We start from the raw sequence: 72,089 nt of genomic DNA on the forward strand, positions 1-72,089 counted from the left end.
ATCCTTGCTTTCGGCAATTTGGCCCCTGAAGTTTTTTTTACGTATAACCCGACGTCTGCTTTCCAGGGTGAACTACAGGACATGTTGGAGAAAGCATTCCAGGAGGGAGTGATAACCAAGGAACTGAGAACAAATTTAACACCGTTGTATCCAAAACTGGCGTGCATTTACTTCATCCCGAAAGTCCACAAAAATATGTCTGCACCACCAGGACGCCCGATCGTATCAGGGAATGGGAGCCTATGTGAGGTAATTGGTAAATACCTGGATTTCTATTTGAAGCCCCTGGTGTACAATTTACCCTCATATATTAGGGATACGGGAGATGTCCATAGTAAAATTGATGGTATACCAATGGAGCAGGATATGTGGTTGGTATCATTCGATGTTGAATCGTTGTATACTGCCATAGAGCATCATCATGGTATTGCGGCAGTTGAATCTTTTTTACTGGCCACAGACATTGATAAAGGTTTGATTTGTTTCCTTCTTGATTTGCTCAAGTTCATTTTGGAGCATAATTATTTTATTTTTAAGGAAACAATATACACTCACCGGCCACTTTATTAGGTACACCATGCTAGTAACGGGTTGGACCCCCTTTTGCCTTCAGAACTGCCTCAATTCTTCGTGGCATAGATTCAACAAGGTGCTGGAAGCATTCCTCAGAGATTTTGGTCCATATTGACATGATGGCATCACACAGTTGCCGCAGATTTGTCAGCTGCACATCCCAAAGATGCTCCATACAAGGCAGGATGGATCCATGCTTTCATGTTGTTTACGCCAAATTCTGACCCTACCATCCGAATGTCGCAGCAGAAATCGAGACTCATCAGACCAAGCAACGTTTTTCCAATCTTCTACTGTCCAATTTCGATGAGCTTGTACAAATTGTAGCCTCAGTTTCCTGTTCTTAGCTGAAAGGAGTGGTACCCGGTGTGGTCTTCTGCTGCTGTAGCCCATCTGCCTCAAAGTTCGACGCACTGTGCGTTCAGAGATGCTCTTAGGCCTACCTTGGTTGTAACGGGTGGCGATTTGAGTCACTGTTGCCTTTCTATCAGCTCGAACCAGTCTGCCCATTCTCCTCTGACCTCTGGCATCAACAAGGCATTTCCGCCCACAGAACTGCCGCTCACTGGATTTTTTTTCTTTTTCGGACCATTCTCTGTAAACCCTAGAGATGGTTGTGCGTGAAAATCCCAGTAGATCAGCAGTTTCTGAAATACTCAGACCAGCCCTTCTGGCACCAACAACCATGCCACGTTCAAAGGCACTCAAATCACCTTTCTTCCCCATACTGATGCTCGGTTTGAACTGCAGGAGATTGTCTTGACCATGTCTACATGCCTAAATGCACTGAGTTGCCGCCATGTGATTGGCTGATTAGAAATTAAGTGTTAACAAGAAGTTGGACAGGTGTACCTAATAAAGTGGCCGGTGAGTGTATGTACAGCAGAGGGGGACTGCTATGGGGGTGGCATTTGCCCCCTCATATGCAAATTTATTCATGAGTAACTGGGAGAGACAGATATTTTTTGTCAACCCCATTGCGTACATTGAGAAGGTCCTGTTTTGGGTTTCTTTCATTGATGACATTCTTATGATTTGGCAGGGCTCAGAACAGGTCCTTCTCGCCTTCCGTGATGCCCTCAATGACAACAATATGAACATCAAGCTATCGTGTAAGTATAGTCAAGTCTCCTTGGATTTTTTAGATATCAAGATCACTAAGGGATCTGATGGTTTTTTGGAGACAAATGTATTTAGAAAAGAAACGGCAGTGAACTCTCTGCTACACGCTTCCTCTTCCCACCCTAAAGCTCTAATCCAAGGTATACCAACTGGGCAATTCATCAGGATTAAAAGAATTTGTTCTAATGACCAATTCTTCTCAGAACAGGCAGAGAGTCTCTCATCGAGGTTTGAGGACAGAGGTTATTCGAGACGAAGCATAAAAAGAGGACTCCACAAAGCGACTAGAATGACTCGCTCCACACTGATGAAAACTAAAGCCAAATCGATGGCAGAACAAAGGATCTATATATATAATTGTCTAAGGGTTTTTCCGTCTGTCTGTCTGTCTGTCTGTCTGTCTGTCTTTCTGTCTGTCTGTCTGTCTGTCCTGGAAATCCTGCATCTCTGATTGGTCAAGGCCGCCAGGCCTCGACCAATCAGAGACGGACACAGCATGGCGACGATGATGTCATAAAGGTTGCCTCGACCAATCAGCGACGGGCACAGTCTGCCGCCAGGCCTCGACCAATCAGCGACGGGCACAGTATCGACGTAGATGTCATAATGGTTGCCATGGCGACGATGATGTCATAAAGGTTGCCTCGACCAATCAGCGACGGGCACAGTCTGCCGAGAATTCTGGAATCATCATTGTCCATATACTACGGGGACATGCATATTCTAGAATACCCGATGCATTAGAATCGGGCCACAATCTAGTGAGATTTATATCCACCTACACCGAACAATGGAACATGATGAGGGATGTGTTGAGAAAGTACTGGCCTTTGTTACAAACTGATAAGGAGTCGATGAAATACCTACCTGTCTATCCATCCATTACATATCGAAGATCAAGTAATCTGAAAGACCAACTGGTACACAGTTATTATGCAGGTCCCAATATACAAAAAGCATTTGGATCCAAAGGGCAGAAGTGGGGTTGTTTCCCCTGCAAAAATTGTATTGCTTGCCCTAACATTGTCCTGGCATCGACATTTTCCTATAGTGATGGTAAAAAAAACTTTCACTATAACGCAGCATGTTACCTGTAATACAACAGGTGTGATATACTATGCACAGTGCCCATGTCCCAAGATTTATGTGGGACTAACATCTAGAGCACTGAAAACAAGAGTGAGGGAACATTATAGGGACATTATTAATGCAGGGGGAATCGATGATCTGTCCCTGCTCAAACCAGTACCAAGACATTTCAAATCTCACCATAACTGTAATGCAAACCTTCTCAGGGTTATTGGAATTGACAAAGTGTTTGTGGACCAAAGAGGAGGAAATTGGAAAAAGACCCTGGCACAATTGGAAGCTTGGTGGATCTCTAAAGTTAATTCGGTTCAACCATATGGTTTGAATGAGGTGCTTAGTTTTGCCCCCTTTCTTTAATGTATGGTTTATCTACTGGTGTTTTTATTACTTGTTTTTAATCTTTTGTTTTTTTAGTTTTTAGCTCCTGATAAGTCTCCATATACTCAGTATGATCATTTACAGTGGTTGGCTTTATCGATTCCTGGATACTCCATATGTTGGTTTTGGGACATAAATCAATCAAAAGCGGCTCCGTCTATACAGGTCCTTCTCAAAAAATTAGCATATAGTGTTAAATTTCATTATTTACCATAATGTAATGATTACAATTAAACTTTCATATACTATAGATTCATTATCCACCAACTGAAATTTGTCAGGTCTTTTATTGTTTTAATACTGATGATTTTGGCATACAACTCCTGATAACCCAAAAAACCTGTCTCAATAAATTAGCATATCAAGAAAAGGTTCTCTAAATGACCTTTTACCGTAATCTTCTGAATCAACTAATTAACTCTAAACACATGCAAAAGATACCTGAGGCTTTTAAAAACTCCCTGCCTGGTTCATTACTCAAAACCCCCATCATGGGTAAGACTAGCGACCTGACAGATGTCAAGAAGGCCATCATTGACACCCTCAAGCAAGAGGGTAAGACCCAGAAAGAAATTTCTCAACAAATAGGCTGTTCCCAGAGTGCTGTATCAAGGCACCTCAATGGTAAGTCTGTTGGAAGGAAACAATGTGGCAGAAAACGCTGTACAACGAGAAGAGGTGACCAGAACCTGAGGAAGCAGTGGACTGAGTCTGGTGTGGAAACATCCAGAGCCACCGTGCACAGGCGTGTGCAGGAAATGGGCTACAGGTGCCGCATTCCCCAGGTAAAGCCACTTTTGAACCATAAACAGCGGCAGAAGCGCCTGACCTGGGCTACAGAGAAGCAGACCTGGACTGTTGCTAAGTGGTCCCAAGTACTTTTTTCTGATGAAAGCAAATTTTGCATGTCATTCGGAAATCAAGGTGCCAGAGTCTGGAGGAAGACTGGGGAGAAGGAAATGCCAAAATGCCTGAAGTCCAGTGTCAAGTACCCACAGTCAGTGATGGTGTGGGGTGCCATGTCAGCTGCTGGTGTTGGTCCACTGTGTTTCATCAAGGGCAGGGTCAATGCAGCTAGCTATCAGGAGATTTTGGAGCACTTCATGCTTCCATCGGCTGAAATGCTTTATGGCGATGAAGATTTCATTTTTCAGCACGACCTGGCACCTGCTCACAGTGCCAAAACCACTGGTAAATGGTTTACTGACCATGGTATTATTGTGCTCAATTGGCCTGCCAACTCTCCTGACCTGAACCCCATAGAGAATCTGTGGGATATTGTGAAGAGAAAGTTGAGAGACGCAAGACCCAACACTCTGGATGAGCTTAAGGCCGCTATTGAAGCATCCTGGGCCTCCATAACATCTCAGCAGTGTCACAGGCTGATTGCCTCCATGTCACGCCGCATTGAAGCAGTCATTTCTGCCAAAGGATTCCCGACCAAGTATTGAGTGCATAACTGAACATTATTATTTGATGGTTTTTTTGTTTGGTATTAAAAAACACTTTTATTTGATTGGTCGGGTGAAATATGCTAATTTATTGAGACAGGTTTTTTGGGTTATCAGGAGTTGTATGCCAAAATCATCAGTATTAAAACAATAAAAGACCTGACAAATTTCAGTTGGTGGATAATGAATCTATAGTATATGAAAGTTTAATTGTAATCATTACATTATGGTAAATAATGAAATTTAACACTATATGCTAATTTTTTGAGAAGGACCTGCTTCTCATATTTTATTTTTTATTATTATATTTTTTCTGTTTTAATATGTGTGTTTGCACTTTATTGTTTACATGCTATGATACATATTTATACTTTGGTATATGTAAAATTTTTACATATGTATATACCCAAAAGGTTCTTACCCTTAATTATATCACTGTGCACATAATAGCACTGTTGCACTTTATATATTTAATAGATATATTTTGTATAGGTTGCACTCATATTGATAACTATTGCATACATTGTGAATCAAAGACTGTATGAGAATCACGTTTTATGCGAATATAGGTTTAATCTAGTTTGCTTTAATTATATGTATATATTACTGTTTACACATACATATTTATTTGTCTTATATTTGTTAATTTTGCACTTTGTAATGGTCTTCTGTGATCTTTAGAAGATGCATATATTTGATTGTAATAATGCACGTTTGCACTCGCTATGTATGGTTCACTCATCATTATCCGTGATTTCCCTATATAGGCGGTCCATACTTTTTAGGTCCCAATTCCATTTACTCTTTGCGGTGTGCGCTCATGGATACTTCCGGCATCGGGTTGCTGTGGAGACGCGTCTCAATTGGGGCTGACTCCACCCCCTGCTCTGACGCGTCGGGCAGGGGAGTGGACTGGCTCCATGTGACGCTGACCGGCAGTGACGTCGGAGCCGGCGTGTTGAAACGAGCGCCATTACAAACCGCTGCCTCCACTGCTCACTATCCCCCTGGACGAAGCATCACGCGAAACGCGCGTCGGGGTCCTTCTACTGATCTGCATCTCTAGGTAAATATATTGATGCCTTCTCCCAAGCTTTGCACTTTAGCACCGTATGCACTTTTCAGCTACTGCATATCGCATTGATTGGTCTATAGGTAAATATACTGATGCCTTCCTCTAAGCTTTGCACTTTTCAGCTACTGCACACTGCAGTGATTGGTTTAATTATAGCTGGGGCATTCTTTATGGTTTACAACATGCTCTAGGCACAGCATTATTCTATGGCCCTACTTGCGTTACTTACCTCTAGCGCTTAGTGTGTATTTTGTCCACTGTGACATACTATATCCAATTAGGATTTATTGTACCTTATCCATTAGCTGCCATCTTTTCTATACATGATGGGCTTTGTGCATTGAATAGATATATTACTGAGCTTGTTTAAGCATTTAGCTTGGGATCACTTGATGGTTTATAGGCGTACCAACAGTGTATGCAGACAGTATATTCTGTTACGGTATCTCCACTGTCTGTTATTGTATTTATCACATCTACTATATAATTGTCTAAGGGCACTTCCATCTGTCCTTCTGTCTGTAACGGTTATTCGTTCGCTGATTGGTCTCGGCAGCTGCCTGTCATGGCTGCCACGACCAATCAGCGACGCGCACAGTCCGGAAGAAAATGGCCGCTCCTTACTCCCCGCACTCACTGCCCGGCGCCCGCATACACCCCTCTGCTCACACAGGGTTAATGGCAGCGGTAACGGACCGCGTTATGCCGCGGGTAACGCACTCCGTTACCGCCGCTATTAACCCTGTGTGACCAAGATTTACTATTGACGCAGCCTATGCAGCGTCAATAGTAAAAGGATCTAATGTTAAAAAAAATAAAAAATCATTATATACTCACCTTCCGATGCCTTGCCCGCTCCTCGCCACCCTCCGGTAACCGCTCTGTGCAAGCGGTAGATTCCGGTACCAGTTACCGCATGGCAGAAGGACCTGCCATGACGTCACGGTCATGTGACCGCGGCGTCATCACAGGCCCTGTGCGCCTGCGCGAACAGGACCTGCCGTGACGTCACGGTCATGTGACCGCGGCGTCAGCACACCCAAGGACCTCAAGCTGCAGCCTGTACCGCGCAGCACAGGCGACAGAACTACAGGTATGGTGAGTATGTACGCACTACAAGGGGACTTCGGATCGGAAGGTGAGTATGTTTATTTTTTTATTTTTTCACCTGTCACTTGCGTGGCTGGGCAATATACTACGTAGCTTGACAATGGGCTACGTGACTGGTCAATATACTACATGACTCTGTGCTGTATACTACGTCACTGGGCAATATACTACGTGAGCATACATATACTAGAATACCCGATGCGTTAGAATCGGGCCACCATCTAGTGTTTTTATATTTGTCTGTAATTAATAAAATATTACTGTTTTTATTGGCAACTAAGCTTCCGGCTTTTCTCTTTGATATATTGCTTATATGTTCTTTTGCCTACTTCTGATGCTGAATTTTATGGTGAAGACACAGAAGAGGTTTTTTTTCTGATGACTCTTCCATGAAGGACATATTTGTGCAGGTGTCTCTGACCAGTAGAACAATGTACCACAACTTCAGAGTCTGCTAAATGTTTCTGGAGGTCTTGTAGGCTATGTGCCCACGTTGCAGATTCGTGTGCGGATTTTTCTGAGCCGTCTTTGAAAAATCTGCAGGTAAAGCGCACTGCATTTTACCTGCAGACTTCCTGTGTTTTTTGTGCGGATTTCACCTGCGGTTTTACACCTGCGAATTTCTATTGAGGAGCAGGTGTAAAACGCTGCAGAATCTGCACAAAGAATTGACATGCTGCGGAAAATACAATGCAGCGTTTCCGCGCTTTATTTTCCACAGCATGTACACATGCGGATTTTGTTTTCCATAGGTTTACATGGTACTGTAAACCGGATGGAAAACTGCTGTGAATCCGCAGAGTCAAATCCACTGCGGATCCGCAGCCAAATCCGCAATGTATGCACTTACCCTTACAGTCAAGTGAGGTACAGATTTGCTTTTGTAGCAATCCTACAAACAGCTCTCACTAAAATTTTGCTTGGTCTTCCAGACCATACCTTAACCTCCATTGTTCCTGTTAAATGCCATTTCTTAATTACATTTCGAACTGAGGAAATGGCAACTTGAAGAAAACGCTTTGCTATCTTCTTACAGCCTTCTCCTGCTTTGTGAGCCTCCACCATTTATATTTTCAGAGTGCTAGACAGCTGCTTAGAAGAACCAATGACTGCTGTTTTTTGGCACAAGGTTAGAGGAGGCTGGGTTTTATAAGGCTGGGAAATTTGCATCACCTGGCCTTTCCTAATCCTAACAATGAGAGTTAACAAGCCATAACCCTGACAGGCTAATTAAGGTCTGAAACCTTGATCATAGTTATCTGAGCAGACAATTCTTCAAGGGTGCCCACACCCCACAGGCATTGCCCTATTTTCCTTTTTGTAATGTTTAAAATGTAAAAAATGACAATATATGTTTTTTTTAAATTAAAATACAAAGGAAATGTGATATCTTTAACTTTAGGCCTTTTAGAGATTTAGAGATCTTTTCATCTTCAACTTGCCTAACTGTTCACAATAACAGTAATTTTGACCAGGGATAATGCTATAAAACTGAATGAAAGTTCCATGAATTTCTTTGAGCTGTTATTGCAAATATTTCCCAGTTATTGATGAACTTCCTCAATAAGAGAAGAAGGTCTCACACGTGTCATCAATCCTCTCAGGATTAGTTGTTGGGGAAGATCATTTCCAGGAAAGCTTTGTTCCTCCAGGTTTTGGTTCGTATAAAGAGTAGATTGTTTTATCAAAACGTTAAAATCCTTCATACTCCGAGCCCCAGAGCCGCCAGTTGGTGGTTTGTTATTGGAAACTGGATTTACGTGACCGAGCCAAGAACGTTCCTGGGCTTTGTAGTCCATGGTCTTTAGCAAGACGCCCTGTGCGGAGCAGAGTATAATATTAGGAAGAAGGAAAAAAGACACAAGACGATAATACTCAGATGGGAATAATAGAGGAAATATTGGGGAACAAAACGTGATATTCAGATGGATCCAATCATTGTTTTATACAAAATCTACTTATTAAACGAACCAAAACATGGAAAAAGCTCCGCTCTGTACACACACGGCTCCACTACATACAACTCATACACCTCATACACCTCGTACATACGGCTTAGCTCCACACAGCTCGTACGAACATGGCTCCGCTCCGTACACCTCATACACACGCGGCTCTGCTACATCCACACTGTAAACCCCTCCTGACCCCACACATAAACTTCCCCTCATCCAGCACCATGACAACCAGCACAGCAGAGTCCTGCATACACTGAGGCCCCTGATCATGTGACCCCTGACTCCTCCCCTCCTGTGACCTCATCACAGGTCCTGTGCACACAGAGCAGCCATATATGTGGAGTTCGCGAGGTAGGTGGAGGCTCCATTATTCTCTATGTGGAGTGCGGCTCTGCGGGTGGAGGTCGGTGCTGGAGGCTCCATTATTCTCTATGTGGAGTGCGGCTCTGCGGGTGGAGGTCGGTGCTGGAGGCCCCATTATTCTCTATGTGGAGTGCGGCTCTGCGGGTGGAGGTCGGTGCTGGAGGCTCCATTATTCTCTATGTGGAGTGCGACTCTGCGGGTGGAGGTCGGTGCTGGAGGCTCCATTATTCTCTATGTGGAGTGCGGCTCTGCGGGTGGAGGTCGCTGCTGGAGGCCCCATTATTCTCTATGTGGAGTGCGGCTCTGCGGGTGGAGGTCGGTGCTGGAGGCTCCTTTATTCTCTATGTGGAGTGCGGCTCTGCGGGCGGAGGTCGGTGCTGGAGGCTCCATTATTCTCTATGTGGAGTGTGGCTCTGCGGGTGGAGGTCGGTGCTGGAGGCCCCATTATTCTCTATGTGGAGTGCGGCTCTGCGGGCGGAGGTCGGTGCTGGAGGCCCCATTATTCTCTATGTGGAGTGCGGCTCTGCGGGTGGAGGTCGGTGCTGGAGGCTCCATTATTCTCTATGTGGAGTGCGGCTCTGCGGGTGGAGGTCGGTGCTGGAGGCTCCATTATTCTCTATGTGGAGTGCGGCTCTGCGGGTGGAGGTCGGTGCTGGAGGCTCCATTATTCTCTATGTGGAGTGCGGCTCTGCGGGTGGAGGTCGGTGCTGGAGGCCCCATTATTCTCTATGTGGAGTGCGGCTCTGCGGGTGGAGGTCGGTGCTGGAGGCCCCATTATTCTCTATGTGGAGTGCGGCTCTGCGGGTGGAGGTCGGTGCTGGAGGCTCCATTATTCTCTATGTGGAGTGCGGCTCTGCGGGTGGAGGTCGGTGCTGGAGGCTCCATTATTCTCTATGTGGAGTGCGGCTCTGCGGGTGGAGGTCGGTGCTGGTGGCTCCATTATTCTCTATGTGGAGTGCGGCTCTGCGGGTGGAGGTCGGTGCTGGAGGCTCCATTATTCTCTATGTGGAGTGCGGCTCTGCGGGTGGAGGTCGGTGCTGGAGGCTCCATTATTCTCTATGTGGAGTGCGGCTCTGCGAGTGGAGGTCGGTGCTGGAGGCTCCATTATTCTCTATGTGGAGTGTGGCTCTGCGGGTGGAGGTTGGTGCTGGAGGCCCCATTATTCTCTATGTGGAGTGCGGCTCTGCGGGTGGAGGTCGGTGCTGGAGGCTCCATTATTCTCTATGTGGAGTGCGGCTCTGCGGGTGGAGGTCGGTGCTGGAGGCTCCATTATTCTCTATGTGGAGTGCGGCTCTGCGGGTGGAGGTCGCTGCTGGAGGCCCCATTATTCTCTATGTGGAGTGCGGCTCTGCGGGTGGAGGTCGGTGCTGGAGGCTCCATTATTCTCTATGTGGAGTGCGGCTCTGCGGGTGGAGGTCGGTGCTGGAGGCTCCATTATTCTCTATGTGGAGTGCGGCTCTGCGGGTGGAGGTCGCTGCTGGAGGCCCCATTATTCTCTATGTGGAGTGCGGCTCTGCGGGTGGAGGTCGGTGCTGGAGGCTCCATTATTCTCTATGTGGAGTGCGGCTCTGCGGGTGGAGGTCGGTGCTGGAGGCTCCATTATTCTCTATGTGGAGTGCGGCTCTGCGGGTGGAGGTCGGTGCTGGTGGCTCCATTATTCTCTATGTGGAGTGCGGCTCTGCGGGTGGAGGTCGGTGCTGGAGGCTCCATTATTCTCTATGTGGAGTGCGGCTCTGCGGGTGGAGGTCGGTGCTGGAGGCTCCATTATTCTCTATGTGGAGTGCGGCTCTGCGAGTGGAGGTCGGTGCTGGAGGCTCCATTATTCTCTATGTGGAGTGTGGCTCTGCGGGTGGAGGTTGGTGCTGGAGGCCCCATTATTCTCTGTGGAGTGCGGCTCTGCGGGTGGAGGTCGGTGCTGGAGGCTCCATTATTCTCTATGTGGAGTGCGGCTCTGCGGGTGGAGGTCGGTGCTGGAGGCTCCATTATTCTCTATGTGGAGTGCGGCTCTGCGGGTGGAGGTCGGTGCTGGAGGCTCCATTATTATCTATGTGGAGTGCGGCTCTGCGGGTGGAGGTCGGTGCTGGAGGCTCCATTATTCTCTATGTGGAGTGCGGCTCTGCGGGTGGAGGTCGGTGCTGGAGGCTCCATTATTCTCTATGTGGAGTGCGGCTCTGCGGGTGGAGGTCGGTGCTGGAGGCTCCATTATTCTCTGTGGTGTGCGGCTCTGCGGGTGGAGGTCGGTGCTGGAGGCTCCATTCTCTGTGGAGTGCGGGTGGAGGTCGTTGCTGGAGGCTCCATTATTCTCTATGTGGAGTGCAGCTCTGCGGGTGGAGGTCGGTGCTGGAGGCTCCATTATTCTCTATGTGGAGTGCGGCTCTGTGGGTGGAGGTCAGTGCTGGAGGCTCTGTTATTCTCTATGTGGGGGAGGTTCCACATCAGACCTGTAGCAGGTAAAGACCCCATTATCCACAGGTGTCCCTTCTAATTGAGGGAAACTATTCCCTCTAATAATCCTCGGACAGTTCTGACAAATAGGGAAAAGTGCCCCTTTATGGAGGTGACAGAAAGTCTGTTTAGTCCCTTTAGCTTCATAGTATCAGCTCTAATCCAATGGTGAGAGAGCGATTTACCCTGAAGAGTCACAGATTGTGGGGTTGTTATATAATGTTATATTTAGGGGGTTTTGTGTTGTCTCCTTATAAGGATCACAATGTGTTAGGGCTAGCGGATTGCACCAAATTATAAAAGAGATGGTATAAGGTGCACTCGCAGCCCGCGGTCCACCATGCAGAGATGGAACCTGCTGCTGAGTAATGACGGACTATATGGCGGTACAATGTGGATACACACATGGGCTAACTTCACCCTGTGTGAATGAAGCAAACTCTGTTGCATCACAGGGCCACGCTACCGCACCAAGAGCGCAAGCAAGGAGTCTCAGGACTCTATCCTAAGACACAGGAGTAGAGTGTACGTTCAGACCACTTGCGCTCGACACCGCAACTGGGGTGTCAAAGTAACAGAAAACATAACTTAAAGCACAAGAGTGCGTGCTGTGCCGATTTGGCGGACCCACTAACCACCCAGACTTGGGATAGGAAAGCGCTCTATAAGCGCACGGCGACGCACTGGCGGTTACAGCAATAGACGCTGTATCGTGTGTCTTTGTGTTGACAGCTTAGTCGGGCGCTAGACAGCAAGCATCAACCTTTTGCAAACAGTCATACACAAGGGAGGGGATTTTAAAGAACGACTTACACTCATCAACACACACACGATTCCAAATGTACACTAGCGTATGGCCGTGCGACCATGCAAACCTTTTATAGCTGCAGCAAGAACAGGACCTTCCCAGAAGGACCAATGGGAGTCAGCCACAGAAGAACACCTTCAGGAGCTTCCTAAATTACCAATGGGATTTGCTGCAGTATCTAAGCGTGTGATCCTTGATCTCCAACGAGAGATCTTGCCCTGGGCATGCTAAGAAAGGGAAGAGCAGGACTTAGTCCCAAATACGTCTGCTCGCCGCTGCCCAGTACTGACTACAATAGCAGAAGCTGGAAAGGCAGCAGTAACCAGTCGTCCAGTATCAGCCTGTGCTAGATGCTGGGACCGACGTCTCCACTGAGCAGACTCCACTGCGGCTAGAGAAGAATGGGAGACCGCAGGGGAGATGGTTTGAGATTCCCCCTGTGCAGAGGCAGGATCTCGACACCTAACATTACCCCCCCTACTAGGGCCCCCCCCCTCCTTAGACCTTGCTACGCTCGAAGGCAGCAAAGAGCTGTAGAGCCCGAATGTGTTCAGCAGGCTCCCAGGACCTGTCCTCTGGGCCATAACCCTTCCAATCCACCAAATAGAATTTTTTGCCACGTACCACCTTGCACCCCAAAATAGCGTTTACCTCGTAATCGTCCGTAGACGAACCCGATGTCCCGGCAGATGACTTGGAAAACTGGGACATGTATATGGGCTTCAAGAGGGACACATGAAAGGTGTCGGTGATACCCAGGCGTGGAGGAAGGGCCAGACGGTAGACCACAGGGTTAACCTATTCGAGGACCTTGAAGGGACCCAAGTAGCGAGGTGCAAACTTAGTGGACTCAACTCACAGCCTGATGTTACGGGCGGAGAGCCACACCCAGTCGCCAGGAGCAAAGGTCGGAGCGGGGCATCGATGAGCATCGGCGGAGGTCCTCATTCTCTCCTTGGAGGCCCGAATGGCATCCTGAGTGTGGTCCCAAATGTCACGTGCCTCCACAGCCCAGTCTGCCACCCTGGAGTCAGCGGAAGACACTGGCATGGGCACAGGCACCCGCAGATGCTGGCCGTAATTTAGGAGGAATGGAGTCTGACCGGTGGAGTCGGCTACAGGGTTGTTAAGCGCAAACTCTGCCCACGGTAGCAAGGATGCCCTGTCATCCTGCCTGGCAGAAACAAAATGTCGTAAATATGTGACCAGGGTCTGGTTGGCCCTCTCAACCAACCCATTCGTCTCGGGATGATATGCCGAGGAGAGATTTAACTCAATACTGAGTAGATGACAAAGCTCTCAACAGAATCAAGATGCAAACTGGGGACCCCGGTCACTGACAATTTTGTCCGGCATACCGTGTAGGCGAAAGATATGCTTGATGAACAACGCTGCCAGATCCCGTGCAGAAGGTAGCCGTGGAAGAGGCACCAAGTGCACCATTTTGGAAAAATGGTCGGTGATCACCCAGATAATGGTGCAGCTACGAGACTTGGGTAAGCCCACCATAAAGTACATCCTGACCATCTTCCAGGGCCTGTCTGCCACCGGCAGGTGGTAAAGCAACCCAGCTGGCCGTTGCCAAGGAGACTTGTTCTTGGCGCAAGAGACACACGCCCGAACATAGTCTGCGACGTCACGAGCCATATACGGCCACCAATATGTCCTCGCCAATAGCTCAGATGTCCTTTTGGGCCCAAAATGTCCAGCCACCCTGGACGAGTAAGCCCAAGAGAGAACCTCCAGATGCAGATTGGATGGTACAAAAGTCTTGCCCGGAGGCACAGACTTGAGCGAAACCGGGGCCACAGTTCTGAGGCTCTCGGTGGGGACAATAAGCCAAGGCTCCTCCTCAGATGATACAACTGAGTGAGAGAGAGCGTCGGCACGAATGTTCTTCTCCACGGAAAGAAAATGGAGGGTGAAATGGAACCGGGAGAAGAACAAGGACTGTCATGATTCCCCAATGGCATGGGAACATCAGAAACACAAAATAACAGACTAGCTCTCGGGTGATGGAAACTCAAGCTGACCGTGACCTAAATCTACCACACAACTAACAGTAGCCAGGGAGCATTCCTACGGCTGCCTAGATGCCACGCGCCAGCCGGAGAACTAACTACGCCTGGAAGAGGAAGGAACAGACCTGGCTTACCTCTAGTGAAATTCCCCAAAGATGATAGTAGCCCCCACATATATTAACGGTGAGTTCAGAGGAAAAGACATACACAGTATGAAGGTAGATTTAGCAAAGCGAGGTCCACTTACTAGATAGAGGAAGGATACAAAAGAGGACTTCACGGTCAGCTGAAAAACCCTTTCAAAAACCCATCCTGAAATTACTTTAAGACTCCTGTGTCAACTCATGACACAGGAGTGGCAATTTCAGTCCACAAGAGCTTCCAGTAACAGGAAAAGACAAAACTGTAAACTGGACAAAAAATACAAAACAAAAAGGACAAGAGTCCACTTAGCTGATCAGCAGACTAGTAGCAGGAACATGCAACTGAATGATTCAGGTTACAATGATGACCGGCAAGGAAGTGACTGGAGAGCAAGGCTAAATGGGGAACTCCCAAAACTGATGGAAGCAGGTGAGCTGAGGCAGAAAAGTACACACAAGTCTCCAGTACCACCAGCCACCACCAGGGGAGCCCAAAAAGCGGATCACAACAAAGGACCATCTTGCCTGGCGAGAATTTAACCACTGGGCTGTCTGCAGGTACACCAAATTCTTGTGATCTGTGAAGACTTGGAAGGGAAAACGAGCTCCCTCCAAGAGATGTCTCCACTCCGAGAAGGCCAACTTCATGGCTAGCAACTCCCTGTCCCCAATGGAATAATTCCTCTCTGCTGGTGAGAAGGTCTTAGGAAAGAAGAAGCTAGGATGCTTCCGACCTTGAGCATCCTTTTGGAAAAGGACTGCTCCAGCACCAACAGATGAGGCATCCACCTCCATTATAAATGGCTTATCTACATCAGGGCGACGTAGGATGGGAGCGCTAGCGAAGTGTGACTTAATGGAGAGAAAGGCCTTGGAGACCTCCTCAGACCACAATTTGGGATTTGATCCCTTCTTGGTGAGGGCAACCAAGGAAGCTACCAAAGTTGAGAAGTGTGGAATGATCTGGCGATAGTAATTAATGAACCCCATAAAGCGCTGCACCGCTTTAAGAGAATGGGGTTCCTACCAGTCCATCACAGCCTGTAGTTTGGCATATCCATATCCAATCCCTGGGCAGAGATGATATAGCCCAGAAAAAGTAAGGACTCCTGCTCAATCACACATTTCTCCAACTTTGCGTAGAGGGAATTTGTCCGTAAGAGGTCGAAGACTTTGCGAACGTCTCTCCGAAGGGAGTCAATATCTGGAGAGTAGATGAGAATATCATCTTGATAGACTACGACCGAGGTGGTGAGCATATCCCGGAAGATGTCGTTCACAAAGTCTTGGAAAATGGCTGGGGCATTACAGAGCCCGAAGGGCATCACCAGATATTCATAGTGCCCATCCCTGGTGTTAAAAGCAGTCTTCCATTCATCCCCCTCACGGATGCGAATCAGACTGTAAGCACCCCGCAGATCTAATTTTGTAAATACCCTCGCTCCCCGAAGCCTATCAAAGAGCTCAGATATCAGGGGCAAAGGATACTTATTCTTAACGGTGATGGCGTTAAGACTCCTGTAATCTATGCATGGACGTAGTTCCCCGTTCTTCTTCTGCACAAAGAAGAACCCAGCCCCTGCAGGTGACACTGACTTCCTAATGAATCCTCTTGCCAGATTTTCCTGGATGTACTGTGACATTGCCTCCATCTCCGGGAGAGATAACGGATAGACTCGACCCCGGGGAGGCTCAGCACCAGGCAAGAGGTCAATAGGACAGTCATAGGGGCGGTGAGGCGGAAGAGTCTCCGCAGCCTTTTTGGAGAACACGTCCGCATAGGGCCAATATTGCTTGGGGAGAGAGGAGAGATCTGTGGGTACCTCTGTAGTAGCAACCTGAACGCATTCCCTCTGACATCTACCCCCACAAGATTCACCCCTTCCCAAAATTCTGCCTGTGGACCACTCAATATGAGGAGAATGGTACCGTAGCCAAGGCATCCCTAACAGGACCTCGTCAATTCCCTCAGGAATGACGAGCAGAGATATAATCTCCTGATGTGATGTCGACATGGACAGCGTGAAAGGGATGGTCTGGTGTGTTATCTGTGAGGGCAGTGTCGACCCATTTACCACTCGTATGGTAATGCCGATTCCAGTGTCGGTAAATGAGACGAGGATTAGCGTTATGGAAGATGAGTCTATGAGAAACGTATTCAGCTACCGAGTCCAAGCAAGAAACTGCTTGTTGTCTGTGGCCTAAATATATAGGTTTTATTAGTAGATGTAAGAAGAAACATAAATACTGTAAAATAATAAATCTCCTCATATGTTTCCCTTATTATCTCCAGTAATTGTATTATTACACAGGATTTTTATGATGTTACATCGCTTCATCTCCTTCTCATTCAGGGCTCTACAATATCTGATCCTCTCAGTGAAGATCTTCTATAGAAGAGAATTTTCCTGAATTACCCATCAAGGATGGATGTGGACAGAGACAAGATGGCAGAGAGGATAATACACCTCACCCTAGAGATCCTCTTCCGGCTTACTGGAGAGGTGAGAGATTCTGATGACTTCACACTACATCATTCTTATCTATGGGAATAACAAATGGACAGAACTGGAGAGGTGAGGACTCTGGAAATGTCTGTAGTGAGATTTATCAATGTGTCTATCCATTACCAGGATTACAAAGTAGTGAAGAAGACCTCTAGTGAGTGCTTTCAGGACCCTGTGTCTGAGGGATGGGGAAGACCCCTGAGCCCAATCGCGTGGCTTCCACCTCACCCCCTGATACATGAGGACATCAATGACCAGAAGGTCCTAGAACTCGCCTACAAGATGATTGAGCTGCTGACTGGAGAGGTGACACTGCTGGGAATGCTGTGACATTATACAGTAATGCTATGAAGGGATCGGGTGGATGACGGTATCATTGTATGTGTCAGGTTCCTATAAGGTGTCAGGATGTCGCTGTCTATTTCTCCAAGGAAGAGTGGGAGTATTTAGAAGGACACAAAGATGTATACAAGGACGTTATGATGCAGGTTCCAGAGCCCCTCACATCACCAGGTAATAGACAGGACTAAATACACACGACCTGTAATTAACTGTATGTAAAGAATGAATTCAGTCCCTGTATGTGTTTCCTCCAGATCTATCCAGTAAGAGGACAACACCAGAGAGATGTCCCCATCCTCTTCTCCCACAGGACTGTAAACAAGAAGATCCCAATGTTCCTCAGGATCATCAGGTAGATGGAGAGAAGGTGTCAAGAGATCTCCCCTATGATGTGTAGATGGCTGTGAAGGTCTTGTGCTCAGTCTTGTTTTAGCCACCATTGTTCTGTTTTATACAGTGGCATGTAAAAGTTTGGACACCCCTGGTCAAATTAATGTTATTGTGGACAGTTAAGCAAATTGAAGATGAAATGATCTTTAAAAGATATAAAGGTGAAGATGACACATTTCCTTTGTATTTAGGCCAAAAAAATTGTCATTTTTCACATTTTAAAAATTCCAAAAAGGAAAATATGCTGATGCAAAAGTTTGGGCACCCTTGAAGATTTGAGTGCTCAGATAACTTTTACCAAGGTTTCAGACCTTAATTAACCTGTTAGGGTTATGACTTGTTCACTATCATCATTAGGAAAGGCCAGGTGATGCGAATTTCCCATCTTTATAAAAACCCAGCCTCCTCTAACCTTGTGCCAAAAACAGCAGCCATGGATTCTTCTAAACAGATTCCTAGCACTCTGAAAATGGTGGAGGCCCACAAAGCAGGAGGAGGCTATAAGAAGTTAGCAAAGTGCATGCAAGTTGCCCTTTCCTCAGATCAAAATGTAACAAAAATGGCAGTTAACAGGGACAGTGGAGGCCAAGATAAGGTCTGGAAGCAAAATTTCTGTGAGAGCTTCTTGTAGATTTATTAGAGAGGCAAAACCACCACCGCCGCCGCATGGGGGTAGATCAAACATTCTTTGGGGCTGTGTTGCCACATTTCACGGATAGAGTGAAGAATGGATTAAATGAAATTTCAACACATTTTTGTTGCAAACATATCATCTGTAAAACAGCTGAAGTTAGAAAAGAATGTCTTCTTCAGATAGATAATGATCCTAAACACATGTCAAAATCCACAATAGACTACCTCAAAAAGGTGCAAGCTGAAGGTTTTACAATAGCTCACAGTCCCCTGATCTGAACATCATTGAAAATCTGTGGCAAGACCTCAAAATAGCAGAGGAAGCAAGATGACCAGGAATTTCAAAGAACTGGAAGAATTTTCCAAGTAAGAATGGATGAAAATTCCTCAAACAAAAATTTAAAGACGCTGGATGCAAAAAGTGTTTACAAGCTGTGATATTTGCAGAAAGGGGTGCTACTAGGTACTAACTATGCAGGGTCCTCAAACTTTTGCATCGGGCCACTTTCTATTTTGTAATTTTTTAAATGTAAAATATATATATTTTTTGCCTAAAATACAAAGGGAATGTGTCATCTTTAACTTTAGGCCTTTTAGCGATCATTTCATCATCAACATGCTTAACTGTCCACAATAACAATTATTCTGACCAGGGGTGCCCAAACTTTTTACATGCCATTGTATACAATGAATTCTCCTGCTCACTCTAAGTTTAATAACCTTCTTTAACCGTATGTTACTTTTTAGCTGCTGACAAGGGTGATAGTCCCGACACATATAGGCCACACCACTAGCTCTACTGCGAACACAGGCCATAGTGGAGGTCTCCGGCTCTTCCCGCTAGGCTGCAAGTCCTCCTGTTAAAGGCTATCAAGACTTGCTGGTCCACCTTTGTTTCACTGGCCCTCTTCCTGTCTGTTGTACTATCCTGGACCAACCTCTGTACCGTACATCAGTGCTAGAAGCAATGGCCCGGCTTAATCGAGACACCAGCTCTTCTTGGGAGGCATATGCTCCCAAGTGGAATATCCTCACGAATCGTTGGTGCTTGACCAACGGCATATGTCTCTCTTATCCGAAGTAGTGAGGGCTGGTACCTGCCTCTTACCTGGTGTAGTCTGGCCTATGAGTTTTGACCGGTTCCGGTCTGGTTCTCGGGCTTTGGCTGGCGTAGCTTGGACTCAGGGACTTATCTGGTGCCGCACAGGTTCTGGTTCTGGTGCGCCACAACCTGCTGCCTTGGGTGCTTTCCATGGCCTAGTCACTTGACCTCGCATTATTCCACTGCACACATCCTGCCCGTCCCTTTGCTTGATGCGAAATCTGCTCCCGCTTTGGCAGGTTGGCCTTTTATGTCAGGTACTTGTGTCATCAAAATCACCTTTCCCGGGATACTATCTAGACTCTTCCTTTCTGAAAATCTCCCGCTTCCCATCGGTTCCGCAGGGTCTTGCCTGGACTCCAGTTGGCAGTCATCTTGTATAAATGCTGCACCATGCTGAGGATTCTTACTTCTAATAGCACACACTCTTACACCACTTCTGCAGTATGTATGATGCCCCTCACAGATTATGATGTTCCCACAGTACCGCCATTCCACTACACACAGTATAATGCTCCCACAGTGCTGTCATTCCCTCCACACAGTATAAGGTTCCCACAGTACTGATATCCCCCCACACAGTGTATAATGTTCCCACAGTACTGTCATTCCCTCCACACAATATAATGTTCCCACAGTACTGATATCCCCCCACCCAGTGTATAATGTTCCCACAGTACCACCATTCCACCACACACAGTATAATGCTCCAACAGTACTGTCATTCCCTCCACACAGTATAAGGTTCCCACAGTACTGATATCCCTCCACACACAGTATAATGCTCCCACAGTGCTGTCATTCCCTCCACACAGTATAAGGTTCCCACAGTACTGATATCCCCCACACAGTGTATAATGTTACCACAGTACCGCCATTAAACCACACACAGTATAATGTTCCAACAGTACTGTCATTCCCCCCACACAGTGTATAATGTTCCCACAGTACTGATATCCCCCCACACAGTATAAGGTTCTCACAGTACTGATATCCCCCCACACAGTGTATAATGTTCCCACAGTACCGCAATTCCACTACACACAGTATAATGCTCCCACAGTGCTGTCATTCCCTCCACACAGTATAAGGTTCCCACAGTACTGATATCCCCCACACAGTATAATATTCCCACAGTACTGCCATTCCACCACACACTGTAAAATGTTTCCAGAGGACTGCCATCCCCCACTAACAGTATCATGTTCGTACAGTACCGCCATCCCCCCACACAGTATAATGTTCCCTCAATACATCCTATCGCTTTCTAATGTCCAAGCAATACTACACACACAATATGATACCATCCACTCCACCAGCTACCCCGCAGCTAATTAATAAATACTCCCTTAGCCCCATTCTTGGTGCAGATACTAATGAACCCAGAGCCTATAAGATATTTAAAACACAATACTTGGATAGTCAGGGGCGTATCATCCATAGCGGCAGCCCATGTGGCCGCTATAATGTCCATGAATTGAGAGGACTCTGTGCGGTTTGGCACTGGTCACCCTCTCCTTCCCCATCATCACAATTTCAGCGATATCCACACTCCCATGACCGTGATACCGCTGAATAGAATAGTGAAGTAGGGAGTCAAAGGCTCCTGATCCACCATTCAACCTTCGCCTGTGAGTCTGAGACTCCGTGCACTGCAGGCACAATGATGTCACTACATCACACCTGTAGTATGGAGCCTCAGTACTCACACTGCACAGACCAGAGCAGCGCACCTCGGGAACAGGGTTGTGTGAGTAGTGTGTGTTTTTTTTTTTTTGTTTTTTTTAAATATCAGGAATTGTGGGGGCATCAAATTGTGGAGGGCTGTGGGGGCCATTATAACGAGTAAAGGAATGTGGTGGACTATTAGGGTCTCCATACTGAGTGGGGGTACTTATTTTGTGTAACAGACTGCGGTGGCTGTGGGGGCCATAATCCTGTGTGGGGTCTATGAGGGCCATCATACTGTGCTAGTGCATTCTAAAGGAAAGCAGAGACCTAATGGCAGTGGGATTCCAGGCAGGGAGCACAGCGGAGATAAACAGCAGAGCGAGGTCCTTAGCTCAAGCCAGTAGGCCTGATTAAAGGGAAGGTGCCTCGATTTTTATTGTTATATTTAATAATTATTATATAATCAATTAGTTTAAATACAAAATTAAATGTACGACTTTAAGTTTCTTTTAAATTATTTTTTATTTCAGCCACTTGGGGCTGCCTATTGCTTTTTGGGGTGTGTGTGTGTGTGTGAGAATGACACTTAGACATCTCAAATACAGCAACCCTTGGGCATAAAAAGCTGTGGTCACCGTCTGATCACATCTCTTGCTTTGAAGCTGCTTCTCCTGCCTCTTAGCTGTGACATGAGAACGCCCCCTGGGCTGTTCAGGTCACATCTGTGGGAAGAGATTGCGGCCATAGTTGTGTAGCTCTTAGTGTATGCTGCGGGCATAGCGTACAGACTCCTCAGTGCGTGGGATGACTGGAGCTGCCGGGGAGTGGCGGTTCTGTGTGAGGTGAGTATCTGCAGAGGTGTCAGGGAGCGGTGATCCCAGCCTGTTATCAGTATTACATTACAGGCTGCTGATCACCGCTCAATGCCTACCTGTTCAGAGCACAGCAGGGAGATCATTCATCTGCTGTGCTCTAACACAGAACAGAATGCAGGACTGTGTGGGAGCACAGGGAAGGTAAGTACAAGTGTTTGTTTTTTCTATGTATTGGAATATATGGGGCCATATACGAGGATGGGGACATAAATACCAGGATGGAGGGGCCATATAACAGGATGGGGGCCGTGTACCAGGATGGAGGGACATATACCAGAATAGACGAGCCGTGTAAAAGAATGGAGGGTCATGTACCAGGATGGGGGCCATATACCAGGATTAAATGCCATATGCCAAGATGGGGCCATATACCAGGGGCCATATACCAGGATTGAAGGACATATGCCAAGATTCGGCCATATACCAGGATGCACTATATGGGGCCATTATAGTTTGGAGCACTATATGAGTCCATTATACTATTGGGCACTATATGGAGCCATTACACTGAGAAGCACTGTAAAGGTACCTTCACACGAAACGACTTTGTAACGATATCGCTAGCGATCCGTGACGTTGCAGCGTCCTGGCTAGCGATATCGTTTAGTTTGACACGCAGCAGCGATCAGGATCCTGCTGTGATGTCGCTGGTCGCTGAATAAAGTTCAGAACTTTATTTGGTCGTCCGATCGCCGTGTATCGTTGTGTTTGACAGCAAAAGCAACGATACCAGCGATATTTTACACTGGTAACCAGGGTAAACATCGGGTTACTAAGCGCAGGGCCGCGCTTAGTAACCCGATGGTTACCCTGGTTACCAGCGTAAAAGTAAAAAAAACAAACAGTACATACTCACCTGCGCGTCCCCCAGCGTCTGCTTCCTGACACTGACTGAGCGCCGGCCCTAAAGTGAAAGTAAAAGCACAGCGGTGACGTCACCGCTGTGCTGTTAGGGCCGGAGCTCAGTCAGTGTCAGGAAGCAGACACTGGGGGACGCGCAGGTGAGTATGTACTGTTTGTTTTTTTACTTTTACGCTGGTAACCAGGGTAAACATCGGGTTACTAAGCGCGGCCCTGCTCTTAGCAACCCGATTTTTACCCTGGTTACCCGGGGACCTCGGCATCGTTGGTCGCTGGAGAGCGGTCTGTGTGACAGCTCTCCAGCGACCAAACAGCGACGCTGCAGCGATCGGCATCGTTGTCGCTATCGCTGCAGCGTCGCTTCGTGTGAAGGTACCTTAAGAGGTCATTATACTGTGGAACACTGCATGAGGATAATATACTGTGGAACATTATATGGGGCCATTACATTGAGGGGCACTATATGGGGCCATTATACTGTGGTGCACTATATAAGGCCTTTATACTGTGGAGCACTATATGAGGCCATTATACTTTAGGGCACTATATGGGGCGATTATACTGTGGGGTAGAATAAGAGGCTGTGTATACCATGAAACAGTATATAGGGCAATTATACTGCGGGGTACTATAAGAGGCTATTATAGTGTGGGGCATTATATGCTGCCATTATACTATGGAGCACTATATGGAGCCATTATACTGTGATGCACCATATAATAATAATAATAGTCTCTTTATGTATATAGCACCAACATATTCTGCAGTGCTTTGTATACATTTTCATCCCTGTCCCCGATGGGGCTCACAAACTAAATTCCCTATCAGTATGTCATTGGAATGTGGGAGGAAACCGGAGAACCTGGAGGAAACCCACACAAACATAGGGAGAACATACAAATTCCTTGCAGTTGTTGTCTATATGAGGCCATTATACTGTGGTGCACTATATGGGGTCAATATATGGTGGAGCATTATATGAGGCCATTATACTGTGGAGCACTATATGAGGCCATTATACTGTGGAGCACTATATGAGGCCATTATACTGTGGAGCACTATATGGGGCCATTATACCGTGGAACACTATATCCGGCCAATATACACTGCTCAAAAAATAAAGGGAACACTAAAATCCCACATCCTAGATATCACTGAATGAAATATTTAAGTTGTAAATCTTTATTCATCACATAGTGGAATGTGTTGAGAACAATATAACCTAAAAATGATTAATGTATCACAACTAATATCCCACGGAGGTCTGGAGTTGGAATGATGCTCAAAATCAAAGTGGAAAATTAAGTTACAGGCTGATCCAACTTCTGTGGAAATGCCTCAAGACAAGGAAATGATGCTCAGTAGTGTGTGTGCCCTCCACGTGCCTGTATGATCTCCCTATAACGCCTGGGCATGCTCCTGATGAGGCGGCGGATGGTCTCCTGAGGGATCTCCCAGACCTGGACTAAAGCATCCGCCAACTTCTGGACAGTCTGTGGTGCAATGTAACTTTGGTGGATGGTGCGAGACATGATGTTCCAGATGTGTTCAATCTGATTCAGATCTGGGGAGCTGGCGGGACAGTCCATAGCTTCAATACCTCCATCTTGCAGGAACTGCTGACATACTCCAGCCACATGAGGTCTGGCATTGTCCTGCATTAGGAGGAACTCAAGGCCAACCGCACCAGCATATGGTCTTACAAGGGGTCTGAGGATCTCATCTTGGTACCTAATGGCAGTCAGGCTACCTTTGGTGAGCACATGGAGGGCTGTGTGGCCCTCCAAAGAAATGCCACCCCACATCATTACTGACCCACTGCCAAACCAGTCATACTGAAGTATGTTGCAGATCGCCATCCACGGTGTCTCCAGACTCTGTCACGTCTGTTACATGTGCTCAATGTGAACCTGCTTTCATCTGTGAAGAGCACAGGGCAAGGGGGCGAATTTGACAATCCTGGTGTTGTGTGGCAAATGCCAAGCGTCCTGCACGGTGTTGGGCTGTGAGCACAACTCCCATCTGTGGACATAAGGCACTCAGACCATCCTCATGGAGTTGGTTTCTAACTGTTTGTGCAGACACATGCACATTTGTGGCCTGCTGGAGGTCATTTTCCAGGGCTCTGGCAGTGCTCCTCCTGTTCCTCCTTGCACAAAGGCTCAGGTAGTGGTCTGTTGTGAATTCCGTCTGGGCTCCCTCTGGTGGCATTTAGCGATACTGCGGGTCTGTAGCAGGGCTCAGCTGCCTCATTTCCTGCTATGCTGGTTCCTATTTAACTCCACCTGGACCTTTACTTGTTGCCTGCTGTCGTTGTATTCAGTACTGGTTCTGGTCTCTCCTGGACTTCCCTGATTACCTGTCTCCTTCTGGAGAAGCTAAGTCTTGCTAGTTCTTTTGCTCATTGTTTCCTTGAAAATGTTTCTCAGTATATGATGAGTTCAGTCCAGCTTGCTTATATGTGATTTTTCGCTTGCTGGTAACTCTGGGGTGCAGAGTGCGCCCCTCACATCGTGAGTCGGTGTGGGGGTTCTTGTACTTTCTGTGTGGATAGGATCAGGGTTGCGGTCAGTATAGTTCCCACATCCCCAGAGCTTGTCCTAATATTCAGGTTTACTTATCAGGTCAGATTAGTGATCCTAACCACCGGATCATAACAGTTCAGCAGGCCAGTAAAGTGTTAATGCATCGCAAAAGAGGGATAAGAGAAATCCTGAGTTCATTTTTTTTTTTTTTTTCCTCTGCAGTGTGTCTAGCCTCTCTCCTCCCCTTAATCTCTGGGTGGTTCAGAATTCAGCTGCAGCTATGGACATTCAGAGTCTGTCTTCTAGTGTGGATCATCTCACTGCAAGGGTACAAAGCATTCAGGATTATGTAATCCACAGCCCTATGTCTGAGCCTAAAATACCAATTCCTGAGCTGTTCTCTGGAGACAGATCTAGGTTTTTGAACTTCAGAAATAATTGCAAATTGTTCCTTTCTCTGAGACCTCGTTCCTCTGGTGATCCTGTTCAGCAAGTTAAAATTATTATTTCTTTGTTACGTGGTGACCCTCAAGATCGGGCATTCTCTCTGACGCCAGGAGATCCTGCATTGCTAAATGTGGATGCGTTTTTTCTGGTGCTTGGATTGCTTTATGAGGAACCAAATCAAGTAGACCAAGCAGAAAAGGTTTTGCTGGCTCTCTCCCAGGGTCAGGATGAAGCGGAGGTTTACTGTCAGAAGTTTAGGAAATGGTCTGTGCTCACTCAATGGAATGAGTGTGCCCTGGCAGCGATTTTCAGAAAGGGTCTTTCTGAAGCTCTTAAGGATGTTATGGTGGGGTTCCCCACGCCTGCAGGTCTGAATGAGTCAATGTCTTTGGCCATTCAGATTGATCAGCGTTTGCGGGAGCGCAAACCTGTGCACCATCTGGCGGTATTTTCTGAGCAGAAGCCTGATTCCTGGACCACGGTGTGAATTACTTGTACGATGGACTCCTCGCCAGAGACGGACTACACCTCAACAAACCTGGGAAACACACATTCGCCAGAAGACTCGCTACACTCATCAGGAGGGCGTTAAACTAGAAGAAGAGGGGAATGGAAGAAAAACATTAGACTCGAACAAAGAAGACCCAGGAAAACCTACTCAGAAGGGAGGTAAGAACATTTCTAAAACAATCCACAGCGAGGAGATTGGAACAAAACAAAATCCTCTAAACTGCATGCTCGCAAACGCCAGAAGCCTGACAAACAAGATGGAAGAACTAGAAGCAGAAATATCTACAGGTAACTTTGACATAGTGGGAATAACCGAGACATGGTTAGATGAAAGCTATGACTGGGCAGTTAACTTACAGGGTTACAGTCTGTTTAGAAAGGATTGTAGAAATCGGAGAGGAAGAGGGGTTTGTCTCTATGTAAAGTCTTGTCTAAAGTCCACTTTAAGGGAGGATATTAGCGAAGGGAATGAGGATGTCGAGTCCATATGGGTCGAAATTCATGGAGGGGAAAAATGGTAACAAAATTCTCATTGGGGTCTGTTACAAACCCTCAAATATAACAGAAATCATGGAAAGTCTACTTCTAAAGCAGATAGATGAAGCTGCAACCCATAATGAGGTCCTGGTTATGGGGGACTTTAACTACCCGGATATTAACTGGGAAACAGAAATCTGTGAAACCCATAAAGGCAACAGGTTTCTGCTAATAACCAAGAAAAATTATCTTTCACAACTGGTGCAGAATCCAACCAGAGGAGCAGCACTTTTAGACCTAATACTATCTAATAGACCTGACAGAATAACAAATCTGCAGGTGGTCGAGCATCTAGGAAATAGTGACCACAGTATTGTACAGTTTCACCTGTCTTTCACTAGGGGGACTTGTCAGGGAGTCACAAAAACACTGAACTTTAGGAAGGCAAAGTTTGACCAGCTTAGAGATGCCCTTAATCTGGTAGACTGGGACAATATCCTCAGAAATAAGAACACAGATAATAAATGGAAAATGTTTAAGAACATCCTAAATAGGCACTGTAAGTGGTTTATACCTTGTGGGAATAAAAGGACTAGAAATAGGAAAAACCCAATGTGGCTAAACAAAGAAGTAAGACAGGCAATTAACAGTAAAAAGAAAGCATTTGCACTACTAAAGCAGGATGGCACCACTGAAGCTCTAAAAAACTATAGGGAGAAAAATACTTTATCTAAAAAACTAATTAAAGCTGCCAAAAAGGAAACAGAGAAGCACATTGCTAAGGAGAGTAAAACTAATCCCAAACTGTTCTTCAACTATATCAATAGTAAAAGAATAAAAACTGAAAATGTAGGCCCCTTAAAAAATAGTGAGGAAAGAATGGTTGTAGATGACGAGGAAAAAGCTAACATATTAAACACCTTCTTCTCCACGGTATTCACGGTGGAAAATGAAATGCTAGGTGAAATCCCAAGAAACAATGAAAACCCTATATTAAGGGTCACCAATCTAACCCAAGAAGAGGTGCGAAACCGGCTAAATAAGATTAAAATAGATAAATCTCCGGGTCCGGATGGCATACACCCACGAGTACTAAAAGAACTAAGTAATGTAATAGATAAACCATTATTTCTTATTTTTAGGGACTCTATAGCGACGGGGTCTGTTCCGCAGGACTGGCGCATAGCAAATGTGGTGCCAATATTCAAAAAGGGCTCTAAAAGTGAACCTGGAAATTATAGGCCAGTAAGTCTAACCTCTACTGTTGGTAAAATATTTGAAGGGTTTCTGAAGGATGTTATTCTGGATTATCTCAATGAGAATAACTATTTAACTCCATATCAGCATGGGTTTATGAGAAATCGCTCCTGTCAAACCAATCTAATCAGTTTTTATGAAGAGGTAAGCTATAGGCTGGACCACGGTGAGTCATTGGACGTGGTATATCTCGATTTTTCCAAAGTGTTTGATACCGTGCCGCACAAGAGGTTGGTACACAAAATGAGAATGCTTGGTCTGGGGGAAAATGTGTGTAAATGGGTTAGTAACTAGCTTAGTGATGGAAAGCAGAGGGTGGTTATAAATGGTATAGTCTCTAACTGGGTCGCTGTGACCAGTGGGGTACCGCAGGGGTCGGTATTGGGACCTGTTCTCTTCAACATATTCATTAATGATCTGGTAGAAGGTTTACACAGTAAAATATTGATATTTGCAGATGATACAAAACTATGTAAAGCAGTTAATACAAGAGAAGATAGTATTCTGCTACAGATGGATCTGGATAAGTTGGAAACTTGGGCTGAAAGGTGGCAGATGAGGTTTAACAATGATAAATGTAAGGTTATACACATGGGAAGAAGGAATCAATATCACCATTACACACTGAACGGGAAACCACTGGGTAAATCTGACAGGGAGAAGGACTTGGGGATCCTAGTTAATGATAAACTTACCTGGAGCAGCCAGTGCCAGGCAGCAGCTGCCAAGGCAAACAGGATCATGGGGTGCATTAAAAGAGGTCTGGATACACCTGATGAGAGCATTATACTGCCTCTGTACAAATCCCTAGTTAGACCGCACATGGAGTACTGTGTCCAGTTTTGGGCACCGGTGCTCAGGAAGGATATAATGAACTAGAGAGAGTACAAAGGAGGGCAACAAAATTAATAAAGGGGATGGGAGAACTACAATACCCAGATAGATTAGCGAAATTAGGATTATTTAGTCTAGAAAAAAGACGACTGAGGGGCGATCTAATAACCATGTATAAGTATATAAGGGGACAATACAAATATCTTGCCGAGGATCTGTTTATACCAAGGAAGGTGACAGGCACAAGGGGCCATTCTTTGCGTCTGGAGGAGAGAAGGTTTTTCCACCAACATAGAAGAGGATTCTTTACTGTTAGGGCAGTGAGAATCTGGAATTGCTTGCCTGAGGAGGTGGTGATGGCGAACTCAGTCGAGGGGTTCAAGAGAGGCCTGGATGTCTTCCTGGAGCAGAACAATATTGTATCATACAATTATTAGGTTCTGTAGAAGGACGTAGATCGGGGGATTTATTATGATGGAATATAGGCTGAACTGGATGGACAAATGTCTTTTTTCGGCCTTACTAACTATGTTACTATGTTACTATGAGTCTATGCAATGTAACAGGATTCTGACCAGAATTGAACGGCAAAATCAGACGTCAGAATGGGTTGTGCTTTTACTGTGGTGATTCTGCTCATGTTATCTCAGATTGCTCTAAGCGCACAAAAAGCTCCGCTAAGTCTGTCACCATTGGTACTGTACAGCCTAAATTCATTTTGTCTGTTACTTTGATTTGCTCTCTGTCATCCTACTCAGTTATGGCCTTTGTGGATTCAGGTGCTGCCCTGAATTTGATGGATTTGTCTTTTGCCAGGCGCTGTGGTTTTATCTTGGAGCCTTTGCAATTCCCTATTCCACTAAAGGGAATTGATGCTACGCCATTGGCCAAGAATAAACCTCAGTACTGGATTCAAGTGACCATGTGCATGACGTTGTCGTGTTGGGTTTGCCATGGCTGCAGGCTCATAATCCAGTCCTGGATTGGAAAGCAATGTCTGTGTCAAGTTGGGGTTGCCAGGGGATTCATGGTGATGCTCCTTTGGTGTCAATTGCTTCTTCTACTCCTTCTGAAGTCCCTGAATTTTTTTTCGGGCTACCAGGATGTATTTGAGCCCAAATCCAGTGCCCTACCTCCTCATAGGGATTGTGATTGCGCTATAAATTTGATTCCTGGTAGTAAGTTCCCTAAGGGACAACTTTTTAATTTATCTGTACCAGAACATGCCGCTATGTGGAGTTATATAAAGGAGTCTTTGGAGAAGGGGCATATTCGCCCGTCCTTGTCCCCTTTGGGTGCGGGGTTCTTTTTTTTGGCCAAGAAGGATGGTTCTCTGAGACCCTGTATAGATTATCGCCTTCTCAATAAAATCACGGTCAAATTTCAGTATCCTTTGCCACTGTTGTCCGATTTGTTTGCTCGGATTAGGGGGGCCAGTTGGTTCACCAAGATAGATCTTCGTGGAGCGTATGATCTTGTACGTATAAAGCAGGGCGATGAATGGAAAACAGCATTTAATACGCCCGAAGGCCATTTTGAGTACTTGGTGATGCCTTTTGGGCTTTCTAATGCCCCTTCTGTGTTCCAGTCCTTCATGCACGACATCTTCCAAGAGTATCTGGATAGATTTATGATTGTGTACCTGGATGATATTTTGGTCTTTTCTGATGATTGGGAATCTCATGTGAAGCAGGTCAGGATGGTATTTCAGGTCCTGCGAGCCAATGCCTTGTTTGTGAAGGGCTCTAAATGTCTCTTCGGAGTCCAGAAGGTTTCCTTTTTGGGCTTTATTTTTTCTCCTTCTACCATTGAGATGGATCCAGTCAAGGTCCAGGCTATTTATGACTGGACTTAACCTACATCGGTGAAGAGTCTTCAGAAGTTCTTGGGTTTTGCTAATTTTTACCGTCGCTTCATCACTAATTTTTCCAGTGTGGTTAAGCCTTTGACGGATTTGACCAAGAAGGGTTCTGATGTGACGAATTGGTCTCCTGCGGCCGTGGAGGCCTTTCAGGAGCTGAAACGTCGGTTTTCTTCGGCTCCTGTCTTGCCTCAGCCGGATGTCTCTCTTCCCTTCCAGGTCGAGGTTGATGCTTCTGAGATTGGAGCAGGGGCTGTCTTGTCACAGAGAAGCTTTGATTGCTCTGTGATGAGGCCATGTGCTTTCTTTTCAAGAAAGTTTTCGCCTGCCGAGCGGAATTATGATGTTGGTAATCGGGAGTTGTTGGCAATGAAGTGGGCATTTGAGGAGTGGCGACATTGGCTTGAGGGAGCCAAACATCGTGTGGTGGTCTTGACGGATCACAAGAATTTGACTTATCTCGAGTCTGCTAAACGGTTAAATCCTAGACAGGCTCGATGGTCGCTGTTTTTCTCCCGTTTCGATTTTGTGGTTTCATACCTTCCGGGTTCGAAGAACGTGAAGGCTGATGCTCTTTCTAGGAGCTTTGTGCCTGACTCTCCGGGAGTTTCTGAACCGGCTGGTATCCTCAGAGAGGGGGTGATTTTGTCTGCCATCTCCCCTCATTTGCGACGGGTGCTGCAGGAATTTCAGGCCAATAGACCTGACCGTTGTCCACCGGAGAGACTGTTTGTCCCGGATAGATGGACCAGTAGAGTAATTTCCGAGGTTCATTCTTCGGTGTTGGCGGGTCATCCTGGGATTTTTGGTACCAGGGATTTGGTGGCTAGGTCCTTTTGGTGGCCTTCCTTGTCGCGGGATGTGCGTTCCTTTGTGCAGTCCTGTGGGATTTGTGCTCGGGCCAAGCCTTGCTGTTCTCGTGCCATTGGATTGCTTTTGCCTTTGCCTGTCCCGAAGAGGCCCTGGACGCATATTTCCATGGATTTTATTTCGGATCTTCCAGTCTCTCAGAGGATGTCTGTTATCTGGGTGGTTTGTGATCGTTTTTCTAAAATGGTCCATTTGGTGCCCTTGCCTAAGCTGCCTTCCTCCTCCGATTTGGTTCCACTGTTTTTTCAGAATGTGGTTCGTTTGCATGGTATTCCTGAGAACATTGTGTCTGACAGAGGATCCCAGTTTGTGTCCAGATTTTGGCTGTCCTTTTGTGCTAAGATGGGCATTGAATTATCTTTTTCGTCGGCCTTCCATCCTCAGACGAATGGCCAAACCGAACAAACTAATCAGACCTTGGAAACTTATCTGAGATGTTTTGTTTCTGCTGATCAGGATGATTGGGTGACTTTTTTGCCATTGGCTGAGTTCGCCCTCAATAATCGGGCTAGTTCTGCTACTTTGGTTTCACCTTTTTTTTGCAATTCTGGTTTTCATCCTCGTTTTTCCTCAGGTCAGGTTGAGCCTTCTGACTGTCCTGGGGTGGATTCTGTGGTGGATAGGTTGCAGCAGATTTGGAACCATGTGGTGGACAATTTGACGTTGTCACAAGAGAAGGCTCAGCGCTTTGCTAACCGCCGTCGCTGTGTGGGTCCCCGACTTCGTGTGGGGGATTTGGTGTGGTTGTCTTCTCGTTATGTTCCTATGAAGGTTTCCTCTCCTAAGTTCAAGCCTCGTTTCATCGGTCCTTATAAGATTTTGGAGATCCTCAACCCTGTGTCATTTCGTTTGGACCTCCCAGCATCGTTTGCCATTCACAATGTGTTCCATAGGTCATTGTTGCGGAGATATGTGGTGCCTGTGGTTCCTTCTGTTGATCCTCCCTTAACCGGTCTTGGTCGAGGGAGAATTGGAGTATGTGGTGGAGAAGATCTTGGATTCTCGTGTTTCGAGACGGAAGCTTCAGTACTTAGTTAAATGGAAGGGCTATGGTCAGGAGGATAATTCCTGGGTTGTCACCTCTGATGTCCATGCGGCCGATTTGGTTCGTGCCTTTCATTCGGCTCGTCCTGATCAGCCTGGGGGCTCTGGTGAGGGTTCGGTGACCCCTCCTCAAGGGGGGGGGGTACTGTTGTGAATTCCGTCTGGGCTCCCTCTGGTGGCCTTTAGCGATACTGCGGGTCTGTAGCAGGGCTCAGCTGCCTCATTTCCTGCTATGCTGGTTCCTATTTAACTCCACCTGGACCTTTACTTGTTGCCTGCTGTCGTTGTATTGAGTACTGGTTCTGATCTCTCCTGGATTTCCCTTGTGACCTGTCTCCTTCTGGAGAAGCTAAGTCTTGCTAGTTCTTTTGCTCATTGTTTCCTTGAAAATGTTTCTCAGTATATGATGAGTTCAGTCCAGCTTGCTTATATGTGATTTTTCGCTTGCTGGTAGCTCTGGGGTGCAGAGTGCGCCCCTCACATCGTGAGTCGGTGTGGGGGTTCTTGTACTTTCTGTGTGGATAGGATCAGGGTTGCGGTCAGTATAGTTCCCACATCCCCAGAGCTTGTCCTAATATTCAGGTTTACTTATCAGGTCAGTTTAGTGATCCTAACCACCGGATCATAACAGTGGTCCTGCTGCTGAGTTGTTGCCCTCCTACAGCCCCCTCCACATCTCCCGGTGTACTGGCCTATCTCCTGGTAGCGTTTCCGGCCTCTGGACACTACGCTGACATACACAGCAAACCTTCTTGCCACAGCTCACATTGATGTGCCATCCTGGATGAGCTGCACTACCGGAGCCACTTGTGTGTGTTGTAGATTCTCTCTCGTGCTACCACGAGCGTGAAAGCACAACCAACATTCAAAAGTGACCAAAATATCAGCCAGAAAGCATTGGTACTTAGATGTTGTCTGTGATCCCCACCTGCAGAAACACTCCTTTATTGAGTGTGTCTTGATATTTGCCAATAATTTCCATCTGTTGTCTATTCCATTTGCACAACAGCATGTGAAATTGATTGTCAAACAGTGTTGCTTCCTAAGTGGACAGTTTGATTTCACAGAAGTTTGATTTACTTGGAGTTATATTCTGTTGTTTAAGTGTTCCCTTTATTTTTTTGAGCAGTGTACTTTGGGGCACTATATGGGGCCATTATACTGTGAAGCAATTTGTGGGGCCACTATACTGTGGAGCTCTATATGGGGTATGGAGACACGGGGGTCGGTGGGCGCCCAGGGTCCGCTAGCTGGAATCTCATGGACCAGGGATCGTCTCGCCTAACGCCTGCTCTCCCTATAACGTGGGCATAACGCTACTCAGACAACACAGGGTGTGGGTAAAACAGTGTGGTAATGCTTGATTGAACCACAAACAGGCAGATAACACAACAATTCCAGCACAGTGCCCAAGATGGTTCACATTACAGAGTCTCACCCTTCCGCTGACTCGCCGGGATAACAGCTGTGACTTCAGATCTTCCAGGGTCACTACCACACCTTTGGCACATACAGTGGGGCAAAAAAGTATTTAGTCAGTCAGCAATAGTGCAAGTTCCACCACTTAAAAAGATGAGAGGCGTCTGTAATTTACATCATAGGTAGACCTCAACTATGGGAGACAAACTGAGAAAAAAAAATCCAGAAAATCACATTGTCTGTTTTTTGATCATTTTATTTGCATTTTATGGTGGAAAATAAGTATTTGGTCAGAAACAAAATTTCATCTCAATACTTTGTAATATAGCCTTTGTTGGCAATGACAGAGGTCAAACGTTTTCTGTAAGTCTTCACAAGGTTGCCACACACTGTTGTTGGTATTTTGGCCCATTCCTCCATGCAGATCTCCTCTAGAGCAGTGATGTTTTTGGCTTTTCGCTTGGCAACACGGACTTTCAACTCCCTCCAAAGGTTTTCTATAGGGTTGAGATCTGGAGACTGGCTAGGCCACTCCAGGACCTTGAAATGCTTCTTACGAAGCCACTCCTTCGTTGCCCTGGCGGTGTGCTTTGGATCATTGTCATGTTGAAAGACCCAGCCACGTTTCATCTTCAATGCCCTTGCTGATGGAAGGAGGTTTGCACTCAAAATCTCACGATACATGGCCCCATTCATTCTTTCATGTACCCGGATCAGTCGTCCTGGCCCCTTTGCAGAGAAACAGCCCCAAAGCATGATGTTTCCACCACCATGCTTTACAGTAGGTATGGTGTTTGATGGATGCAACTCAGTATTCTTTTTCCTCCAAACATGACAAGTTGTGTTTCTACCAAACAGTTCCAGTTTGGTTTCATCAGACCATAGGACATTCTCCCAAAACTCCTCTGGATCATCCAAATGCTCTCTAGCAAACTTCAGACGGGCCCGGACATGTACTGGCTTAAGCAGTGGGACACGTCTGGCACTGCAGGATCTGAGTCCATGGTGGCGTAGTGTGTTACTTATGGTAGGCCTTGTTACATTGGTCCCAGCTCTCTGCAGTTCATTCACTAGGTCCCCCCCGCGTAGTTCTGGGATTTTTGCTCACCGTTCTTGTGATCATTCTGACCCCACGGGGTGGGATCTTGCGTGGAACCCCAGATCGAGGGAGATTATCAGTGGTCTTGTATGTCTTCCATTTTCTAATTATTACTCCCACTGTTGATTTCTTCACTCCAAGCTGGTTGGCTATTGCAGATTCAGTCTTCCCAGCCTGGTGCAGGGCTACAATTTTGTTTCTGGTGTCCTTTGACAGCTCTTTGGTCTTCACCATAGTGGAGTTTGGAGTCAGACTGTTTGAGGGTGTGCACAGGTGTCTTTTTATACTGATAACAAGTTTAAACAGGTGCCATTACTACAGGTAATGAGTGGAGGAAAGAGGAGACTCTTAAAGAAGAAGTTACAGGTTTGTGAGAGCCAGAAATCTTGATTGTTTGTTTCTGACCAAATACTTATTTTCCACCATAAAATGCAAATAAAATGATAAAGAAACAGACAATGTGATTTTCTGGATTTTTTTTCTCAGTTTGTCTCCCATAGTTGAGGTCTACCTATGATGTAAATTACAGACGCCTCTCATCTTTTTAAGTGGTGGAACTTGCACTATTGCTGACTGACTAAATACTTTTTTGCCCCACTGTACACAGAGAGAAGTTAACGATAAGCATAGGAATTACGTGGGCTGTGGTATATACTGCGTGGGCTGTGCTCTATACTACGTGGGCTGTATTCTTCCAACCAGAGCCGAAATCCCTTAAGTTGTTTCCTGTAGAATGATAGATCCGTGTCCCTCGTGATGGTGCCATGATATTGACTGCTGTTCTGTCTCTGGTCCTTCAGATGTATATGTATTGGCAGAATCTCTGGCTCTCTGAGTCTCTTTTATACAGAGGCATGTAACCTAATTTAAAGGTACCTTCACACGAAGCGACGCTGCAGCGATAGCGACAACGATGCCGATCGCTGCAGCGTCGCTGTTTGATCGCTGGAGAGCTGTCACACAGACCGCTCTCCAGCGACCAACGATGCCGAGGTCCCCGGGTAACCAGGGTAAACATCGGGTTGCTAAGCGCAGGGCCGCGCTTAGTAACCCGATGTTTACCCTGGTTACCAGCGTAAAAGTAAAAAAAAAAAACACTACATACTCACCTGCGCGTCCCCCAGCGTCTGCTTCCTGACACTGACTGAGCTCCGGCCCTAACAGCAGAGCGGTGACGTCACCGCTGTGCTTTCACTTTCACTTTAGGGCCGGCGCTCAGTAAGTGTCAGGAAGCAGACGCTGGGGGACGCGCAGGTGAGCATGTACTGTTTGTTTTTTTTACTTTTACGCTGGTAACCAGGGTAAACATCGGGTTACTAAGCGCGGCCCTGTGCTTAGTAACCCGATGTTTACCCTGGTTACCAGTGTAAAACATCGCTGGTATCGTTGCTTTTGCTTTCAAACACAACGATACACGGCGATCGGACGACCAAATAAAGTTCTGAACTTTATTCAGCGACCAGCGACATCACAGCAGGATCCTGATCGCTGCTGCGTGTCAAACGAAACGATATCGCTAGCGAGGACGCTGCAACGTCACGGATCGCTAGCGATATTGTTTCAAAGTCGTTTCGTGTGAAGGTACCTTTAGACCTAACAAGTGTCCTTCAGTCCAGCCTCACAGATAAGGGGAACAATGCTGATGAAATCAAGTAGCATTACTTGATTATTTAATCTATTTGCATAGTTTTTCCCTCTCTGCTTTCGGAGTCAACAAACTGACTTCTCAGCAGGATGCATCATTAGGATATCAGCAAACATCACTAGTCATCAAAAATAAGAGCACACTATGTTATATGAAATATCAGCTTACAAGTCCATTTTACAGGATTAAAAGCAAAAGTGTAGATAACAGCATATTCTTCTTGGTTTGCTAAAAATAGTCATTTGGGTAATTAAGATATAATCTGGTTTCTTCACATGGGGCTATTATGCCATGGCGTACTATATGAGACTGTTATACTGTGGAACACTATATGGGGACATTATATTGTGGAGCACTATATGGGGCCTTTTACTCGGGTTACTATATGGAACCATTATATTGTAGTGTACTATATTGGACCGTTATACTGTGGGGCACTACATGGCGCCATTATACTGTGGAGCACTATATGGGGCCATTACACTGCGGGGCACTATATGGGACCATTATACAGAGGGCTCGGTGACTCTATTGAGCAGTGTAGTTACTGACGTTGCCGCTTATCACAGCCGCCTGGATTTGTGAAGCGCAGCGGGACCCAAAGTGGCTGCTGCTACAGCCTATAGAGATTTGTTCTCTTAATGAGGCCAAATACCCTTTAGATGTCAGATTCGAGGATCGTTGTGGGAATGCCATAGACTACATCGGACCTGCTTGGGAACTTTGTCTAATAAATTGTAGAACGAGAGACAGTGTCTTGTCTTTATTTCTCTTGTTTTATTTTTTTTCGGGTTTCCATTTGTGGTGAACCGGGGAATGTCGGGGAGTCTTTATTCAAATAAAATTTATTTTTCTGTCCGTGTTTTTTTTTTTTTTTTTTTTTTTTTTTTTTTTCCCATTACTGGGTTAGTAGAGGGGGTGTCTGATAGACATCCCCTCATTATTAACCATGGGTCTTGATGCCAGATGTTATTTTTGACAAAGCACAGCTGTCCTCAATCACAAGTACCATTACCCCGATTGCCACCGCACCAGGACAATCGAGAAGAGCCAAGGCTATGTGCCAAAATTGGTGCATCAAATGTTATGCACCAATTCTGGAGTTCTGTGGGCTGGTATTTTTAGGCTGGCAAGGTCCCAATCACAAGAGACCTTCTCAGCCTGACAATATCAGCCCTCAGCTGTCTGCTTTACTGTGAAGAAACCAGATTGTATCTTAATTTCCATAGACGACTATGTTTTTGCAAACCAAGAAGAATTGAGTTTTTATCTGTATATTGGCTTGTGGATTTAAGTGCCTATGTCAGGTGGGTCAAGAAGACAGACTTGCAAACTGATATACTATTTAACATACTGTGTAAGTCTGTAATAGTGACTTGTACATGGTGTGTGTTTATCTTTGTTTTCTGTGTGCTGATATGCTAATTGTGTATTGTATTCTATAACCAGTTTGTTGACTTCGAAGGTAGATGTGAAGGGGACTGAAGGACACTGGGTAATTCTAAAAATTACGTGCCTCGGGTGTAAAAAGACTTAGGGTATGTTTCCACCATCCGTAATGACGGCGCTTTGGACGGAGTGGAAAACTCGCTGTGCCCAAAGCGCCGCCACCTTCTGTACGCGCGGTGATTCCGAATGTGTTCATTGCACACATCCGGAATCTCCGCACCCCATTCATAGGGCCCTGTGATTTACCTTGTGGCGACGGAGCGTCGTCACAAGGTAGACATGCTGCGTTCTAATAAGACGTGCCATATGTCCGTAAACGCAGGCCCGCCAGGTACGTGTTCGCACACATAGTGGAGACGGGATTTCATAAAATCCCCTCCACTATGCTGTAACATCTGGACGCTGCGGGTTGAACGCTGCGGTTGTACACAGCGTTCAATCCGCAGCTATTCCGGATGTAATCCGGCCCGTGGACACATACCCTCAGAGAGCAGATCTCATCACGCAGAGCTTCCAGCCGGACATTCTTCAAACCACCCAACGGACGAGAGACAGGACTGCAGCCAATTCATCATGGCACCATCACGAGGGACACTGATCTATTATTCTATAGGAAACAACCTAGAGGTTTTCAGCTCCAGTTGAAAGGACACAGATCTGATCCAGTGACCATATCTGAACCATAGATATGTTTGGAGAAAGCCAGGTTTGGGACCCGTTGGTTGCCTGGTTCCATGGAGCTGATCGGATAAGCCAGGTGGTGACTCTCGTGTCAACTGGCTTTGGACTTTATATGGACTGTTCTCGGTCATCTCCCTATGCTTGTCGATATCTCTTCTCTGTGTGTGTATCACAGGTGGAATAGCGACCCTGGGAGCTATGACGTTACATCTAGTATAATCCCTGCGAGCCAACGGAAGTGTGGGACCCTGTAATGTGCACCATCTTGGGGGTAACTGCTGGGACTGTTCTGTTTGCTATTGTCTGTTGTGGTTCAATAAAGTATTGCCACACTGTTTTACCCTAACCCTGTGTTGTTTGAGTGGCGTTATGCTCACGTTTAATGGGAGAGCGGGTATTAGGCAGGTCGATTCCTAGTCCATACGGTTTTGGATAGCAGACTTGGGCACCAGTAGACACCCCGTTACTGCAGCATGACCCCTGCTCCGTCCACTTCTATGTGAGTAGTGGTATAATGTGTGACCCAGTTCCTTGCACTTCTATGAGAGTAATAGTGTAATGTGTGACCCCTGTCCGTCCACTTCTATGGTAGGAGAGATGTAATGTGTGACCCCCACTTTGTCCACTTCTATGGGAGCAGTGATGTAATGTGTGCTATAGGAGTAGTGGTGTAAGGTGTGGCCCTGCTCTATCTACTTCTATGGGAGTAGTAATAGACGGAGCGGGGTCACACATTACACCACTGCTCCCATAGAAGTGGATGGAGCAGGGTCACACATTACACCACTGCTCCCATGGAAGTGGACGATGAGGGGTCACACATTACACCACTGCGCTCATTCAAGTGGACGGACCGGAGTCACACATTACACCACTGCTCCCATAAAAGTGGACGGGTCGCACATTACATACATTAGATAGCGCATATCTAATCCCATGCTGTGTGATATGCTCTGCTGAGCTCAATATCTAGTCCTAATCTTAGCGTGTGTAACTATAAGCATATCTAATCACAGCACGTGATAAGCTCCATGTATCTAACCCCAGCTTATGATACAGCGAGCAGCAGCAATTAACAGAATCGGTGCTGCTGGTCGTCCTCGTTGACACTGTATACTTGTCAGTTTCGCTGGCAGTCACCAACAAAATGGATCCTCACTGGGATCCTAAACCTCATCCTCTCTTATCCTATTACACCCAGAAGGGGAAGAGAGGAGTGACATCAAACACATGTGATCAGACCCAGCCCACATTTACTGCAGTCGTAATGTGAGCTAGTTGTAGCCTAGGTTTTCATGGCAAATTTCAGCAGCTGCTCCCCCTAGTGTTTAAAAGTGGAAATACCAAACCTTAAATTATCTATATATATAATTGTCTAAGGTCCACTTCCGTCTGTTTGTCTATTAGTCACGGACATCCCACGTAGCTGATTGGTCGCGCCCAGCCGGCCGTGACCAATCAGCTACAAGCACAGTTTGGCCAACAATTGGCCCCTCCCTACTCCCCTCCAGCCAGTGCCCCCCCCACATAGCGTTTCAGCAGTCCGTTAACGGTGCCATTAACCCTGTAAGTGTGACCAACTTTTTACTATTGATGCTGCCTATGCATTATCAATAGTAAAAACATATAATGTTAAAAATAATAATAAAAAAAAAACATCTTCCGGCGTCCGCGCTAGCCTTTCCCGCTGCTCGCAACGCTTCGGTCCCAAGAATGCATTGCGGCAATGACCCCAGATGACGTAGAGGTCTCGTGGGTTATTGCCGCAAGGCATTACTGGGAACGGAGCGTCGCGAGGAGCATCGCTAAAGGCCTGGGCTGGATCCGGGGGCTGCGGGAAGGTGAGTATATAACTAATTTTTATTTTAACAGGGATATGGTGCCCGCATTACTATATACTACATGGGCTGTGTTATATACTGCATGGGCTGTGCTATATACTACATGGGCTGTGCTATATACTACATGGGCTGTGTTATATACTGCGTGGGCTGTGCTATATACTACATGGGCTGTGTTATATACTGCATGGGCTGTGCTATATACTACATGGGCTGTGCTATATACTACATGGGCTGTGTTATATACTACGTGGGCTGTGGTATATACTGCGTGGGCTGTGCTCTATACTACGTGGGCTGTGTTATATACTGCGTGGGCTGTGTTATATACTGCGTGGGCTGTGTTATATACTGCGTGGGCTGTGCTATATACTACGTAGCTGTGCTATATACTATGTGGCCGGCAGCGAACAATCAGCGAGAGGTGCAGTCCGGCCGCTAATTGGGGCGGGATTTGAACCACGCTTCGCTAATTGGTCGCGCCCGGCCGGCCGAATCCTGTGTGTTCATTGCATTATTCTGAAATCTTCATAAATCAACTACATACATATTCTAGAACACCCGATGCGTTAGAATCGGGCCACCATCTAGTTTTTTAATATTCTACTTAATTAAAAACTGGAGAGGAAGAGACACAGTTATCAAACTGGGACACAAGTTCTCCTATTGAGAGCTGAAGATGCAGTACCACAGCATCGAATGGACTATGAAGTCCTCACAAATCACCTGGGAGCTGTGAGCAGCTCTGAGGAGCCGTAGTGGCACATCTCAGCCCGTATGGCCTCCTCATGGGATGATAGGCCTTCCCATAAAGTTTGCTGGACTGTTGTAGCTTGTAACAAAAGTTATGTACCGCCACATGGAGCCGGAAAGTTCCTGACTGCACAATGCAGAAGAAGCAGTCATAAAGTGTTGTGCCTGCTATCTGATGTACCGTATTATTCGGATTATAAGATGCACTTTTTTCTCCCAAATTTGAGGGGCGCCTCACATAATCTGAAGGCATGCGTAGATTAAAATCTTGGGAGACAAAATAACAGGACACCTGTGCCGTCCCTGCGGTGTACATCTATGTTCTGGTGCCCAAAGATTTAATTATTTTTAAAATCACGTTTAAGGTGTTAAAAAATAATAAAATGTGTCTTCTGCCTGTTTTTTTTTTTTTTTTCTTTTTACAGGCGCCAATTTTCTTTTAAAACATTTTAATATCTGCTTTTTCTGATGTTTTTCTTGTAATATAGGAAAGTCAAAGGCCGGAAATAAACCCCATAAATCACTGTACATGGACACTTTGGGATCAGATCATTTCTGCCTGTTTCTTCTGTAAAGAAGAAAACTGAATACTGTAAAATAATAAATCTCCTCTTATTATCTCCAGTAATTGTATTTTTATACAGGATTCTTATGATGTTACATCGGCTCATCTTCTCATTCAGGTCTCTACAATATCAGATCCTCTCAGTGAAGATCTTCTATATAAGAGAATTTTCCTGATTTACCCATCAATGATGGATATGGCCAGAGACAAGATGGCGGAGAGGATATTACACCTCACCCTAGAGATCCTCTTCCGGCTTACTGGAGAGGTAAGAGATTCTGATAACGTCACATTACATCATTCTTATCTATGGGAATAACAGATGGACAGAACTGGAGAGGTGAGGACTCTGGAAATGTCTGTAGTGAGATTTATTAATGTGTCTCTCCATAACCAGGATTACACAGTAGTGAAGAAGACCTCTAGTGAGCGCTGTCAGGACCCTGTGTCTGAGGGATGGGGAAGACCCCTGAGCCCAATCACAGGACTTCCACCTCACCCCCTGATACATGAGGACATCAATGACCAGAAGATCCTAGAACTCACCGACAAGATGGTTGAGCTGCTGACTGGAGAGGTGACACTGTTGGGAATGCTGGGACATTATATAGTAACACTATGAAGGGATCGGGGGGGATGACGGTATCATTGTATGTGTCAGGTTCCTATAAGGTGTCAGGATGTCACAGTCTATTTCTCCATGGAGGAGTGGGAGTATTTTGAAGGACACAAAGAACTGTACAAGGATGTCATGATGGAGGTTCCCCAGCCCCTCACATCACCAGGTAATAGGACTAAATACACACTGCCTATAATTATCTGTATGTGAAGAATGAATTCAGTCCCTGTATGTGTTTCCTCCAGATCTATCCAGTAAGAGGACAACACCAGAGAGATGTCCCCATTTTCTTCTTCCACAGGACTGTAAACAAGAAGATCCCAATGTTCCTCAGGATCATCAGGTAGATGGAGAGAAGGTATCATGAGATCTCCCCTGTGATGTGTAGATGGATGTGAAGGTCTTGTGCTCAGTCTTGTTCTATCCACCAGTATTATATGTTTTATACTTGTGTAATGAGAACGGTGGAGATGGCAGGATTAGAGCTGATCATAGATGTGACTTATCCATCTGTCTGTGACTTTTACAATATTTGTTTCAGGGTGAAGATCTGACCCATATTAATACTACAGAGACATATGTGAGGGGTGATGAGTGGTGTAAAGAGGAGATTCCTACATATGACTATCCAGGTGAGTAGTAACCACTAAATGCAGAGAAGTCACAGATTCTTCTCAGTCACCGGCTGTGGCTGCTTTATCGGTGGTGTAGTCTGGCAGTATCACAATCGTGTGATCACCATTTTGCCTCTAGACCACAACATTCTCCTCCACTCAAAACTGTTCAAATGACTTTGGGCATTAAAAGCCCTTTTCTATAGAACGTACAGCCTGGAGGATCCAGTAAATCTGTAAACTACAAAGCCAAAAGTGTACGTAGAATGTGCTGACAAGTTAGAAAATTGAAGAAGAAAATTATTATGATGGTCCTGTAAGAGAAAGCGGAGGGTAATGATGCTGTTGGCTTCCTAGATCTCTGATATCTTATTGGATGAATCTACCTTCTCTCCCTTCTGTGCTGCTGAATGTGATCAAATGGTCCTTACAAGACCAGGTCCAGTCTTTCTGGCCAAACTTCACTTTTATAATCAACAATATTACACATGCAGTGAGGGCAAATGTGAATTTCTGTATGATAACAACAGAGTTTCCCTTTATCCTGACTTTCAATTTCTTTTAAAACCGACTAACTTCAAGAAGGATTGTGATAAACTACATAAAATCCATTACACCTGTGCCATGATATATCTCTAAGCTGTGCGTGGCTGATGGCTGTAATATACATGTATTCACCCCTGCAGGAGATGTGTTGGCATGGCTCGAGCCCTGGTTTCATGGGTTCACTCCACATCATTAATTCCATTATGTTTTCGATCCTAAGGATTACAGCACAATCTCTCCTGAAATGGGAAGCACTAATAATTTCTCTACTCTTCTGTTCAGGACTCATAGTAGCTCCAATGGTCCACCACAAATAAATGCAACTCTGGTTTAGTGTTGGAGCTCTCCCCTCATACACACATTGCTGTTGGGGATGTATTAGAATAAGAAAATGTATTTTCTTTACATGTTCATCTGTATGATAGTTTGATTGTGGTGGGATCACCCTGCCTCAGTTATCTGAGTCTTTTACTCCGTGGTAGTCCTTAAAAAAGGTCTCCATTGCCTCTTCTAAATTTATCACACGTCAGCTCTGCACTATTATAAATAGTTCTATTTAAAAGTATATTTCTTGTTGAAAGTCATGTGATAGAAAATATTGGCCTTTACGACAGCTTATATTGCCAAGAGCTACTGAGACCCACACTCTAATGACCTTGAAATGGTTTTACCATTAGTTACATATATAAATATTGTGACAAAACACTCCGGGGTCGCCTTTGCTGGGGTCAAAGGTCACGTGGTTTGTGCATTGAATCTGAGGCGTACAGCTGGATACGGAGTATGCTGACCTCTGGTCAGGTTTATTTAAAGTGAAAGCAATATCAACAAAACAAAGCATAAAAATAAATCCTTGCCTGTCCGGCACTTACTAAACAAACACGTTCCTATCTAACAACTGGGGGGGCTACTCCCACCCAGCAAACATAACACAGGTCATGAGCACAGCTCTTACTCACATTTGTCTCACACAGACAGGCATTCTGTGTGCCCCAGGCTGACACCTGAGACCTCCAGCTGGTCAGCCTTTATTCCTGCACTTATTAACCCCTCGGTATCCTGAAGATACTGAGCGGCCTAATTCACATAGGACAAATACCTGGGCGAGATATACCTGCCCCCGACTACCAGACCGACATGACTCTTACAATATATATATATATATATATATATATATATATATATATATATATATATATATATATATATATATATATATATATATATATATATATATACACTCACTGGCCACTTTATTAGGTACACCATGCTAGTAACGGGTTGGACCCCCTTTTGCCTTCAGAACTGCCTCAATTCTTCGTGGCATAGATTCAACAAGGTGCTGGAAGCATTCCTCAGAGATTTTGGTCCATATTGACATGATGGCATCACACAGTTGCCGCAGATTTGTCGGCTGCACATCCCTGATGCGAATCTCCCGTTCCACCACATCCCAAAGATTTCATGTTGTTTACGCCAAATTCTGACCCTACCATCCGAATGTCGCAGCAGAAATCGAGACTCATCAGACCAAGCAACGTTTTTCCAATCTTCTACTGTCCAATTTCGATGAGCTTGTGCAAATTGTAGCCTCAGTTTCCTGTTCTTAGCTGAAAGGAGTGGTACCCGGTGTGGTCTTCTGCTGCTGTAGCCCATCTGCCTCAAAGTTCGACGCACTGTGCGTTCAGAGATGCTCTTAGGCCTACCTTGGTTGTAACGGGTGGCGATTTGAGTCACTGTTGCCTTTCTATCAGCTCGAACCAGTCTGCCCATTCTCCTCTGACCTCTGGCATCAACAAGGCATTTCCGCCCACAGAACTGCCGCTCACTGGATTTTTTTTCTTTTTCGGACCATTCTCTGTAAACCCTAGAGATGGTTGTGCGTGAAAATCCCAGTAGATCAGCAGTTTCTGAAATACTCAGACCAGCCCTTCTGGCACCAACAACCATGCCACGTTCAAAGGCACTCAAATCACCTTTCTTCCCCATACTGATGCTCGGTTTGAACTGCAGGAGATTGTCTTGACCATGTCTACATGCCTAAATGCACTGAGTTGCCGCCATGTGATTGGCTGATTAGAAATTAAGTGTTAACAAGAAGTTGGACAGGTGTACCTAACAAAGTGGCCAGTGAGTGTATATATACACAAATGCACAAGCTGGAGGCTGAGTACATAGGACTGAACCAGAGGAGAACAAGACTGTATCTCTCAGCTTCCAGCAATATGATTCGAGCTTTGGTAGGGTGTGGTGCTTTCCAATTGGTTGAAGTAGGGAACAGATTACTTTAACTGGACAGTGTACACACCTAAACTGCCAGAATAGATGGTACCACGGTTCGCAGGCTCCTTAATCTTAGTGGCTGGACAGAGTCTGTGCCCCCAGAGCTTATGGGTCTGAGGTCTCCTCCATTAGCAGCGCCGCCTGCAGAATGAATAAGCAGACGTCATATCCCAGAGGAGATGGGACACAGCATTTGTAAAAGTCCTAATATGACAAAATGTCAGAAAACCAGAGCTGTAGAAATCCCCATAAGAGACTCCATTTTGGACAGTCTAACCCTCAGTGAGTTAATCTATAGGAGTAGTGACAATTTTGACTACACAGCCACTTTCCGGTAATTAGCGCACAGTGGATGTTGGAGAGTAAAAATTGAAAATATACCATTTTATTAACCAAAACACAGTGCCCAGATGGTTCTTCAGAAAACACATGCACCTTAAATTAAGTGGGTTCTTCTCGCACACGATATACATTTTTAACAATTTATTGTGCTGACACAAGAAAATCCACAATTTCGGATAATAGACCCATATGAATACAGATGTGTTTAAATCATCAACGTTTTGGCGCGAATCTGTGTTTCTAAAGACTAAAGAATCATAGAATGATAGTTGGAAAGGACCTCCTGGGTCATCTGGTCCAACACGCAGCTCAAAGCAGGATTCACTAAATCGGCCCAGACAGATGTCTGTCCAGCCTCTGTTTGAAAACTTCCATGGAAGGAGAACTCACCCACCTCTCGTGGGAGCCTGTTCCACTCATTGTTCACCCTAACTGTCAAAAGTAATTTCTAATATCTAATGTGTCTCCCCCCATTCAGTTTCATCCCATTCCTTCTAATCTTTCTTTGTGCAAATGAGAATAAAGATGATCCTTCTACAATGTGATAGCCCTTGAGATATTTGTTGACCGCTATTAAGTCTCCGTTCAGTCTTCTTTTCTGCAAGCTAAACATTCTCAAATCCTGCAACCGTTCCTCATAGGACACGGATTGCAGACCGGTCACCATTCTGGTCGCTCTTCTCTGAACTTGCTCCAGTTTGTTGATGTGTTTTTTTTAAAATGCGGTACCCAAAACTGGACACAGAATTCCACATGAGGTCTGACCAAACAGGAGTAGAGGGCAATAATGACTTCACGTGATCTAGACTGTATGCTTCTGTTAATACATCCCAGAATTGGTTGATGTATAGGTGATGGCATAAGGTGTTCATGTGCCACGTGGACACCAATGCACATGGACACCTTACTCCACCACTCGGGGACCCTGAACCTGTAAAAACTGATGTATCTTGAGAGAGGCAGATTCGCACCGAAAATGTTGATGATTTAAACAACTCTGTATTCATATGGGTCTATTATCTGAAATTGTGGATTTTCTTGTTTCAGCACAACAAAACATTAAATTTTTATCGTTTGCCGGAGTTCTACCATTTTGATCTATTGACTTTTTACTCCAGAGCACCCATTCAACAGTGAGCACCCCGTTTCTTGACCGTAAATGCCAAATACATTGGTTCTAAATGTGGTTTGAGCACACTGCAAGACTCAGAAGTGAAGGGGAAATTTGACTTTGGGAGAGCGGATTTTGCTGGATTGGTTTATGGACGCCATGTTGCTTTTCATGAGTCTTTGAGCCACTAATAATGTAGAAACCTCTGTTTTTCCTTTGACAGATGATGGACCTGTGTGGGGACTTGTTGTTTTTGTAAGATGAGTAGAACTTTTTATTGGTAGTATTTTTTTTTTCTACATGTGCAAATTGCCTCTTTTGAGAAAAAGAGGACTTAACTCTATAGCGCCACCTGTTGGAAGTAGCGATCCTACAAGTCACAATCAACCCTCTAACGAGTCGTGCAATATGACTTAGGATAAAAGCCAAATCAGTATCTCAATTCGCAGACACGGTGTTTCGGGCTGTTGGCCCTCGTCAGTGCGAAGCATGAGAACTGATCTACAAACATTGCTTGGTGGCTTTTTATTCCATATTTGAAAGGCAGAATGAACAAACAGTTGAACACCACGCTCTACTGGTTCATCCTATGAGGTTTTCGATTAGACTGAGAACTGTCATTTTCTTGCTGAATAATTCTAATTTTTTACATAACTTGCCATTTTTATTGACTGCTTAAATAGAAATGTTCAAAATATTAAGTTTGAGGATATTTAATTGAAAAATAATTGGTTTTATTTTTGGCAGATGACTGTACCAGGAGATCAGAGGGACAGCTGACATCTTCAATTTTTAAATCCGATAATCTTGAGATCCCACAGGATGCAATTGAAGTGAATGCAATTATTCCAGATACACCATCATCCCTTCACAGCATCTGTCTGTCATCTGATCCTTTGAAACGGGTCCTGTCTTCTGATCCATTACCAACTACTAAGGAAAATCAAATTAGTAAAATAAGCATTAAAAAACGAACTGTTCCTAAATCAAAGAAGCAGTTTTCACCTTCAGAATATGGAAATGGCTTTCCCCTTGAAAAGTCTTTTCTTAAACATCAAACAATTCACACAGCAGAGAACAGATTTTCTTGTTCCAAGTGTGGGAAATGTTTTAACCAGAAATTGGATTTTGTTATACACCACAGAACTCACACAGGGGAGAAGCCTTTTTCCTGTTCTGAATGTGGGAAATGTTTTAACCAGAAATCAGGTTTGTGTAAGCACCAGAGAATTCACACAGGGGAGAAGCCTTTTTCTTGTTCAGAATGTGGGAAATGTTTTAACCGTAAAACGAATCTGGCTAGACACCAGAGAACTCACACAAGGCAGAAGCCTTTTTCCTGTTCCAACTGTGGGAAATGTTTTAACCAGAAATCAGGTTTGTGTAAGCACCAGAGAATTCACACAGGGGAGAAGCCTTTTTCTTGTTTCGAATGTGGGAAATGTTTTCGCCAGAAATCATATTTTGTTATACACCACAGAACTCACACAGGGGAGAAGCCTTTTTTCTGTTCCGAATGTGGGAAATGTTTTAACCAGAAATCAGATTTGTGTAAGCACCAGAGAATTCACACAGGGGAGAAGCCTTTTTCCTGTTTAGAATGTGGGAAATGTTTTAACCTGAAATCAGATTTTGTTATACACCACAGAACTCACACAGGGGAGAAGCCTTTTTCCTGTTCTGAATGTGGGAAATGTTTTAACCATAAATCAGGTTTGTGTAAGCACCAGAGAATTCACACAGGGGAGAAGCCTTTTTCCTGTTCTGAATGTGGGAAATGTTTTAACCAGAAATCAGGTTTGTGTAAGCACCAGAGAATTCACACAGGGGAGAAGCCTTTTTCCTGTTCTGAATGTGGGAAATGTTTTAACCAGAAATCAGGTTTGTGTAAGCACCAGAGAATTCACACAGGGGAGAAGCCTTTTTCCTGTTCCGAATGTGGGAAATGTTTTAACGATAAATCAGGTTTGTGTAAGCACCAGAGAATTCACACAGGGGAGAAGCCTTTTTCCTGTTCTGAATGTGGGAAATGTTTTAACCAGAAATCAGGTTTGTGTAAGCACCAGAGAATTCACACAGGGGAGAAGCCTTTTTCTTGTTCAGAATGTGGGAAATGTTTTAACCGTAAAACGAATCTGGCTAGCCACCAGAGAACTCACACAGGGCAGAAGCCTTTTTCCTGTTCCAACTGTGGGAAATGTTTTAACCAGAAATCAGGTTTGTGTAAGCACCAGAGAATTCACACAGGGGAGAAGCCTTTTTCCTGTTTAGAATGTGGGAAATGTTTTAACCTGAAATCAGATTTGTGTAAGCACCAGAGCATTCACACAGGGGAGAAGCCTTTTTCCTGTTCAGAATGTGGGAAATGTTTTAACCATAAATCAGGTTTGTGTAAGCACCAGAGAATTCACACAGGGGAGAAGCCTTTTTCCTGTTCTTAATGTGGGAAATGTTTTAACCAGAAAGCTGATCTTGATTACCACCAGAGAACTCACACAGGGGAGAAACCTTTTTCCTGTTCCGACTGTGGGAAATGTTTTAACCAGAAAGCTGATCTTGATTACCACCAGAGAACTCACACAGGGGAGAAGCCTTTTTCCTGTTCAGAATGTGGGAAATGTTTTAACCGTAAAACGCATCTGGCTAGCCACCAGAGAACTCACAGAAGGGAGAAGCCTTTTTCCTGTTCAGAATGTGGGAAATGTTTTAACCATAAATCAGATTTGCTTAAATGCCAGAGAATTCACACAGGGGAGAAGCCTTTGTATGTTCTTAATGTGGAAAATCTTTTAAACTGAAATCGTATTTTCTTAAATGGGTTGTTATCATGTTTGGCCTTGTTAAAATATTAAAAAAATCATATTCACCTTCCATGTCAGTGCTCTTCCAGTGGAATCGGCAATCATGTTCCTGGGGCTCTATGAGGTTGTTGCATAGCACGAGCCCTGTGCCCAATCAGCCCCAGCTTCACCGTCCCTGCCCTGAGACGTATTGAACATCAACTGGAAGCCAGGTCTGTGACTTCTCTTTGACTTCCTCGTATTGTTCGATTTTGTCTGAAGGTGAGAACAGTGAAGCCAGCGCTAATTGTACTCAGGGCTTGCGTGACATAATAACCTGAGCCCCCAAAACGCAAGTGCTAACGATGCTGGATCCGCGCCAGCATGGGAGGTTTATACAAGTTTTTTTATTTTAACAGGACCAAACATGAGGAATTAGTAGTAAAAATCCCACCCAGAGGAGAAGACATTATAATACCTAGAGTGTGAAATATGAATTACTGGAAAAATTGTATTTTGTTGAACATTAAAAGTAACTTGGAGAAACAATATTCCTTATTGAAAAATTGTACAAAAACTTAGAACAGCCAGATGTATTAGGCTAGGTTCACATTGCGTTAATGGCAATCCGCTGACGGCATCCGTTACATAGCGGCACTAACGCTATGTAACGGATGCGTTAGCGCACCCATTGACTGCTATTATGTAGCGCACCGCTAACGCATGTAAAAATCGGCATGCGTGATGTGCCGTCATTCTGTGACGGACCCTCGGACGCGGTCTACAGCGTTTTCGGGGTCCGTCACCCCTAGCACAGATGGAGCATCTGCCCTAGCGCGATTGCATAACACGATCTTTAAAAGGCACTTGTGTGGCGCAGTCCGTTTAACGTATGCGTTGAACGGACTGCACTTAACGCAATGTGAACCTAGCCTTATTGATTGAGAAAGGGAAATTACTTTACAACTTACAATATTTCTTGGACTATACGACACACTTTTCCATTATGTCCCTCCAGACAGCACCATAGACGTCCTTCCTTGACCTGTAGCGGGACAGGATTGCAGAGAGGTTAAAAGGCCCCTCCCTTCTCCACCCTCCAGTGGTTTTCCCTGTCCCTACAGGGGGTGGTTGTATGAGAGAGGTTGCTCCTAGAGGGAAGATAGTCCGTACAACGTCCACAGGCTAAGGGGGATCTCGGCCTTCCTTACCCCTGTCAAGCAGTCCGTGGCTAACACCTCTTTGAATGGAGGTCCCTCAGCCATCAGTAGCTGTGCCAGTATAGACTCGGGGGGAGGGGGGATCATAGGGTCTTGTCCTTCCCTTCCCCCTGTCAAGCGGTCTGTGGCCGACACATCTCTGAGAGAAGTCCCTCAGCCAACAGCCAGCCTGTGCATCATTGGCAGTAATGCAGTATTCCTGATGTGACACCGCTTCCCTCCATGGTGGGTTCTCGGCACTACCTACTCCCCCGGTTTTTCTAGCGGGTGCGGAGCCAGCACTGATAAGTGCACAGTGGAATGTTGTGTTGACGGCCTAAGCCTCTGGGCTAATGCTGGTCTCATGCCTTTGTGCCAAAGCTGGGCCTAGAGCCTCATGTGCTGAGATTTGATTTCACATATATGCAGCTAAGCCTTGGACCTCTAGGTTATCGTAAGGCCATATGTCCGGGCTACATCTCATGATTTGACTTCAGTTAGTTGCATGTCATGTCTGCACAGGGCATTATGATTGGGCTTTATAGTGACTTTTGTAAAGCATGGTTCCCATTTTTGGCTTAATAAACAAGTGTTTCATTGTTCTTTCAAACATAACTACTCCAGTCATAGCAGAACACATGGTGTTAATGCAGCACATTGTCTTCATGAAGACTGCCCTCCAGCTGCAGCTCATTATTTAGGTCCTTCAGGTGGGGCCAGTCTGACAAGTGGAGGATTATCCTGAATTCTGATAGATTGCCCTCTAGAATGTAAAGGTACCTTCACATTAAGCGACGCTGCAGCGATAGCGACAACGATGCCGATCGCTGCAGCGTCGCTGTTTGGTCGCTGGAGAGCTGTCACACAGACCACTCTCCAGCGACCAACGATGCCGAGGTCCCCGGGTAACCAGGGTAAACATCGGGTTGCTAAGCGCAGGGCCGCGCTTAGTAACCCGATGTTTACCCTGGTTACCAGCGTAAAAGTAAAAAAAACAAACACTACATACTCACCTGCGCGTCCCCCGGCGTCCGCTTCCTGCACTGACTGAGCGCCGGCCCTAACAGCACAGCGGTGACGTCACCGCTGTGATGTACTTTCACTTTCACTTTACGGCGATCAGTCAGAGCAGGAAGCAGACGGCAGGGGACGCGCAGGTGAGTATGTACTGTTTGGTTTTTTTACTTTTACGCTGGTAACCAGGGTAAACATCGGGTTACTAAGCACAGCCCTGCGCTTAGTAACCCGATATTTACCCTGGTTACCAGCGTAAAACATCGCTGGTATCGTTGCTTTTGGTGTCAAACCTGACGATAAACGCCGGTCTGACGACCAAATAAAGTTCTGAACTTTCTTCAACGACCAGCGATATCACAGCAGGATCCTGATCGCTGCTGCGTGTCAAACTAAACGATATCGCTAGCCAGGACGCTGCAACGTCACGGATCGCTAGCGATATCGTTTAGTGTGAAGGTACCTTAACTGGGTGTTAGGGGGTTGAGTTCCCGCCTCTGCACAGGGGGAATCTCGGGCCATCTCTGCTGCGGTCTTCCATTTGTCTCCTGCCGCAGTGGAGTCTGCTCAGCGGAGACGTCGGTCCCAGCGTCTCGCTCAGTCTGACTCTGTACAAAGGGTTATTGCTGCTTTTCCAGCTTTTGCCATTGAAGCCAGTGCTGGGCAGCAGCGAGCAGACGCTTTTGGGACTAAGTCCTGCTTTTCTCCTTCTGAGCATGCCCAGGGTAAGATCTCTCATTGGAGATCGAGGGTCACATGCTTGGATACTGCAGCAAAGTCCATTGGTTCTCCAGGAAGGTCCTGAAGGTGCTCAGGCTCTGTGGCAGCCTCTCATTGGTCCTTCTAGGAAGGTCTTGTACTTGCTGCAGCTATAAAAGGCTCGCATGGCCATGCGCTAGTATCAATCCAAATATGTGCTTTGCGCCAGTGTGGTTATGTATGAATGGATTCAGGGACCCGGCTGAAATAAGCCCCTAGAATACCGGCACCTCCCGTGAGGAGATTGTATGAACGTATTCAGGGACCTGGCTAAAATAAGCCCCTAGAATTCCAGCACCTCCGGTGAGGAGAGTGCGTGTGTGCATAACCACTGACTGCTATCAGTTCGGCAGCAAGCTTGTGCTCCTGTGAGGCTAACAGGGCACAGTGCTTTCCTCTCACGCCTACTCTGAAGTAACAGAGCTAGTCTAAACCGCCAAACAGTGCCACCATTCACTAGCAGCAGGTTCCTCCTGCACGGTGGACCCCGGGCTGCGAACGCACCATTTATAATAAACCGCTATATTTACTCGGTGCGTTCCGCTAGCCGTAACACTGGGCCTGGTCTCTTGTTTGGTACCTTCAAGAATGGCCATAGTCTGTCTGTTCCTCATAGTGCCTCTATGCATCTTAGTGCTTCATAGTACCTCTGTGCATCATAGTGCCTCTGTGAATCATATTGCTTCATAGCGCATCGTGGTGCCTCTGTACTTCATAGTACCTCTGGCATTGTGGCTTTTTGCCTCTGGCTTAGACCTTCTGCCTTGTGCCTCGTTACTTCGGCAGCGTAGCCACACCTTGTATCGTCTGCCTACCACTTCACATTTTGTCTCTGGCCTCAACTCTGGTTCAAAACAAAAATCATCAAGCATATAGCAGAAATGTGGCTGAGAGTGGATCAATGTCATTCCCCCAACATTAATGTCCAGACACACTGGACCAACAGGCAACTCCAGAGAATATAGAGACCAAAAAGATGGAGTATAAGCATCCAATGAATCACCGTAATAATTAGAATAAGTATTTTATTATATTGCAACTAAATTACACCATAAAATACTCATATGGCACTTACAGAGAGGAAATATGGAGGATACATGTAGGTATGCTGGGTTATGCAGGGGAAACAAGATACATCCAGAGCAAAAACACGTGGGAAGTAAAATAAATAACAAAAAACTGAACAATCCCACGCTACAAATAGAGCCAGGAAACATACATAGGTATATAGGTACAATACCCCATAGATACTCCTACTCAGATAGTAAATCCCAGGTGCTTACCCATGTCCAAACGGATGGTTCCCCCGACTCGCCCAGCAGCCCCCTGATGCGCGTTTCGCGGTCTAGCTTTCTCAAAAGGGGTTAATTACTAACCAATCTCGTGTGCTTTAAATAGTGCCCATACCGGAAGTATAGTTGACTGTCGGCGCACGCGCCCCCGGGACCAAGGCACCACCTCCCCCTCGGCCGTCACAGCCATGCGCACATAAGGCGGAAATCCACCGATTGACATCAATGTGACATGCGCACACGGCTATTACTGATAACCGCTGGGGAGCCGGAAACCTAATAGGTCCAAGGCGCATGTGCGCACTGTCAGCGTCCATCTAAGGCTAGTTTCACATTTGCATTTAAATCCGCAGCATTTAATCCGCATCCGCAAGTGGTGGAAAAAACACATAAACGCGTACAAACGCGGCGTTTTTTAGACGCATGCGGTTAAAAAAACGCCGCGTTTGTACGCGTTTATATGTGTTTTTTCCAGCGTTTGCGTTTTTGGTGCGCATGATGAGAAATTTCACAAGAGAAAAATCAAGATAACCAGACACCGTCAATGGGACTACAGAGGGCGTGTATTTTGGGATGGAGAAGGAGACAACGTAGGCGTTTTTGGAGACACCCCATTATCGAACTACGTGAGAGCCGTGGAGAGCCATGGAGCCTATCACACGCTGTATGCCGAGCTTAATGCCAACCCGGAGAAATTCTAGGAATACACAAGGATGTCGCAAGACTCGTTCCGGGATTTGCTTGCTCATGTCCAAGGAGCCATACGGCGACAGGACACCCAGCTCCGAAGAGCGATTCCACCAGAGGAACGTCTGCTGGTTACATTAAGGTACGTCCCAAATCTAAACCAATGACAGTCCAAATTTTGTGTTTTCTGACATGTATGTTTTGGGTATTTTCCTTTCTTTAGCGAAACCACACCATAAATAGAATAGTTTGTAATTTTGGGGGGGTTTCTTTTTCTTGCAGATTTCTGGCAACTGGAGAGAGTTTATCATCCCTCCACTTCCAATACCGGCTTGGAATATCCACCCTGACTGGAATAGTTGCGGACACCTGTCGGGCTTTGTGGAATGTACTCCGAGTGTGTGTGATTTCCCCAACTGTTTAGGAGCGGTGGATGGAAAGCACATTATCAAACCTGCCAGAACAGGATCAGAGTATTTTAACTATAAAAAATATTTTTCTGTTGTGCTCATGGCAATAGCTGATGTGAACTGTCGCTTCATCAACATGGACATTGGAGCTTTTGGCCGTGGCAACGATTCCCAGACTTTCAAGAACTCGGATATGGGCCGCCTTGGGTATGGCAAAAATTTACATTTTCCCCCACCACAACCTCTCCCCAACACTCAAGGTCCACCAATGCCATTTGTTATGGTTGGGGATGAGGCCTTTCAGATGTGTGAAAACCTACTGAAGCCCTATTCCAGTCGGGACCTGAACCACACTAGAAGGATCTTTAACAACAGACTGACCAGGGCCCGAAGAACAGTAGAGGGGATGAGAGGCTGAGAAATGGCATGAATAGGAAAGTCAACATACAAAAGGATTCCAAAATAAAAAAAATTAAGAAATAGGAATGGAAAGAAAAGATTCAAGAATATTACACTGAGGATACAGTAAACAGTCATCCTTGTATACGTACCCGTTGCCGTCTTTCCACCCGACCTTGAGTCCGCTGCTCCTGCCCAGTCTGTGCCGCAGTTGAAGAAGAGCTCTAAAAAAATGAAAAATTCAAATTGTCACGTGTAGATGTGACAGTGAATACTTGCCAATCTGACGAGGCAAGTACTCACCTCACTGACATGCTCGACTTCCGATGGCCCAGACAAAACTCCTCATCAGAAGAAGAAGAAGACATTCTGATGCATGTAGAAAGAAAGAAATACAAGAAATTAGGACATGTAGAGACAGAAAATAGAAAATAAAGGCATTGGCTAGGATATACTCACATTGTTCAGTGTCTTGTTTTCCTCCAAGATGTAGCCTGTGTCTCGTCTGCTTCAGTGTCTGCTGAGTAGTGACCTGCAAATGTTCATTCCCTCCCTTTATCACCTTGTATGTGGGGGTGGCTTATCAGTGTCTAGACATGTTTTTCTCTTTTGAAAAATTTTATTTGAGAATCACTCAAAACATGACTCGACAGATTAATTACCTTGAGTTTGTCGTTGTGTCTCCTATTCGCTCTCCTATAGTTAAAGATATCGGGGTATTTTCTGTTTTCACGAATCTCCCGATTACTTGCTCTGGTCTGCATGCGGCTATCATTAGAACTTTCCGCTTCACTGCACGAAGTGCTACTTTCAGCATATGACACATAATCATGTCTTGGATTTGAATTCCTAGTTCCTTCAGGTATCAGTTTCTTTTTTGGAATTTGCCACCTAAAAATCTTATCAGCTTCAAAATCAGCGGTATCTCTTGTAAAATTCTTGATTTTTAGTTCACTTATATTGTTTTCCCACTTGTCAATGTCTTTTTCTATTGCTTTAATAAAATTCTCCATTTTGTCAGCGGCCAATTGCCTTTTGAGAGTCTTTTGTAACTCTTCTATCTCATTGTCTAGAGCATGCATACTGCTGATATTCTTGTCAATAATAATTTTTATAAATTCTAATGAGCATGTGATGGCTGCTTTTTTCCACCTTTGAACTAATTCAAGGTCTTCCAGCTCGAATGAAGGATATACCTGCACTCTAAGGCCTCTGGGTACAATATTTTGGATAAGATAGTTTTCTAAGGTGGCTTTATTCCACCATAATTTTGTTTTTTTGTGTATGGCATTTTTGTATTGTAAGGAAAGATCTCTATTTTCCACCGTAAAATCCTGTGATTCTGACGAAACCCCTGGCTTTGAACAGGTCTGAAACTTTAGTCCGCCAGGTGGTTTCCCTGGCTTTTAAATCCATCCTATATGTGACGGACACTCTGTTAGAAAACAGAACAGCAATTTTATACATTACCAAAATGGGTCCAATCGTAAAGTGCCCACCTCTTAACTAGAATAAAAAACATCCATTTACCAGGAACATGGCAATACACAGAGGCAAAAAGCAAGAAGTAAAATAATATATATTTTATTAATATCCATAAATTAAAAAACATACATAGACATAACAAGGGAATTTCTTAACCGAAATAACCGATGGCAGCAAAATGTGAGGTTCCAAGAACATGTTAACGAATCAATTCCTATGGGATATACCAGATACATAACCATAAATATATAAATCTTACAAACAGTCTTAGCCCCCTTCCTTTAAATAGTAATGTGCATAATGCAAACAATCCAATAAGGGCAGACAAAGTAAGACCTAACATAATAGTAAGCTATGAAGCTAAGAAAGCCTACTGTTGTGAATTCTGTTTTTGGGCTCCCTCTGGTGGCTACTGGTGGTACTGTGTCTTGTGTTTCCAGTGCACCTGTTTCCATCTGGAGAGTGGGAGTTTCCTATTTAGTCTGGCTTCTCAGTCATTCTAGTGCCGGCAATCAATGTTACCAGAGCACCTCTGTTGCTTGCTACCTGCTCCAAGTCTGCAATTCAGCTAAGTTGAATCGCTTCTAAGGTTCAAAATATTCAAGACTATGTTATAGATGCTCCTATGTCTGAACCCAAGATCCCTATACCTGAGTTCTTTTCTGGAGATAGATCTTGTTTTTTGAATTTTAAGCACAATTGTAAATTGTATCTTTCTCTGAGATCTCGCTCCGCTGGAGACCCCGCTCAGCAGGTTAAAATTGTCATTTCCTTATTGCGGCGTGACCCCCAGAATTGGGCATTTGCATTGGCACCAGGGGATCCTGCGCTGCTCAATGTGGATGCGTTTTTTCTGGCACTGGGGTTGCTCTATGAGGAACCTAATTTGGAGATTCAGGCTGAAAAGGCCTTGATAGCCCTCTCTCAAGGGCATGATGAAGCTGAAATATATTGTCAAAAATTTCGAAAATGGTCTGTGCTTACTCAGTGGAATGAGTGCGCCCTGGCGGCGAATTTCAGAGAAGGTCTCTCTGACGCCGTTAAAGATGTCATGGTGGGGTTTCCTACGCCCACAGGTCTGAATGAATCCATGACTATGGCTATTCAGATTGATCGGCGTTTACGGGAGCGCAAATCTGTGCACCATTTGGCGGTGTCTTCTGAGCAGGCACCGGAGATTATGCAATGTGATAGAATTCTGTCCAGAAGTGAACGGCAGAATTATAGGCGTAAAAATGGGTTGTGCTTCTACTGTGGTGATTCTGCTCATGTTATATCAGCATGCTCTAAACGCACAAAAAAGGTTGATAAGCCTTTTGCAATTGGCACCTTACAGTCTAAGTTTATTTTGTCTGTAACTTTGATCTGTTCTTTATCATCTATTACTGTGGATGCCTATGTGGATTCTGGCGCTTCCTTGAGTCTTATGGATTGGTCCTTTGCCAGACGCTGTGGGTTTAGCCTAGAGCCTTTGGAAGTTCCTATCCCTCTGAAGGGTATCAACTCCACACCTTTGGCTAGGAATAAACCACAATTCTGGACACAAGTGACTATGTGTATGACTCCTGACCATCGGGAGGTGATTCGCTTCCTTGTGTTGCATAACTTGCATGATGTCTTAGTGCTTGGATTGCCATGGTTGCAAACCCATAATCCAGTCCTTGACTGGAAGACAATGTCTGTGTTAAGCTGGGGATGTCAGGGGGCTCATGGGGAAGTACCTTTGGTTTCCATTGCTTCATCTACTCCCTCTGAAATTCCGGAATTTTTATCTGATTTTTGTGATGTTTTTGAGGAGCCTAAACTTAGTTCTCTTCCCCCTCACAGGGATTGTGATTGTGCTATAGACTTGATTCCAGGCAGCAAATTTCCCAAGGGTCGTTTGTTCAATCTGTCTGTGCCTGAGCATGCTGCTATGCGAGAGTATATTAAGGAGTCCTTGGAAAAGGGACATATCCGTCCATCCTCATCCCCTTTAGGAGCAGGTTTTTTTTTCGTGGGTAAAAAAGATGGCTCCCTGAGGCCCTGTATTGATTATCGCCTGTTGAATAAGATTACAGTCAAATACCAGTATCCTTTGCCACTATTGACTGATTTATTTGCTCGTATTAAAGGGGCAAAGTGGTTCTCTAAGGTTGATCTTCGGGGTGCGTATAATTTGGTGCGGATTAAGCAGGGAGATGAGTGGAAAACTGCATTTAATACGCCCGAGGGCCATTTTGAGTATTTGGTAATGCCTTTTGGTCTTTCTAATGCCCCTTCAGTCTTTCAGTCCTTTATGCACGATATTTTCCGTAAATACCTGGATAAATTTATGATTGTGTATTTGGATGATATTTTGATTTTTTCGGATGACTGGGAGTCGCATGTTCAACAGGTTAGGAAGGTGTTTCAGGTTTTGCGGTCCAATTCTTTGTTTGTAAAGGGCTCAAAGTGTATCTTTGGGGTTCAGAAGATCTCCTTTTTGGGGTACATTTTTTCCCCTTCTTCTGTTGAGATGGATCCTGTCAAGGTTCGGGCTATTTGTGATTGGACGCAGCCTACTTCCCTGAAGAGTCTTCAGAAGTTCTTGGGCTTTGCTAATTTCTATCGTCGATTTATAACTGGGTTTTCAAGTGTTGCTAAACCTCTGACTGATTTGACTAAGAAGGGTGCTGATGTTGGCAATTGGTCCTCTGCGGCTGTGGAGGCCTTTCGGGAGCTTAAGCGCCGCTTTTCTTCTGCCCCTGTGTTGCGCCAGCCTGATGTTTCGCTCCCTTTTCAGGTTGAGGTTGATGCTTCCGAGATTGGAGCGGGGGCGGTTTTGTCGCAGAGAAGTCCTGATTGCTCAGTGATGAGACCATGTGCATTCTTCTCTCGAAAATTTTCGCCCGCCGAGCGAAATTATGATGTCGGTAATCGGGAGCTATTGGCTATGAAGTGGGCATTTGAGGAGTGGCGTCATTGGCTCGAGGGGGCTAGACATCAGGTGATGGTCTTGACTGATCACAAGAATCTGATTTACCTTGAGTCTGCCAGGCGTCTGAATCCTAGACAGGCACGCTGGTCATTGTTTTTCTCCCGGTTTAATTTTGTGGTTTCATACTTGCCGGGCTCGAAAAATGTTAAGGCCGATGCCCTTTCTAGGAGTTTTGAGCCTGACTCCTCTGGTGATTCTGAGCCTACGGGTATCCTTAAGGATAGGGTGATTTTGTCTGCTGTCTCCCCAGACTTGCGACGTGCTTTGCAGGAGTTTCAGACTGATAGGCCTGATCGTTGTCCGCCTGGGAGATTGTTCGTTCCAGATGAGTGGACCAGTAGAGTCATCTCAGAGGTTCATTCTTCTGTGTTGGCAGGCCACCCTGGAATTTTTGGTACCAGAGATTTGGTGGCCAGGTCCTTCTGGTGGCCTTCCCTGTCTCGGGATGTGCGTACCTTTGTACAGTCTTGTGATGTTTGTGCTCGGGCCAAGCCTTGCTGTTCTCGGGCTAGTGGATTGTTGTTGTCCTTGCCCATTCCGAAGAGGCCATGGACGCACATCTCTATGGACTTTATCTCGGATCTCCCGATTTCTCAGAAAATGTCCGTTATTTGGGTGGTGTGTGACCGTTTTTCTAAGATGGTTCATTTGGTACCCTTGCCCAAATTGCCTTCTTCATCGGAGTTGGTTCCTTTGTTTTTTCAGAATGTGGTTCGTTTACATGGTATCCCGGAAAACATCGTTTCTGACAGGGGATCTCAATTTGTGTCTAGGTTCTGGCGAGCGTTCTGTGCCAGGATGGGCATTGATTTGTCTTTTTCGTCTGCGTTCCATCCTCAGACTAATGGCCAGACGGAGCGAACTAATCAGACCTTGGAGACTTATTTGAGGTGTTTTGTGTCTGCTGATCAGGATGATTGCCTTTTTGCCGTTGGCAGAGTTTGCCCTCAATAATCGGGCCAGTTCTGCCACTCTGGTTTCTCCTTTCTTTTGCAATTCAGGGTTTCACCCTCGTTTTTCATCTGGCCAGGTGGAATCTTCGGATTGTCCTGGAGTGGACACTGTGGTGGATAGACTGCATCGGATTTGGAGTCATGTGGTGGACAATTTGAAGTTGTCTCAGGAGAAGACTCAGCAGTTTGCTAATCGTTATCGTCGTGAGGGTCATCGTCTCTGTGTTGGAGATTTGGTGTGGTTATCTTCTCGTTTTGTCCCTATGAAGGTCTCTTCTCCTAAGTTTAAACCTCGGTTCATAGGTCCCTATAAGATTTTGGAGATTCTTAATCCTGTATCTTTTCGTTTGGACCTACCAGCATCTTTCACCATTCATAATGTCTTCCATCGGTCGTTGTTGCGGAGGTACGAGGTACCGGTTGTTCCTTCTGTTGAGCCTCCTGCTCCTGTGCTGGTGGAGGGTGAATTGGAGTATGTTGTGGAGAAGATTTTGGACTCTCGCATTTCCAGACGGAGACTTCAATATTTGGTTAAATGGAAGGGATATGGTCAGGAGGATAATTCTTGGGTGACTGCCTCTGATGTTCATGCCTCTGATTTGGTTCACGCCTTTCATAGGGCGCATCCAGATCGCCCTGGTGGTTCTCATGAGGGTTCGGTGCCCCCTCCTTAAGGGGGGGGTACTGTTGTGAATTCTGTTTTTGGGCTCCCTCTGGTGGCTACTGGTGGTACTGTGTCTTGTGTTTCCAGTGCACCTGTTTCCATCTGGAGAGTGGGAGTTTCCTATTTAGTCTGGCTTCTCAGTCATTCTAGTGCCGGCAATCAATGTTACCAGAGCACCTCTGTTGCTTGCTACCTGCTCCAAGTCTGCAATTCAGCTAAGTTGAATCTTTGGCATTTTTTTGTGTTTGTTTTGTCCAGCATGCATTTATATTTCTTGTGCTGCTGGAAGCTCTAGTGATCTGAAATTACTACTCCGTTGTCATGAGTTGATAACGGAGTTAAGGTAATTTCAGGATGGCTGTAAGGGTTTTGAGGTAACCGCGAAGTCCTCTTTTGTATTTTCCGCTATCTAGTCAGAGGGCCTCACTTTGCTGAATCTATATTCATACTGCGTTTGTGTTTTCCTCTTACCTAACCGTTATTATATGTGGGGGGCTACTATAACTTTTGGGGTTTCCCTGGAGGCAAGCCAGGTCTGTGTATTCCTCTACTAGGGGTAGCTAGATCTCCGGCTGGCGCGAGGTGTCTAGGGATAAAACGCAGGCACACCCCCTGGCTACTTTTAGTTGCGTGTTAGGTTCAGTATCGCGGTTACCTGTTGTGATTCGGTTCGTGGGCTCCCCCGGTGGTCTCTTGTGGTACTGGTGTCCTGCAAGCTTTGCCTTCTCAGTTCACCTGTTCCTATCAGGATGTGGGAGTATCCTATTTAACCTTGCTCCTCAGTCATTCTAATGCTGGCCATCAATGTATCCAGAGTGATTCTGTTGCATGTTCCTGCTCCCAGTTTTCTGCTCAGCTAAGTTGGACACTTTAGTCCTTAAGTCTATTTTTGTATGTTTTGTCCAGTTTGCACTTATGTGAATCTCTGCAGCTGGAAGCTCTTGTTGGGCTGAAATTACCACTCCAGTGGCATGAGTTGTCACATGAGTTAAGGTAATTTCAGGATGGTGTTTTGAAGGGTTTTGCAGCTGACCGCGAAGTCCTCTGTTGTATCTTTCTGCTATTTAGTTAGCGGGCCTCTCTGTGCTAAATCTGCTTTCATACTACGTGTGTCTTTTCATCTGCTCTCACCGTTATTATATGTGGGGGGCTGCTATCTCCTGTGGGGACATTCTCTGGAGGCAAGCCAGGACTGTGTTTTCTTCTACCAGGGGTAGTTAGTTCTCCGGCTGGCGCGCGGCATCTAGAGACAACGCAGGAATGCCCCCTGGCTACTTCTAGTGTGGTGTGTAGGTTTAGCATCGCGGTCAGCTCTAGTTTCCATCACCCGAGAGCTTGTCCGTTTATTCTATGCATCTGATGTTTCCTTGCCATTGGAAACCATAACAGTATGGCCAGCCCAAATGTTTAATCTATAGGCTGAAGCAGGAGAGAAAAGGAACTGTGTGAAACCTTTTTTTTTTTTTTTTTTTTTTTTTCCTTCCTCTGAAGTTGCACTCCAGCTCTAATTGCAGTCTCCTGTTTTCCTCTCCTCTTAACCCCTGATTGGCTCAGACTTTATCTGTTGAAATATGGATCCCCAGAGTCTGGCTACCAATTTGAATAATCTTGCCTCTAAAGTTCAGAATATACAAGATTTTTTGTTACATGCTCCTCGGTCTGAACCTAAAATTCCTATACCGGAGTTTTTTTCTGGAGATCGATCTTGTTTTCTAAATTTTAAATACAATTGTAAATTGTTTCTTTCGCTGAGATTTCATTCTGCTGGAGATCCTGCCCAGCAAGTAAAAATTGTTATTTCTTTACTGCGGGGTGACCCCCAAAATTGGGCATTTTCATTGGCACCAGGGGATCCTGCGTTGCTCAATGTGGATGCGTTTTTTCTGGCTTTGGGGTTGCTTTATGAGGAACTAAATTTGGAGATTCAGGCTGAGAAAGCCCTAATAGCCCTCTCTCAGGGGCAAGATGAAGCCGAAATATATTGCCAAAAATTTCGAAAATGGTCTGTGCTTACTCAGTGGAATGAGTGCGCTCTGGCGGCAATTTTCAGAGAAGGTCTCTCTGATGCTGTAAAAGACGTCATGGTGGGGTTTCCTGCGCCTACTGGTCTGAATGAGTCCATGACAATGGCAATTCAGATTGATCGGCGTTTACGGGAACGCAAACCTGTGCACCAGTTGGCGGTGTCTTCTGAAGAGGCACCACAGAGTATGCAATGTGATAGCTTTCTGTCCAGAAGCGAACGACAGATTTATAGGCGCAAAAATCATTTGTGCTTCTATTGTGGAAATTCTACTCATGTTATATCAGCATGCTCTAAACGAACAAAGAAAGTTGATAAATCCTCTGCTATTGGCACTTTGCAGTCCAAGTTTATTTTGTCTGTAACTCTAATTTGTTCGTTATCTTCTATTGTTGCGGATGCGTATGTGGATTCTGGCGCCGCTTTGAGTCTTATGGATTGGTCATTTGCCAGGCGCTGTGGGTTTGATCTAGAGCCTCTGGAAGTTCCTATACCTTTAAAGGGTATTGATTCTACACCATTGGCTAGTAATAAACCACAATACTGGACACAAGTGACTATGCGTATGACTCCAGACCATCAAGAGGTGATTCGCTTCCTTGTACTGTATAATCTACATGATGTGTTGGTGCTGGGATTGCCATGGTGGCAAACTCATAACCCAGTCCTTGACTGGAAAACAATGTCTGTACTAAGCTGGGGATGTCAGGGAAATCATGGGGACACATCTTTGGTCTCCATTGCTTCATCTATTCCCTCTGAAATTCCTGAGTTTTTGTCTGATTATCGTGAGGTTTTTGAGGAATCTACTCTTAATTCTCTTCCTCCTCACAGAGATTGCGATTGCGCCATAGATTTGATCCCTGGCAGTAAATTTCCTAAGGGTCGTCTATTCAATCTGTCTGTACCTGAACATGCTGCCATGCGAGAGTATATTAGGGAGTCCTTGGAAAAGGGACATATTCGTCCTTCTTCGTCTCCTCTTGGAGCGGGGTTCTTTTTCGTAGCTAAAAGCGATGGTTCTTTGAGACCTTGTATTGATTATAGACTCTTGAATAAGATCACAGTCAAGTATCAGTATCCTTTGCCATTGCTGACAGATTTATTTGCTCGCATTGAGGGGGCGAAGTGGTTCTCTAAGATTGATCTTCGCGGTGCGTATAATTTGGTGCGAATTAAGCAGGGGGATGAGTGGAAAACCGCATTTAATACGCCCGAGGGCCATTTTGAGTATTTGGTGATGCCTTTTGGTCTGTCAAATACCCCTTCGGTCTTTCAGTCTTTTATGCACAATATTTTCCGTGAATATCTGGATAAATTTATGATTGTGTATTTGGACGATATCTTGATTTTTTCGGATGACTGGGAATCTCATGTTCAACAAGTTAGGAGGGTTTTTCAGGTTTTGCGGACCAATTCTCTGTTTGTTAAAGGTTCAAAGTGTGTTTTTGGGGTTCAGAAGATTTCTTTTTTGGGGTACATTTTTTCCCCCTCTTCTATTGAGATGGATCCTGTGAAGGTTCGGGCTATTTGTGACTGGACGCAACCGACTTCTCTTAAGGGCCTTCAGAAATTTTTGGGCTTTGCTAACTTTTATCGTCGATTCATAACTGGTTTTTCTAGCGTTGTCAGGCCTTTGACTGATTTAACTAAAAAGGGTGCTGATGTTGCAGATTGGTCTCCTGCTGCTGTGGAGGCCTTTCGGGAGCTTAAGCGCCGTTTTTCTTCTGCTCCGGTGTTGTGCCAGCCTGATGTTTCTCTTCCTTTTCAGGTGGAAGTTGATGCTTCCGAGATCGGAGCGGGGGCGGTTTTGTCGCAGAAAAGTTCAGATTGTTCAGTGATGAGACCTTGTGCGTTCTTTTCTCGAAAATTTTCGCCCGCCGAGCGAAATTATGACGTCGGTAATCGGGAGCTTTTGGCGATGAAGTGGGCATTCGAGGAGTGGCGTCATTGGCTTGAGGGTGCTAAACATCAGGTGGTGGTCTTGACTGATCACAAAAATTTGATTTATCTTGAGTCGGCCAGACGTCTGAATCCTAGACAGGCGCGCTTGTTTTTCTCCCGGTTTAATTTTGTGGTTTCGTATCTGCCAGGTACTAAGAATGTGAAGGCGGATGCCCTTTCTAGGAGTTTTGAACCTGATTCCCCTGGTGATTCTAAACCTACGGGTATACTTAAGGATGGGGTGATATTGTCTGCTGTCTTCCCAGACCTGCGACGTGTTTTACAAGAGTTTCAGGCGGATCGGCCTGATCGTTGTCCGCCTGGTAGATTGTTTGTGCCGGATGAGTGGACCAATAGAGTCATCTCGGAGGTTCATTCTTCTGCGTTGGCAGGTCATCCGGGAATTTTTGGTACCAGAGATTTGGTGGCTAGGTCCTTCTGGTGGCCTTCCCTGTCTCGGGACGTGCGTACTTTTGTGCAGTCTTGCGATGTTTGTGCTCGGGCCAAGCCTTGTTGTTCTCGGGCTAGTGGGTTGTTGTTGCCCTTGCCTGTTCCTAAGAGGCCTTGGACACACATCTCTATGGATTTTATTTCTGATCTCCCTGTTTCTCAGAAGATGTCCGTCATTTGGGTGGTGTGTGACCGCTTTTCTAAGATGGTTCATTTGGTGCCCTTGCCCAAGCTGCCTTCCTCATCTGAGTTGGTGCCCCTGTTTTTTCAGAATGTGGTTCGGCTGCATGGTATTCCGGAGAATATCGTTTCCGACAGGGGATCCCAGTTTGTGTCCAGATTTTGGCGGGCGTTTTGTGCCAGGATGGGCATTGATTTGTCTTTTTCGTCTGCATTTCATCCCCAGACAAATGGCCAGACGGAACATACTAATCAGACCTTGGAGACTTATTTGAGGTGTTTCGTGTCTGCTGATCAGGATGACTGGGTCTCCTTTTTGCCGTTGGCTGAGTTTGCCCTTAATAATCGGGCCAGTTCTGCCACTTTGGTCTCCCCTTTCTTTTGCAATTCAGGGTTCCATCCTCGTTTTTCATCTGGTCAGGTGGAGTCTTCGGATTGTCCTGGAGTGGATACCATGGTGGATAGGTTGCATCGTATTTGGGGGCAGGTGGTGGACAATTTGGAGTTGTCCCAGGAGAAGACTCAACGTTTTGCTAATCGCCATCGTCGTGTTGGTCCTCGTCTTCGTGTTGGGGACTTGGTGTGGTTGTCCTCCTGTTTTGTCCCTATGAGGGTCTCTTCTCCTAAGTTTAAGCCTCGGTTCATCGGTCCTTATAAGATTTTGGAAATTCTTAACCCTGTGTCTTTTCGTTTGGACCTCCCAGCATCCTTTGCTATCCATAATGTCTTCCATCGGTCATTATTGCGGAGGTATGAGGTACCACTTGTGCCTTCTGTTGAGCCTCCTGCTCCTGTGCTGGTTGAGGGTGAATTGGAGTACGTGGTGGAGAAAATCTTGGACTCCCGTGTTTCCAGACGGAGACTTCAATATCTGGTGAAATGGAAGGGCTACGGTCAAGAGGATAATTCTTGGGTTACAGCTTCTGATGTTCATGCTTCTGATTTGGTCCGTGCCTTTCATAGGGCACATCCAGATCGCCCTGGTGGTTCTTGTGAGGGTTCGGTGCCCCCTCCTTAAGGGGGGGGTACTGTTGTGATTCGGTTCGTGGGCTCCCCCGATGGTCTCTTGTGGTACTGGTGTCCTGCAAGCTTTGCCTTCTCAGTTCACCTGTTCCTATCAGGATGTGGGAGTATCCTATTTAACCTTGCTCCTCAGTCATTCTAATGCTGGCCATCAATGTATCCAGAGTGATTCTGTTGCATGTTCCTGCTCCCAGTTTTCTGCTCAGCTAAGTTGGACACTTTAGTCCTTAAGTCTATTTTTGTATGTTTTGTCCAGTTTGCACTTATGTGAATCTCTGCAGCTGGAAGCTCTTGTTGGGCTGAAATTACCACTCCAGTGGCATGAGTTGTCACATGAGTTAAGGTAATTTCAGGATGGTGTTTTGAAGGGTTTTGCAGCTGACCGCGAAGTCCTCTGTTGTATCTTTCTGCTATTTAGTTAGCGGGCCTCTCTGTGCTAAATCTGCTTTCATACTACGTGTGTCTTTTCATCTGCTCTCACCGTTATTATATGTGGGGGGCTGCTATCTCCTGTGGGGACATTCTCTGGAGGCAAGCCAGGACTGTGTTTTCTTCTACCAGGGGTAGTTAGTTCTCCGGCTGGCGCGCGGCATCTAGAGACAACGCAGGAATGCCCCCTGGCTACTTCTAGTGTGGTGTGTAGGTTTAGCATCGCGGTCAGCTCTAGTTTCCATCACCCGAGAGCTTGTCCGTTTATTCTATGCTTCTGATGTTTCCTTGCCATTGGAAACCATAACAGTTACCTAAGATACCATCTTCCTAGAGCTCGTCCGTTTTTGCCTAGTCCCTGCCATTGGGAATCATGACAGCCTACATAGTGTTTCTATAGATAGATGCTGCTTTATATGTGAAAACTAATGGTTAAAGTGCATAGTGCTGTGCAAATGTAAATGCTATTCAGACATTAGCAGACGTGTTGTATTACACGAGATATATTCTCGGATTTTATATTCCCTGCTCCCATCAGATGATTTGAAGGTGTCACATCTCAGGATATTAGGGCATGCGACACACGAACCGCAAGGGAAGCAGCCAAGTTTCGGACCCCCCATAGTGTAAAAAGTTTTTTGTTCTTTGGCCACGTAATGGCACTTCACAAGATTGTCCCTAACATTCCTGCCCCTACGTTGTGTCATACATGGGAGTGGAGACAGATGAGTCGCTAAGACACCATCTGTGTGAAAAACCGGCCAATGTTTGGTCAGTATCTTGCGGATCCGATCCCAGTGGCAATTGGAGGTAGAGATAAATCTAAACTCTGAATCACCCTTCCGATGGGTCCTCCTGGATTGTGTCAATAAATCCTCTCTCCGGGCAGACTTGGCACGTCTATAACCCACCCTAATGCACCGGCGACTGTACCCCCTGGCCTTAAACTGATCAACAAGAGCCGCAGACTGTTCCTCAAAGCGGGCCTCAGTAGAGCAAACCCGCCTATTCCTCAAGAATTGGCCAACTGGGATGGCCTTAACAACAGAATAATTGTGTGCTGAGGAGGCATGAAGCAACGAGCTAACCGATGTCTCCTTGTGATATAGATCTGTCTCATTAGAGCCATCCTCAGCAACATAAAGGGTGAATCAAGAAAATTCATTCTGGTCTTATCACAAGAATAGGTGAATCTCAAATTAAAAAAAATATTCAGATCCTGCATGATTTTTGCTAGGCTGACTTCGTCACCATTCCAAATCATTAGCACATCATCAATGTAACAAAACCAGCCCACCACTGGGTCCGCGGCATGTGCTCAGTCACCCTGGAAGATAGATCTCTCCCAGTACCCCAAAAATAGATTTGCATAAGACGGAGCACATGCCGCGCCCATTGCAGTACCTTGCATCTGCCAAAAAATTTTGTGTGTCAAAACAAACTCTAATAAATCCAAAACAAAATCTGAAAAATGTCCATGTCCATCCCAGTTTGCCGTCTCAAGGAAGAAGCGAGCTGCCCTGAGGCCATCGCTGTGCCTAATTGAAGTATATAGGGATTCAATGTCGATGGTAACTAAAAGCATACCCACCTCGAGGAACAGACCGTCAACCTTCATAAGTACATCAGTAGTGTCTCTGACATGGGAGGGAAGCGTTTACAAGTGGCTTAAGATAGTAATCATTAAACTTGCACACATTATCACCCCCCCATGCCAGAGACAATCGGTCGGCCAGGGGGATTCACAGTGTCCTTGTGCACAGAAGGTAGAAAGTAGCGACTTTTGGAAACTAAAGGTACCTTCACACTAAACGATATCGCTAGCGATCCGTGACGTTGCAGCGTCCTGGCTAGCGATATCGTTGTGTTTGACAGGCAGCAGCGATCAGGATCCTGCTGTGCCATCGTTTGTCGGAGAAGAAAGGCCAGAACTTTATTTCATCGCTGGATCTCCCGTAGACATCGCTGGATCGGTGTGTGTGACACCGATCCAGCGATGTCTTCACTGGTAACCAGGGTAAACATCGGGTTACTAAACGCAGGGCCGTGCTTAGTTACCCGATGTTTACCCTGGTTACCAGCGTAAACGTAAAAAAAACAAACAGTACATACTCACTTTCCGGTGTCCGTCAGGTCCCTTGCCGTCCGTTTCCCACACTGACTGTGAGTGCCGGCCGTAAAGTAAAAGCAGAGCACAGCAGTGACGTCACCGCTGTGCTGTGCCTTACGGCCGGCACTGACACAGTCAGTGCGGGAAGCGGACGCCGGGGGACCTGAAGGACACCGGAATGTGAGTATGTACTGTTTGGTTTTTTTTACGTTTACGCTGGCAACCAGGGTAAACATCGGGTTACTAAGCGCGGCCCTGCGCTTAGTAACCCGATGTTTACCCTGGTTACCAGGGGACTTCGGCATCGTTGGTCGCTGGAGAGCTGTCTGTGTGACAGCTCCCCAGCGACCACACAACGACTTGCCAACGATCACGGCCAGGTCGTATCGCTGGTCGTGATCGTTGGTAAATCGTTTAGTGTGAAGGTACCTTTAGGTAAAAGACCATCAAGGACCTTCTTTGGGACAATACCAGACTCGCTTGCACTAGATAGAATAAATTCCATTTTCTTGGAAAAAGACAGCGTAGGGTTTTGAGGTAAGACCTGATATGTTGATTTATTCTTTAGCTGGCGAAATGCCTCTTTTTCGTATTTTTCAGTTGGCCAGATGACCACGTTCCCTCCCTTGTCCGCTGGTTTGATAACCACTGAATCCAGTGACTTACTCCTTCAGAGCTCTCCTCTGTACACTCGTAAGATTGTCATTACATACAGTACAGGCCAAAAGATTGGACACACCTCATTTTAAGATTTTTCTGTATTTTCATGACTATCAAAATTGTAAATTCACACTGAAGGCATCAAAACTATGAATTAACACATGTGGAATTATATACTTAACAAAAAAGTGTGAAACAACTGAAAATATGTCTTATATTCTAGGTACTTCAAAGTAGCCACCTTTTGCTTTGATGACTGCTTTCCACACTCTTGGCATTCTCTTGATGAGCTTCAGAGGTACTCACTGGAAATGGTCTTCCAACAATTTTGAAGGAGTTCTGTTGTGAATTCTGCTCTTGGGCTCCCTCCGGTGGTTATAAGTGGTAGCGCTGCTGTCTTTCATTCACAGCAGTCATCAGGTGTGTCCACTTCGGACTGGGCTATTTAGTCTTGCTTCACCCTTTAGTCGGTGCCAGTTGTCCATTGTTCCTGGAGGATTCACATCCTCTCCTGGTCTCTCCTGCTTGCTGTTCATCTCATCAAAGATAAGTTCTGGCTTTGCTTTTTGCAGTCCACATGCTGTGGGCTTAATAGTTCAGTTCATTTCTACGTTTTGTTTTGTCCAGCTTGGTCTGTGCAAGGATTTGTTCAGCCATGCTGGTATCGCTGGAGATGCAGATATACCCTCCATATCTTTAGTTGGATGTGGAGATTTTGTACCTTCTGTGGTGGATATTTTCTAGTGTTTTTAATACTGACCGCATAGTGCTCTGTTCTATCCTTTCTATCTAGCTAGTACGGCCTCCTTTGCTAAATCCTGATTTCAGTCTGCGTATGTTATTTCCCTCTCCTCTCACAGTCAATATTTGTGGGGGGCTGTCTATCCTTTGGAGATTTTCTCTGAGGCAAGATAGTTTTCCTTTTCTTATCTCTAGGGGTATTTAGTCCTCCGGCTGTGA

General features: G+C 45.6%; 1 protein-coding gene and 1 long non-coding RNA gene across 4 annotated transcripts; one reads left to right on the forward strand and one right to left on the reverse strand.

The window, feature by feature from the left end:
• Positions 1-8,979: 8,979 nt before the first annotated feature.
• LOC143766416 (uncharacterized) lies at positions 8,980-51,434 on the forward strand. Of its 3 annotated transcripts, none has more exons than XM_077254091.1 (11): positions 8,980-9,107; positions 16,891-17,040; positions 17,170-17,349; positions 17,433-17,556; positions 17,640-17,737; positions 42,313-42,462; positions 42,592-42,771; positions 42,856-42,979; positions 43,059-43,156; positions 43,355-43,445; positions 48,457-51,434. In XM_077254091.1, the coding sequence occupies exons 2-11, from the start codon at positions 16,963-16,965 to the stop codon at positions 50,148-50,150; spliced, it is 2,817 nt and encodes a 938-aa protein (XP_077110206.1). In that variant the 5' UTR covers positions 8,980-9,107; positions 16,891-16,962; the 3' UTR covers positions 50,151-51,434. The 3 variants fall into 3 exon arrangements, with proteins under 3 accessions (XP_077110206.1, XP_077110202.1, XP_077110203.1); XM_077254087.1 differs by having other exon boundaries at positions 8,993-9,107; positions 42,274-42,462; XM_077254088.1 differs by lacking the exon at positions 8,980-9,107 and adding an exon at positions 11,435-11,569 and having other exon boundaries at positions 42,274-42,462.
• Positions 48,509-57,212, reverse strand: LOC143766417 (uncharacterized). Its single transcript, XR_013213565.1, has 4 exons — positions 56,553-57,212; positions 56,402-56,473; positions 51,461-51,534; positions 48,509-48,642 (listed from the first exon to the last, which is right to left on the reverse strand). It is a non-coding gene; the product is annotated as an uncharacterized LOC143766417 (long non-coding RNA).
• Between the last annotated feature and the right edge of the window lie 14,877 nt (positions 57,213-72,089).

This window comes from Ranitomeya variabilis, chromosome 4 (genome assembly GCF_051348905.1).
Source record: "Ranitomeya variabilis isolate aRanVar5 chromosome 4, aRanVar5.hap1, whole genome shotgun sequence".
In the NCBI taxonomy this organism is placed as follows: Eukaryota; Metazoa; Chordata; class Amphibia; order Anura; family Dendrobatidae; genus Ranitomeya; species Ranitomeya variabilis.

Bases quoted from the DNA above. Each gene is read 5' to 3' on its own strand.
- LOC143766416 (XM_077254087.1), top strand. From the start codon at position 16,963: ATGGATGTGGACAGAGACAAGATGGCAGAGAGGATAATACACCTCACC. The intron at 17,041-17,169 runs GTGAGAGATTCT...ATCCATTACCAG, and splicing joins TCTTCCGGCTTACTGGAGAG to GATTACAAAGTAGTGAAGAA. The intron at 42,772-42,855 runs GTGACACTGTTG...TGTATGTGTCAG, and splicing joins TTGAGCTGCTGACTGGAGAG to GTTCCTATAAGGTGTCAGGA.